A 72,089-nucleotide genomic window follows, 5' to 3' on the forward strand; every position below is an offset into this window, starting at 1 on the left:
TAATCTGCACCCACCTGGTGAAACACTCGAATGACTTTGCAAGTGTACTCGCTTGTCGGACTGCATCAACCATGATGCTTAGGGGCGACTCTGCTGGGAGGTGAAGCAGTGTGCTCCCACACCTACCTTCTACTTAAAGGCTGCCCTCGAGCCGCTGTGGGCTGACAAGCTTGTGGAGAGGCACCTGCGCGCCTGGAGAGATACTACGTTCCAAGGATACGGCAGCCTGCTCAGCAACCCCAAATCATTTTGCCTAATCTCTGCTGAAGATGGATATTAATCCAGAAACACGTGTCCAGAGATGGCCAGCACTAATCTGCAGCCACCTGGTGAAACACTCGAATGACTTTGCAAGTGTACTCGCTTGTCGGACTGCATCAACCATGATGCTTAGGGACGACTCTGCTGGGAGGTGAAGCAGTGTGCTCCCACACCTACCTTCTACTTAAAGGCTGCCCTCGAGCCGCTGTGGGCTGACGAGCTCGTGGAGAGGCACCTGCGCGCCTGGAGAGATACTACGTTCCAAGGATACGGCAGCCTGCTCAGCAACCCCAAATCATTTTGCCTAATCTCTGCTGAAGACGGATAATAATCCAGAAACACGTGTCCAGAGATGGCCAGCACTAATCTGCACCCACCTGGTGAAACACTCGAATGACTTTGCAAATGTACTCGCTTGTCGGACTGCATCAACCATGATGCTTAGGGGCGACTCTGCTGGGAGGTGAAGCAGTGTGCTCCCACACCTACCTTCTACTTAAAGGCTGCCCTCGAGCCGCTGTGGGCTGACGAGCTCGTGGAGAGGCACCTGCGCGCCTGGAGAGATACTACGTTCCAAGGATATGGCAGCTTGCTCAGCAACCCCAAATCATTTTGCCTAATCTCTGCTGAAGACGGATAATAATCCAGAAACACGTGTCCAGAGATGGCCAGCACTAATCTGCACCCACCTGGTGAAACACTCGAATGACTTTGCAATTGTACTCGCTTGTCGGACTGCATCAACCATGATGCTTAGGGGCGACTCTGCTGGGCGGTGAAGCAGTGTGCTCCCACACCTACCTTCTACTTAAAGGCTGCCCTCGAGCCGCTGTGGGCTGACGAGCTCGTGGAGAGGCACCTGCGCGCCTGGAGAGATACTACGTTCCAAGGATACGGCAGCCTGCTCAGCAACCCCAAATCATTTTGCCTAATCTCTGCTGAAGACGGATAATAATCCAGAAACACGTGTCCAGAGATGGCCAGCACTAATCTGCACCCACCTGGTGAAACACTCGAATGACTTTGCAATTGTACTCGCTTGTCGGACTGCATCAACCACGATGCTTAGGGGCGACTCTGCTGGGAGGTGAAGCAGTGTGCTCCCACACCTACCTTCTACTTAAACGCTGCCCTCGAGCCGCTGTGGGCTGACGAGCTCGTGGAGAGGCACCTGCGTGCCTGGAGAGATACTACGTTCCAAGGATACGGCAGCCTGCTCAGCAACCCCAAATCATTTTGCCTAATCTCTGCTGAAGACGGATAATAATCCAGAAACACGTGTCCAGAGATGGCCAGCACTAATCTGCACCCACCTGGTGAAACACTCGAATGACTTTGCAAGTGTACTCGCTTGTCGGACTGCATCAACCATGATGCTAAGGGGCGCTCTGCTGGGAGGTGAAGCAGTGTGCTCCCACACCTACCTTCTACTTAAAGGCTGCCCTCGAGCCGCTGTGGGCTGACGAGCTCGTGGAGAGGCACCTGCGCGCCTGGAGAGATACTACGTTCCAAGGATACGGCAGCCTGCTCAGCAACCCCAAATCATTTTGCCTAATCTCTGCTGAAGACGGATAATAATCCAGAAACACGTGTCCAGAGATGGCCAGCACTAATCTGCACCCACCTGGTGAAACACTCGAATGACTTTGCAAGTGTACTCGCTTGTCGGACTGCATCAACCATGATGCTTAGGGGCGACTCTGCTGGGAGGTGAAGCAGTGTGCTCCCACACCTACCTTCTACTTAAAGGCTGCCCTCGAGCCGCTGTGGGCTGACGAGCTCGTGGAGAGGCACCTGCGCGCCTGGAGAGATACTACGTTCCAAGGATACGGCAGCCTGCTCAGCAACCCCAAATCATTTTGCCTAATCTCTGCTGAAGACGGATAATAATCCAGAAACACGTGTCCAGAGATGGCCAGCACTAATCTGCACCCACCTGGTGAAACACTCGAATGACTTTGCAAGTGTACTCGCTTGTCGGACTGCATCAACCATGATGCTTAGGGGCGACTCTGCTGGGAGGTGAAGCAGTGTGCTCCCACACCTACCTTCTACTTAAAGGCTGCCCTCGAGCCGCTGTGGGCTGACGAGCTCGTGGAGAGGCACCTGCGCGCCTGGAGAGATACTACGTTCCAAGGATACGGCAGCCTACTCAGCAACCCCAAATCATTTTGCCTAATCTCTGCTGAAGACGGATAATAATCCAGAAACACGTGTCCAGAGATGGCCAGCACTAATCTGCACCCACCTGGTGAAACACTCGAATGACTTTGCAAATGTACTCGCTTGTCGGACTGCATCAACCATGATGCTTAGGGGCGACTCTGCTGGGAGGTGAAGCAGTGTGCTCCCACACCTACCTTCTACTTAAAGGCTGCCCTCGAGCCGCTGTGGGCTGACGAGCTCGTGGAGAGGCACCTGCGTGCCTGGAGAGATACTACGTTCCAAGGATACGGCAGCCTGCTCAGCAACCCCAAATCATTTTGCCTAATCTCTGCTGAAGACGGATAATAATCCAGAAACACGTGTCCAGAGATGGCCAGCACTAATCTGCACCCACCTGGTGAAACACTCGAATGACTTTGCAAGTGTACTCGCTTGTCGGACTGCATCAACCATGATGCTTAGGGGCGACTCTGCTGGGAGGTGAAGCAGTGTGCTCCCACACCTACCTTCTACTTAAAGGCTGCCCTCGAGCCGCTGTGGGCTGACGAGCTCGTGGAGAGGCACCTGCGCGCCTGGAGAGATACTACGTTCCAAGGATACGGCAGCCTGCTCAGCAACCCCAAATCATTTTGCCTAATCTCTGCTGAAGACGGATAATAATCCAGAAACACGTGTCCAGAGATGGCCAGCACTAATCTGCACCCACCTGGTGAAACACTCGAATGACTTTGCAAATGTACTCGCTTGTTGGACTGCATCAACCATGATGCTTAGGGGCGACTCTGCTGGGAGGTGAAGCAGTGTGCTCCCACACCTACCTTCTACTTAAAGGCTGCCCTCGAGCCGCTGTGGGCTGACAAGCTCGTGGAGAGGCACCTGCGCGCCTGGAGAGATACTACGTTCCAAGGATATGGCAGCCTGCTCAGCAACCCCAAATCATTTTGCCTAATCTCTGCTGAAGACGGATAATAATCTAGAAACACGTGTCCAGAGATGGCCAGCACTAATCTGCACCCACATGGTGAAACACTCGAATGACTTTGCAAGTGTACTCGCTTGTCGGACTGCATCAACCATGATGCTTAGGGGCGACTCTGCTGGGAGGTGAAGCAGTGTGCTCCCACACCTACCTTCTACTTAAAGGCTGCCCTCGAGCCGCTGTGGGCTGACGAGCTCGTGGAGAGGCACCTGCGCGCCTGGAGAGATACTACGTTCCAAGGATACGGCAGCCTGCTCAGCAACCCCAAATCATTTTGCCTAATCTCTGCTGAAGACGGATAATAATCCAGAAACACGTGTCCAGAGATGGCCAGCACTAATCTGCACCCACCTGGTGAAACACTCGAATGACTTTGCAAGTGTACTCGCTTGTCGGACTGCATCAACCATGATGCTTAGGGGCGACTCTGCTGGGAGGTGAAGCAGTGTGCTCCCACACCTACCTTCTACTTAAAGGCTGCCCTCGAGCTGCTGTGGGCTGACGAGCTCGTGGAGAGGCACCTGCGCGCCAGGAGAGATACTACATTCCAAGGATACGGCAGCCTGCTCAGCAACCCCAAATCATTTTGCCTAATCTCTGCTGAAGACGGATAATAATCCAGAAACACGTGTCCAGAGATGGCCAGCACTAATCTGCAGCCACCTGGTGAAACACTCGAATGACTTTGCAAGTGTACTCGCTTGTCGGACTGCATCAACCATGATGCTTAGGGACGACTCTGCTGGGAGGTGAAGCAGTGTGCTCCCACACCTACCTTCTACTTAAAGGCTGCCCTCGAGCCGCTGTGGGCTGACGAGCTCGTGGAGAGGCACCTGCGCGCCTGGAGAGATACTACGTTCCAAGGATACGGCAGCCTGCTCAGCAACCCCAAATAATTTTGCCTAATCTCTGCTGAAGACGGATAATAATCCAGAAACATGTGTCCAGAGATGGCCAGCACTAATCTGCACCCACCTGGTGAAACACTCGAATGACTTTGCAAATGTACTCGCTTGTCGGACTGCATCAACCATGATGCTTAGGGGCGACTCTGCTGGGAGGTGAAGCAGTGTGCTCCCACACCTACCTTCTACTTAAAGGCTGCCCTCGAGCCGCTGTGGGCTGACGAGCTCGTGGAGAGGCACCTGCGCGCCTGGAGAGATACTACGTTCCAAGGATATGGCAGCTTGCTCAGCAACCCCAAATCATTTTGCCTAATCTCTGCTGAAGACGGATAATAATCCAGAAACACGTGTCCAGAGATGGCCAGCACTAATCTGCACCCACCTGGTGAAACACTCGAATGACTTTGCAATTGTACTCGCTTGTCGGACTGCATCAACCATGATGCTTAGGGGCGACTCTGCTGGGCGGTGAAGCAGTGTGCTCCCACACCTACCTTCAACTTAAAGGCTGCCCTCGAGCCGCTGTGGGCTGACGAGCTCGTGGAGAGGCACCTGCGCGCCTGGAGAGATACTACGTTCCAAGGATACGGCAGCCTGCTCAGCAACCCCAAATCATTTTGCCTAATCTCTGCTGAAGACGGATAATAATCCAGAAACACGTGTCCAGAGATGGCCAGCACTAATCTGCACCCACCTGGTGAAACACTCGAATGACTTTGCAATTGTACTCGCTTGTCGGACTGCATCAACCATGATGCTTAGGGGCGACTCTGCTGGGAGGTGAAGCAGTGTGCTCCCACACCTACCTTCTACTTAAAGGCTGCCCTCGAGCCGCTGTGGGCTGACGAGCTCGTGGAGAGGCACCTGCGTGCCTGGAGAGATACTACGTTCCAAGGATACGGCAGCCTGCTCAGCAACCCCAAATCATTTTGCCTAATCTCTGCTGAAGACGGATAATAATCCAGAAACACGTGTCCAGAGATGGCCAGCACTAATCTGCACCCACCTGGTGAAACACTCGAATGACTTTGCAAGTGTACTCGCTTGTCGGACTGCATCAACCATGATGCTAAGGGGCGCTCTGCTGGGAGGTGAAGCAGTGTGCTCCCACACCTACCTTCTACTTAAAGGCTGCCCTCGAGCCGCTGTGGGCTGACGAGCTGGTGGAGAGGCACCTGCGCGCCTGGAGAGATACTACGTTCCAAGGATACGGCAGCCTGCTCAGCAATCCCAAATCATTTTGCCTAATCTCTGCTGAAGACGGATACTAATCCAGAAACACGTGTCCAGAGATGGCCAGCACTAATCTGCACCCACCTGGTGAAACACTCAAATGACTTTGCAAGTGTACTCGCTTGTCGGACTGCATCAACCATGATGCTTAGGGGCGACTCTGCTGGGAGGTGAAGCAGTGTGCTCCCACACCTACCTTCTACTTAAAGGCTGCCCTCGAGCCGCTGTGGGCTGACGAGCTCGTGGAGAGGCACCTGCGCGCCTGGAGAGATACTACGTTCCAAGGATACGGCAGCCTGCTCAGCAACCCCAAATCATTTTGCCTAATCTCTGCTGAAGACGGATAATAATCCAGAAACACATGTCCAGAGATGGCCAGCACTAATCTGCACCCACCTGGTGAAACACTCGAATGACTTTGCAAGTGTACTCGCTTGTCGGACTGCATCAACCATGATGCTTAGGGGCGACTCTGCTGGGAGGTGAAGCAGTGTGCTCCCACACCTACCTTCTACTTAAAAGCTGCCCTCGAGCCGCTGTGGGCTGACGAGCTCGTGGAGAGGCACCTGCGCGCCTGGAGAGATACTACGTTCCAAGGATACGGCAGCCTGCTCAGCAACCCCAAATCATTTTGCCTAATCTCTGCTGAAGACGGATAATAATCCAGAAACACGTGTCCAGAGATGGCCAGCACTAATCTGCACCCACCTGGTGAAACACTCGAATGACTTTGCAAGTGTACTCGCTTGTCGGACTGCATCAACCATGATGCTTAGGGGCGACTCTGCTGGGAGGTGAAGCAGTGTGCTCCCACACCTACCTTCTACTTAAAGGCTGCCCTCGAGCCGCTGTGGGCTGACGAGCTTGTGGAGAGGCACCTGCGCGCCTGGAGAGATACTACGTTCCAAGGATACGGCAGCCTGCTCAGCAACCCCAAATCATTTTGCCTAATCTCTGCTGAAGACGGATAATAATCCAGAAACACGTGTCCAGAGATGGCCAGCACTAATCTGCACCCACCTGGTGAAACACTCGAATGACTTTGCAAGTGTACTCGCTTGTCGGACTGCATCAACCATGATGCTTAGGGGCGACTCTGCTGGGAGGTGAAGCAGTGTGCTCCCACACCTACCTTCTACTTAAAGGCTGCCCTTGAGCCACTGTGGGCTGACGAGCTCGTGGAGAGGCACCTGCGCGCCTGGAGAGATACTACGTTCCAAGGACACGGCAGCCTGCTCAGCAACCCCAAATCATTTTGCCTAATCTCTGCTGAAGACGGATAATAATCCAGAAACACGTGTCCAGAGATGGCCAGCACTAATCTGCACCCACCTGGTGAAACACTCGAATGACTTTGCAAGTGTACTCGCTTGTCGGACTGCATCAACCATGATGCTTAGGGGCGACTCTGCTGGGAGGTGAAGCAGTGTGCTCCCACACCTACCTTCTACTTAAAGGCTGCCCTCGAGCCGCTGTGGGCTGACGAGCTCGTGGAGAGGCACCTGCGCGCCTGGAGAGATACTACGTTCCAAGGATACGGCAGCCTGCTCAGCAATCCCAAATCATTTTGCCTAATCTCTGCTGAAGACGGATAATAATCCAGAAACACGTGTCCAGAGATGGCCAGCACTAATCTGCACCAACCTGGTGAAACACTCGAATGACTTTGCAAGTGTACTCGCTTGTCGGACTGCATCAACCATGATGCTTAGGGGCGACTCTGCTGGGAGGTGAAGCAGTGTGCTCCCACACCTACCTTCTACTTAAAGGCTGCCCTTGAGCCGCTGTGGGCTGACGAGCTCGTGGAGAGGCACCTGCGCGCCTGGAGAGATACTACGTTCAAAGGATACGGCAGCCTGCTCAGCAACCCCAAATCATTTTGCCTAATCTCTGCTGAAGACGGATAATAATCCAGAAACACGTGTCCAGAGATGGCCAGCACTAATCTGCACCCACCTGGTGAAACACTCGAATGACTTTGCAAGTGTACTCGCTTGTCGGACTGCATCAACCATGATGCTTAGGGGCGACTCTGCTGGGAGGTGAAGCAGTGTGCTCCCACACCTACCTTCTACTTAAAGGCTGACCTCGAGCCGCTGTGGGCTGACGAGCTCGTGGAGAGGCACCTGCGCACCTGGAGAGATACTACGTTCCAAGGATACGGCAGCCTGCTCAGCAACCCCAAATCATTTTGCCTAATCTCTGCTGAAGACGGATAATAATCCAGAAACACGTGTCCAGAGATGGCCAGCACTAATCTGCACCCACCTGGTGAAACACTCGAATGACTTTGCAAGTGTACTCGCTTGCCGGACTGCATCAACCATGATGCTTAGGGGCTACTCTGCTGGGAGGTGAAGCAGTGTGCTCCCACACCTACCTTCTACTTAAAGGCTGCCCTCGAGCCGCTGTGGGCTGACGAGCTCGTGGAGAGGCACCTGCGCGCCTGGAGAGATACTACGTTCCAAGGATATGGCAGCCTGCTCAGCAACCCCAAATCATTTTGCCTAATCTCTGCTGAAGACGGATAATAATCCAGAAACACGTGTCCAGAGATGGCCAGCACTAATCTGCACCCACCTGGTGAAACACTCGAATGACTTTGCAAGTGTACTCGCTTGTCGGACTGCATCAACCATGATGCTTATGGGCGACTCTTTTGGGAGGTGAAGCAGTGTGCTCCCACACCTACCTTCTACTTAAAGGCTGCCCTCGAGCCGCTGTGGGCTGACGAGCTCGTGGAGAGGCACCTGCGCGCCTGGAGAGATACTACGTTCCAAGGATACGGCAGCCTGCTCAGCAACCCCAAATCATTTTGCCTAATCTCTGCTGAAGACGGATAATAATCCAGAAACACGTGTCCAGAGATGGCCAGCACTAATCTGCACCCACCTGGTGAAACACTCGAATGACTTTGCAAGTGTACTCGCTTGTCAGACTGCATCAACCATGATGCTTAGGGGCGACTCTGCTGGGAGGTGAAGCAGTGTGCTCCCACACCTACCTTCTACTTAAAGGCTGCCCTCGAGCCGCTTTGGGCTGACGAGCTCGTGGAGAGGCACCTGCGCGCCTGGAGAGATACTACGTTCCAAGGATACGGCAGCCTGCTCAGCAACCCCAAATCATTTTGCCTAATCTCTGCTGAAGACGGATAATAATCCAGAAACACGTGTCCAGAGATGGCCAGCACTAATCTGCACCCACCTGGTGAAACACTCGAATGACTTTGCAAGTGTACTCGCTTGTCGGACTGCATCAACCATGATGCTTAGGGGCGACTCTGCTGGGAGGTGAAGCAGTGTGCTCCCACACCTACCTTCTACTTAAAGGCTGCCCTCGAGCCGCTGTGGGCTGACGAGCTCGTGGAGAGGCACCTGCGCGCCTGGAGAGATACTACGTTCCAAGGATACGGCAGCCTGCTCAGCAACCCCAAATCATTTTGCCTAATCTCTGCTGAAGACGGATAATAATCCAGAAACACGTGTCCAGAGATGGCCAGCACTAATCTGCACCCACCTGGTGAAACACTCGAATGACTTTGCAAGTGTACTCGCTTGTCGGACTGCATCAACCATGATGCTTAGGGGCGACTCTGCTGGGAGGTGAAGCAGTGTGCTCCCACACCTACCTTTTACTTAAAGGCTGCCCTCGAGCCGCTGTGGGCTGACGAGCTCGTGGAGAGGCACCTGCGCGCCTGGAGAGATACTACGTTCCAAGGATACGGCAGCCTGCTCAGCAACCCCAAATCATTTTGCCTAATCTCTGCTGAAGACGGATAATAATTCAGAAACACGTGTCCAGAGATGGCCAGCACTAATCTGCACCCACCTGGTGAAACACTCGAATGACTTTGCAAATGTACTAGCTTGTCGGACTGCATCAACCATGATGCTTAGGGGCGACTCTGCTGGGAGGTGAAGCAGTGTGCTCCCACACCTACCTTCTACTTAAAGGCTGCCCTCGAGCCGCTGTGGGCTGACGAGCTCGTGGAGAGGCACCTGCGCGCCTGGAGAGATACTACGTTCCAAGGATACAGCAGCCTGCTCAGCAACCCCAAATCATTTTGCCTAATCTCTGCTGAAGACGGATAATAATCCAGAAACACGTGTCCAGAGATGGCCAGCACTAATCTGCACCCACCTGGTGAAACACTCGAATGACTTTGCAATTGTACCCGCTTGTCGGACCGCATCAACCATGATGCTTAGGGGCGACTCTGCTGGGAGGTGAAGCAGTGTGCTCCCACACCTACCTTCTACTTAAAGGCTGCCCTCGAGCCGCTGTGGGCTGGCGAGCTCGTGGAGAGGCACCTGCGCGCCTGGAGAGATACTACGTTCCAAGGATACGGCAGCCTGCTCAGCAACCCCAAATCATTTCGCCTAATCTCTGCTGAAGACGGATAATAATCCAGAAACACGTGTCCAGAGATGGCCAGCACTAATCTGCACCCACCTGGTGAAACACTCGAATGACTTTGCAAGTGTACTCGCTTGTCGGACTGCATCAACCATGATGCTAAGGGGCGACTCTGCTGGGAGGTGAAGCAGTGTGCTCCCACACCTACCTTCTACTTAAAGGCTGCCCTCGAGCCGCTGTGGGCTGACGAGCTCGTGGAGAGGCACCTGCGCGCCTGGAGAGATACTACGTTCCAAGGATACGGCAGCCTGCTCAGCAATCTCAAATCATTTTGCCTAATCTCTGCTGAAGACGGATAATAATCCAGAAACACGTGTCCAGAGATGGCCAGCACTAATCTGCACCCACCTGGTGAAACACTCGAATGACTTTGCAAGTGTACTCGCTTGTCGGACTGCATCAACCATGATGCTTAGGGGCGACTCTGCTGGGAGGTGAAGCAGTGTGCTCCCACACCTACCTTCTACTTAAAGGCTGCCCTCGAGCCGCTGTGGGCTGACGAGCTCGTGGAGAGGCACCTGCGCGCCTGGAGAGATACTACGTTTCAAGGATACGGCAGCCTGCTCAGCAACCCCAAATAATTTTGCCTAATCTCTGCTGAAGACGGATAATAATCCAGAAACACGTGTCCAGAGATGGCCAGCACTAATCTGCACCCACCTGGTGAAACACTCGAATGACTTTGCAAGTGTACTCGCTTGTCGGACTGCATCAACCATGATGCTTAGGGGCGACTCTGCTGGGAGGTGAAGCAGTGTGCTCCCACACCTACCTTCTACTTAAAGGCTGCCCTTGAGCCGCTGTGGGCTGACGAGCTCGTGGAGAGGCACCTGCGCGCCTGGAGAGATACTACGTTCAAAGGATACGGCAGCCTGCTCAGCAACCCCAAATCATTTTGCCTAATCTCTGCTGAAGACGGATAATAATCCAGAAACACGTGTCCAGAGATGGCCAGCACTAATCTGCACCCACCTGGTGAAACACTCGAATGACTTTGCAAGTGTACTCGCTTGTCGGACTGCATCAACCATGATGCTTAGGGGCGACTCTGCTGGGAGGTGAAGCAGTGTGCTCCCACACCTACCTTCTACTTAAAGGCTGCCCTCGAGCCGCTGTGGGCTGACGAGCTCGTGGAGAGGCACCTGCGCGCCTGGAGAGATACTACGTTCCAAGGATACGGCAGCCTGCTCAGCAATCCCAAATCATTTTGCCTAATCTCTGCTGAAGACGGATAATAATCCAGAAACACGTGTCCAGAGATGGCCAGCACTAATCTGCACCCACCTGGTGAAACACTCAAATGACTTTGCAAGTGTACTCGCTTGTCGGACTGCATCAACCATGATGCTTAGGGGCGACTCTGCTGGGAGGTGAAGCAGTGTGCTCCCACACCTACCTTCTACTTAAAGGCTGACCTCGAGCCGCTGTGGGCTGACGAGCTCGTGGAGAGGCACCTGAGCGCCTGGAGAGATACTACGTTCCAAGGATACGGCAGCCTGCTCAGCAACCCCAAATCCTTTTGCCTAATCTCTGCTGAAGACGGATAATAATCCAGAAACACGTGTCCAGAGATGGCCAGCACTAATCTGCACCCACCTGGTGAAACACTCGAATGACTTTGCAAGTGTACTCGCTTGCCGGACTGCAGCAACCATGATGCTTAGGGGCTACTCTGCTGGGAGGTGAAGCAGTGTGCTCCCACACCTACCTTCTACTTAAAGGCTGCCCTCGAGCCGCTGTGGGCTGACGAGCTCGTGGAGAGGCACCTGCGCGCCTGGAGAGATACTACGTTCCAAGGATACGGCAGCCTGCTCAGCAACCCCAAATCATTTTGCCTAATCTCTGCTGAAGACGGATAATAATCCAGAAACACGTGTCCAGAGATGGCCAGCACTAATCTGCACCCACCTGGTGAAACACTCGAATGACTTTGCAAGTGTACTCGCTTGTCGGACTGCATCAACCATGATGCTTATGGGCGACTCTTTTGGGAGGTGAAGCAGTGTGCTCCCACACCTACCTTCTACTTAAAGGCTGCCCTCGAGCCGCTGTGGGCTGACGAGCTCGTGGAGAGGCACCTGCGCGCCTGGAGAGATACTACGTTCCAAGGATACGGCAGCCTGCTCAGCAACCCCAAATCATTTTGCCTAATCTCTGCTGAAGACGGATAATAATCCAGAAACACGTGTCCAGAGATGGCCAGCACTAATCTGCACCCACCTGGTGAAACACTCGAATGACTTTGCAAGTGTACTCGCTTGTCAGACTGCATCAACCATGATGCTTAGGGGCGACTCTGCTGGGAGGTGAAGCAGTGTGCTCCCACACCTACCTTCTACTTAAAGGCTGCCCTCGAGCCGCTTTGGGCTGACGAGCTCATGGAGAGGCACCTGCGCGCCTGGAGAGATACTACGTTCCAAGGATACGGCAGCCTGCTCAGCAACCCCAAATCATTTTGCCTAATCTCTGCTGAAGACAGATAATAATCCAGAAACACGTGTCCAGAGATGGCCAGCACTAATCTGCACCCACCTGGTGAAACACTCGAATGACTTTTCAAGTGTACTCGCTTGTCGGACGGCATCAACCATGATGCTTAGGGGCGACTCTGCTGGGAGGTGAAGCAGTGTGCTCCCACACCTACCTTCTACTTAAAGGCTGCCCTCGAGCCGCTGTGGGCTGACGAGCTCGTGGAGAGGCACTTGCGCGCCTGGAGAGATACTACGTTCCAAGGATACGGCAGCCTGCTCAGCAACCCCAAATCATTTTGCCTAATCTCTGCTGAAGACGGATAATAATCCAGAAACACGTGTCCAGAGATGGCCAGCACTAATCTGCACCCACCTGGTGAAACACTCGAATGACTTTGCAAGTGTACTCGCTTGTCGGACTGCATCAACCATGATGCTTAGGGGCGACTCTGCTGGGAGGTGAAGCAGTGTGCTCCCACACCTACCTTCTACTTAAAGGCTGCCCTCGAGCCGCTGTGGGCTGACGAGCTCGTGGAGAGGCACCTGCGCGCCTGGAGAGATACTACGTTCTAAGGATACGGCAGCCTGCTCAGCAACCCCAAATCATTTTGCCTAATCTCTGCTGAAGACGGATAATAATTCAGAAACACGTGTCCAGAGATGGCCAGCACTAATCTGCACCCACCTGGTGAAACACTCGAATGACTTTGCAAATGTACTAGCTTGTCGGACTGCATCAACCATGATGCTTAGGGGCGACTCTGCTGGGAGGTGAAGCAGTGTGCTCCCACACCTACCTTCTACTTAAAGGCTGCCCTCGAGCCGCTGTGGGCTGACGAGCTCGTGGAGAGGCACCTGCGCGCCTGGAGAGATACTACGTTCCAAGGATACGGCAGCCTGCTCAGCAACCCCAAATCATTTTGCCTAATCTCTGCTGAAGACGGATAATAATCCAGAAACACGTGTCCAGAGATGGCCAGCACTAATCTGCACCCACCTGGTGAAACACTCGAATGACTTTGCAATTGTACTCGCTTGTCGGACCGCATCAACCATGATGCTTAGGGGCGACTCTGCTGGGAGGTGAAGCAGTGTGCTCCCACACCTACCTTCTACTTAAAGGCTGCCCTCGAGCCGCTGTGGGCTGGCGAGCTCGTGGAGAGGCACCTGCGCGCCTGGAGAGATACTACGTTCCAAGGATACGGCAGCCTGCTCAGCAACCCCAAATCATTTTGCCTAATCTCTGCTGAAGACGGATAATAATCCAGAAACACGTGTCCAGAGATGGCCAGCACTAATCTGCACCCACCTGGTGAAACACTCGAATGACTTTGCAAGTGTACTCGCTTGTCGGACTGCATCAACCATGATGCTAAGGGGCGACTCTGCTGGGAGGTGAAGCAGTGTGCTCCCACACCTACCTTCTACTTAAAGGCTGCCCTCGAGCCGCTGTGGGCTGACGAGCTCGTGGAGAGGCACCTGCGCGCCTGGAGAGATACTACGTTCCAAGGATACGGCAGCCTGCTCAGCAATCTCAAATCATTTTGCCTAATCTCTGCTGAAGACGGATAATAATCCAGAAACACGTGTCCAGAGATGGCCAGCACTAATCTGCACCCACCTGGTGAAACACTCGAATGACTTTGCAAGTGTACTCGCTTGTCGGACTGCATCAACCATGATGCTTAGGGGCGACTCTGCTGGGAGGTGAAGCAGTGTGCTCCCACACCTACCTTCTACTTAAAGGCTGCCCTCGAGCCTCTGTGGGCTGACGAGCTCGTGGAGAGGCACCTGCGCGCCTGGAGAGATACTACGTTTCAAGGATACGGCAGCCTGCTCAGCAACCCCAAATCATTTTGCCTAATCTCTGCTGAAGACGTATAATAATGCAGAAACACGTGTCCAGAGATGGCCAGCACTAATCTGCACCCACCTGGTGAAACACTCGAATGACTTTGCAAGTGTACTCGCTTGTCGGACTGCATGAACCATGATGCTTAGGGGCGACTCTGCTGGGAGGTAAAGCAGTGTGCTCCCACACCTACCTTCTACTTAAAGGCTGCCCTCGAGCCGCTGTGGGCTGACGAGCTCGTGGAGAGGCACCTGCGCTCCTGGAGAGATACTACGTTCCAAGGATACGGAAGCCTGCTCAGCAACCCCAAATCATTTTGCCTAATCTCTGCTGAAGACGGATAATAATCCAGAAACACGTGTCCAGAGATGGCCAGCACTAATCTGCACCCACCTGGTGAAACACTCGAATGACTTTGCAAGTGTACTCGCTTGCCGGACTGCATCAACCATGATGCTTAGGGGCTACTCTGCTGGGAGGTGAAGCAGTGTGCTCCCACACCTACCTTCTACTTAAAGGCTGCCCTCGAGCCGCTGTGGGCTGACAAGCTCGTGGAGAGGCACCTGCGCGCCTGGAGAGATACTACGTTCCAAGGATACGGCAGCCTGCTCAGCAACCCCAAATCATTTTGCCTAATCTCTGCTGAAGACGGATAATAATCCAGAAACACGTGTCCAGAGATGGCCAGCACTAATCTGCACCCACCTGGTGAAACACTCGAATGACTTTGCAAATGTACTCGCTTGTCGGACTGCATCAACCATGATGCTTAGGGGCGACTCTGCTGGGAGATGAAGCAGTGTGCTCCCACACCTACCTTCTACTTAAAGGCTGCCCTCGAGCCGCTGTGGGCTGACGAGCTCGTGGAGAGGCACCTGCGCGCCTGGAGAGATACTACGTTCCAAGGATACGGCAGCCTTCTCAGCAACCCCAAATCATTTTGCCTAATCTCTGCTGAAGACGGATAATAATCCAGAAACACGTGTCCAGAGATGGCCAGCACTAATCTGCACCCACCTGGTGAAACACTCGAATGACTTTGCAAGTGTACTCGCTTGTCGGACTGCATCAACCATGATGCTTAGGGGCGACTCTGCTGGGAGGTGAAGCAGTGTGCTCCCACACCTACCTTCTACTTAAAGGCTGCCCTCGAGCCGCTGTGGGCTGACGAGCTCGGGGAGAGGCACCTGCGCGCCTGGAGAGATACTACGTTCCAAAGATACGGCAGCCTGCTCAGCAACCCCAAATCATTTTGCCTAATCTCTGCTGAAGACGGATAATAATCCAGAAACACGTGTCCAGAGATGGCCAGCACTAATCTGCACCCACCTGGTGAAACACTCGAATGACTTTGCAAGTGTACTCGCTTGTCGGACTGCATCAACCATGATGCTTAGGGGCGACTCTGCTGGGAGGTGAAGCAGTGTGCTCCCACACCTACCTTCTACTTAAAGGCTGCCCTCGAGCCGCTGTGGGCTGACGAGCTCGTGGAGAGGCACCTGCGCGCCTGGAGAGATACTACATTCCAAGGATACAGCAGCCTGTTCAGCAACCCCAAATCAATTTGCCTAATCTCTGCTGAAGACGGATAATAATCCAGAAACACGTTTCCAGAGATGGCCAGCACTAATCTGCACCCACCTGTTGAAACACTCGAATGACTTTGCAAGTGTACTCGCTTGTCGGACTGCATCAACCATGATGCTTAGGGGCGACTCTGCTGGGAGGTGAAGCAGTGTGCTCCCACACCTACCTTCTACTTAAAGGCTGCCCTCGAGCCGCTGTGGGCTGACGAGCTCGTGGAGAGGCACCTGCGCGCCTGGAGAGATACTACGTTCCAAGGATACGGCAGCCTGCTCAGCAACCCCAAATCATTTTGCCTAATCTCTGCTGAAGACGGATAATAATCCAGAAACACGTGTCCAGAGATGGCCAGCACTAATCTGCACCCACCTAATGAAACACTCGAATGACTTTGCAAGTGTACTCGCTTGTCGGACTGCATCAACCATGATGCTTAGGGGCGACTCTGCTGGGAGGTGAAGCAGTGTGCTCCCACACCTACCTTCTACTTAAAGGCTGCCCTCGAGCCGCTGTGGGCTGACGAGCTCGTGGAGAGGCACCTGCGCGCCTGGAGAGATACTACATTCCAAGGATACGGCAGCCTGCTCAGCAACCCCAAATCATTTTGCCTAATCTCTGCTGAAGACGAATAATAATCCAGAAACACGTGTCCAGAGATGGCCAGCACTAATCTGCACCCACCTGGTGAAACACTCGAATGACTTTGCAAGTGTACTCGCTTGTCGGACTGCATCAACCATGATGCTTAGGGGCGACTCTGCTGGGAGGTGAAGCAGTGTGCTCCCACACCTACCTTCTACTTAAAGGCTGCCCTCGAGCCGCTGTGGGCTGACGAGCTCGTGGAGAGGCACCTGCGCGCCTGGAGAGATACTACGTTCCAAGGATACGGCAGCCTGCTCAGCAATCCCAAATCATTTTGCCTAATCTCTGCTGAAGACGGATAATAATCCAGAAACACGTGTCCAGAGATGGCCAGCACTAATCTGCACCCACCTGGTGAAACACTCGAATGACTTTGCAAGTGTACTCGCTTGTCGGACTGCATCAACCATGATGCTTAGGGGCGACTCTGCTGGGAGGTGAAGCAGTGTGCTCCCACACCTACCTTCTACTTAAAGGCTGCCCCCGAGCCGCTGAGGGCTGACGAGCTCGTGGAGAGGCACCTGCGGGCCTGGAGAGATACTACGTTCCAAGGATACGGCAGCCTGCTCAGCAACCCCAAATCATTTTGCCTAATCTCTGCTGAAGACGGATAATAATCCAGAAACACGTGTCCAGAGATGGCCAGCACTAATCTGCACCCACCTGGTGAAACACTCGAATGACTTTGCAAGTGTACTCGCTTGCCGGACTGCATCAACCATGATGCTTAGGGGCGACTCTGCTGGGAGGTGAAGCAGTGTGCTCCCACACCTACCTTCTACTTAAAGGCTGCCCTCGAGCCGCTGTGGGCTGACGAGCTCGTGGAGAGGCACCTGCGCGCCTGGAGAGATACTACGTTCCAAGGATACGGCAGCCTGCTCAGCAACCCCAAATCATTTTGCCTAATCTCTGCTGAAGACGGATAATAATCCAGAAACACGTGTCCAGAGATGGCCAGCACTAATCTGCACCCACCTGGTGAAACACTCGAATGACTTTGCAAGTGTACTCGCTTGCCGGACTGCATCAACCAGGATGCTTAGGGGCTACTCTGCTGGGAGGTGAAGCAGTGTGCTCCCACACCTACCTTCTACTTAAAGGCTGCCCTCGAGACGCTGTGGGCTGACGAGCTCGTGGAGAGGCACCTGCGCGCCTGGAGAGATACTACGTTCCAAGGATACGGCAGCCTGCTCAGCAACCCCAAATCATTTTGCCTAATCTCTGCTGAAGACGGATAATAATCCAGAAACACGTGTCCAGAGATGGCCAGAACTAATCTGCAGCCACCTGGTGAAACACTCGAATGACTTTGCAAGTGTACTCGCTTGTCGGACTGCATCAACCATAATGCTTAGGGACGACTCTGCTGGGAGGTGAAGCAGTGTGCTCCCACACCTACCTTCTACTTAAAGGCTGCCCTCGAGCCGCTGTGGGCTGACGAGCTCGTGGAGAGGCAACTGCGCGCCTGGAGAGATACTACGTTCCAAGAATACGGCAGCCTGCTCAGCAACCCCAAATCATTTTGCCTAATCTCTGCTGAAGACGGATAATAATCCAGAAACACGTGTCCAGAGATGGCCAGCACTAATCTGCACCCACCTGGTGAAACACTCGAATGACTTTGCAAATGTACTCGCTTGTCGGACTGCATCAACCATGATGCTTAGGGGCGACTCTGCTGGGAGGTGAAGCAGTGTGCTCCCACACCTACCTTCTACTTAAAGGCTGCCCTCGAGCCGCTGTGGGCTGACAAGCTCGTGGAGAGGCACCTGCGCGCCTGGAGAGATACTACGTTCCAAGGATATGGCAGCTTGCTCAGCAACCCCAAATCATTTTGCCTAATCTCTGCTGAAGACGGATAATAATCCAGAAACACGTGTCCAGAGATGGCCAGCACTAATCTGCACCCACCTGGTGAAACACTCGAATGACTTTGCAATTGTACTCGCTTGTCGGACTGCATCAACCATGATGCTTAGGGGCGACTCTGCTGGGCGGTGAAGCAGTGTGCTCCCACACCTACCTTCTACTTAAAGGCTGCCCTCGAGCCGCTGTGGGCTGACGAGCTCGTGGAGAGGCACCTGCGCGCCTGGAGAGATACTACGTTCCAAGGATACGGCAGCCTGCTCAGCAACCCCAAATCATTTTGCCTAATCTCTGCTGAAGACGGATAATAATCCAGAAACACGTGTCCAGAGATGGCCAGCACTAATCTGCACCCACCTGGTGAAACACTCGAATGACTTTGCAATTGTACTCGCTTGTCGGACTGCATCAACCATGATGCTTAGGGGCGACTCTGCTGGGAGGTGAAGCAGTGTGCTCCCACACCTACCTTCTACTTAAAGGCTGCCCTCGAGCCGCTGTGGGCTGACGAGCTCGTGGAGAGGCACCTGCGTGCCTGGAGAGATACTACGTTCCAAGGATACGGCAGCCTGCTCAGCAACCCCAAATCATTTTGCCTAATCTCTGCTGAAGACGGATAATAATCCAGAAACACGTGTCCAGAGATGGCCAGCACTAATCTGCACCCACCTGGTGAAACACTCGAATGACTTTGCAAGTGTACTCGCTTGTCGGACTGCATCAACCATGATGCTAAGGGGCGCTCTGCTGGGAGGTGAAGCAGTGTGCTCCCACACCTACCTTCTACTTAAAGGCTGCCCTCGAGCCGCTGTGGGCTGACGAGCTCGTGGAGAGGCACCTGCGCGCCTGGAGAGATACTACGTTCCAAGGATACGGCAGCCTGCTCAGCAACCCCAAATCATTTTGCCTAATCTCTGCTGAAGACGGAAAATAATCCAGAAACACGTGTCCAGAGATGGCCAGCACTAATCTGCACCCACCTGGTGAAACACTCGAATGACTTTGCAAGTGTACTCGCTTGTCGGACTGCATCAACCATGATGCTTAGGGGCGACTCTGCTGGGAGGTGAAGCAGTGTGCTCCCACACCTACCTTCTACTTAAAGGCTGCCCTCGAGCCGCTGTGGGCTGACGAGCTCGTGGAGAGGCACCTGCGCGCCTGGAGAGATACTACGTTCCAAGGATACGGCAGCCTGCTCAGCAACCCCAAATCATTTTGCCTAATCTCTGCTGAAGACGGATAATAATCCAGAAACACGTGTCCAGAGATGGCCAGCACTAATCTGCACCCACCTGGTGAAACACTCGAATGACTTTGCAAATGTACTCGCTTGTCGGACTGCATCAACCATGATGCTTAGGGGCGACTCTGCTGGGAGGTGAAGCAGTGTGCTCCCACACCTACCTTCTACTTAAAGGCTGCCCTCGAGCCGCTGTGGGCTGACGAGCTTGTGGAGAGGCACCTGCGCGCCTGGAGAGATACTACGTTCCAAGGATATGGCAGCCTGCTCAGCAACCCCAAATCATTTTGCCTAATCTCTTCTGAAGACGGATAATAATCTAGAAACACGTGTCCAGAGATGGCCAGCACTAATCTGCACCCACATGGTGAAACACTCGAATGACTTTGCAAGTGTACTCGCTTGTCGGACTGCATCAACCATGATGCTTAGGGGCGACTCTGCTGGGAGGTGAAGCAGTGTGCTCCCACACCTACCTTCTACTTAAAGGCTGCCCTCGAGCCGCTGTGGGCTGACGAGCTCGTGGAGAGGCACCTGCGCGCCTGGAGAGATACTACGTTCCAAGGATACGGCAGCCTGCTCAGCAACCCCAAATCATTTTGCCTAATCTCTGCTGAAGACGGATAATAATCCAGAAACACGTGTCCAGAGATGGCCAGCACTAATCTGCACCCACCTGGTGAAACACTCGAATGACTTTGCAAGTGTACTCGCTTGTCGGACTGCATCAACCATGATGCTTAGGGGCGACTCTGCTGGGAGGTGAAGCAGTGTGCTCCCACACCTACCTTCTAATTAAAGGCTGCCCTCGAGCCGCTGTGGGCTGACGAGCTCGTGGAGAGGCACCTGCGCGCCTGGAGAGATACTACATTCCAAGGATACGGCAGCCTGCTCAGCAACCCCAAATCATTTTGCCTAATCTCTGCTGAAGACGGATAATAATCCAGAAACACGTGTCTAGAGATGGCCAGCACTAATCTGCAGCCACCTGGTGAAACACTCGAATGACTTTGCAAGTGTACTCGCTTGTCGGACTGCATCAACCATGATGCTTAGGGACGACTCTGCTGGGAGGTGAAGCAGTGTGCTCCCACACCTACCTTCTACTTAAAGGCTGCCCTCGAGCCGCTGTGGGCTGACGAGCTCGTGGAGAGGCACCTGCGCGCCTGGAGAGATACTACGTTCCAAGGATACGGCAGCCTGCTCAGCAACCCCAAATCATTTTGCCTAATCTCTGCTGAAGACGGATAATAATCCAGAAACACGTGTCCAGAGATGGCCAGCACTAATCTGCACCCACCTGGTGAAACACTCGAATGACTTTGCAAATGTACTCGCTTGTCGGACTGCATCAACCATGATGCTTAGGGGCGACTCTGCTGGGAGGTGAAGCAGTGTGCTCCCACACCTACCTTCTACTTAAAGGCTGCCCTCGAGCCGCTGTGGGCTGACGAGCTCGTGGAGAGGCACCTGCGCGCCTGGAGAGATACTACGTTCCAAGGATATGGCAGCTTGCTCAGCAACCCCAAATCATTTTGCCTAATCTCTGCTGAAGACGGATAATAATTCAGAAACACGTGTCCAGAGATGGCCAGCACTAATCTGCACCCACCTGGTGAAACACTCGAATGACTTTGCAATTGTACTCGCTTGTCGGACTGCATCAACCATGATGCTTAGGGGCGACTCTGCTGGGCGGTGAAGCAGTGTGCTCCCACACCTACCTTCTACTTAAAGGCTGCCCTCGAGCCGCTGTGGGCTGACGAGCTCGTGGAGAGGCACCTGCGCGCCTGGAGAGATAGTACGTTCCAAGGATACGGCAGCCTGCTCAGCAACCCCAAATCATTTTGCCTAATCTCTGCTGAAGACGGATAATAATCCAGAAACACGTGTCCAGAGATGGCCAGCACTAATCTGCACCCACCTGGTGAAACACTCGAATGACTTTGCAATTGTACTCGCTTGTCGGACTGCATCAACCATGATGCTTAGGGGCGACTCTGCTGGGAGGTGAAGCAGTGTGCTCCCACACCTACCTTCTACTTAAAGGCTGCCCTCGAGCCGCTGTGGGCTGACGAGCTCGTGGAGAGGCACCTGCGTGCCTGGAGAGATACTACGTTCCAAGGATACGGCAGCCTGCTCAGCAACCCCAAATCATTTTGCCTAATCTCTGCTGAAGACGGATAATAATCCAGAAACACGTGTCCAGAGATGGCCAGCACTAATCTGCACCCACCTGGTGAAACACTCGAATGACTTTGCAAGTGTACTCGCTTGTCGGACTGCATCAACCATGATGCTAAGGGGCGCTCTGCTGGGAGGTGAAGCAGTGTGCTCCCACACCTACCTTCTACTTAAAGGCTGCCCTCGAGCCGCTGTGGGCTGACGAGCTCGTGGAGAGGCACCTGCGCGCCTGGAGAGATACTACGTTCCAAGGATACGGCAGCCTGCTCAGCAACCCCAAATCATTTTGCCTAATCTCTGCTGAAGACGGATAATAATCCAGAAACACGTGTCCAGAGATGGCCAGCACTAATCTGCACCCACCTGGTGAAACACTCGAATGACTTTGCAAGTTTACTCGCTTGTCGGACTGCATCAACCATGATGCTTAGGGGCGACTCTGCTGGGAGGTGAAGCAGTGTGCTCCCACACCTACCTTCTACTTAAAGGCTGCCCTCGAGCCGCTGTGGGCTGATGAGCTCGTGGAGAGGCACCTGCGCTCTGAGGTTCCGTGACAATTGTAAGTGGTGTTTTCGACTCGCACGAATATGGTCGAGTCTGGTATCTATGAACCGCAAATGACGAGTTTAGTAAGTGTGCGCAGTTTCGCTGTGCTAACTTAAACCGTTCGTTTGTTACGTGGGTTTTTCATCTGTACCCACGGGTTCCATCTTAGATACGGCATCCATTTTGTCTCTTGCCCTCAAGTAGCCAGCGAACGGACGCTGTCCGCTTCGCGACCCTGGGACTCCCAAGATATTTGCGGAAGACACATGTTCTTTGTAAGTGTCTTTATGACGAGGGGGTTGCTGCTGTAAGGCAGATGGCGCCGCTCGAGGCTCATCTTGCCGCACGGACTTATTGTCTCAGCCGTGCATCTCATTAGGCACGTCCCTTTGATGCCTGTATCTCGTGCTTCTCGATACCTCCCCTTTTACACCCTTTCCGATCTCCCCACTGTCTCCGTCTTCCTCTGCACCTGTCTTCGTTCCTATTTCGATCTACTTTATAGCTGATTGGAATTTGCTAATGGTGGGAAGATGGGTTTTTACAGTTGGGAACCGCCAAATGTTTCCGCACTTATGTTCCGGACCTTATGTGTTTCAAAGTGACCAAAGCGACCCCTCTGAGAGCTAAATGTGGGAACCGGGTTGTAAACTATTGTGTCTCATGTTATCCTATGGGTAAAAACTGTATAAAAGGAGCGATCCACAAAACCAATTTGAAGCAGTCTCCCCGAACTACACTCGATGTACTTCCTGTGACTTCTGTGTTCCCTGCAGTAAATAAACCTTGACTCTTTGACGCCGAAGGAAGTGTCCCGTGTCTCTGTGACTTGTACGCCGGAGCAGGTTACCCACGAAGGTTTCAGGTGTTGTGCCCTGGCACCGCTGGGTCCAAAAGAACCCAGTCCTTCAGTTGGCGCCCAACTCGTGGGGCTGCATCAGTGGTACCGGTCCAAGCCCGACGATCGTGAGGAACTTCGTGTGAAATCTCCGAGGGAAGGTGCACCCCGCTTCATCGATCCTGTTGTCGAAATAAGTGGCCCGAAGACTTTTCCCGCGAAGATTCCCGCCTCCTAACGGCTGCGACGGACTGCTGCCCTGACTGTAGACCTGTTTTGGCGCCTGGCGTAGACCTTGGTATAGCGAGACGATTGACGGGCCTTCCTGAGGACGCCATTGATCTTTGAGTTAAGTATTTGTGGGTCGCTCCCAGAGTTCTTGGTTGTAAACACTTTAGCGAGTGTTTTTGTTGTAGACACTTTAGCGGGTGTCTTTGTTGTAAACACTTTAGCGAGTGTTTTTGTTGTACACGCTGTGTGAGTGTTTTTGTCGGTGACACTTTGCTAGCGTACTTTGTTGTTGTATTTGTTTGACGACTGCAGCCGCCAAAGACCGAGGGTTTTGTTCTTGCTGGGACTTGGTAAATCCCGTAACCCTTGAAGTTTGTGAAACTCGGCTAGTGTGCAAGATGCCTGGTCGCAGTACTTTGTTCAGTTGCTTTAGACCTTGTGGTGCGGATTCCCTGCTGGAGGACTCGTGTCCGATACCTCCGGTTGGAACTCCTACTTATGACTTATATAGCAAACATGGGCTAGGCCCGATTGCTTTTAACGATTATTGGATAAAATATACAAAGAAAGACGGCGATCTTCGTTGGCCACCTCACGGTAGCTTCGAAGCGTCGATCTTAGATAATTTGGAAATAAAGTTGTTCGAACGCAAATCTAGGCCGGCCATGTTTGATGCCTTTCGGTTCTGGCGCAAAGAAGCCCGACAGAAAGAAATCAGACAGACTAAACGTAGTGAGCGAGATAATGTTGCTACCATAGTGAAGAAAGCTGAGCAGTTTCAGCGTGATAAGGAGGATAAGGATAAGGAAGTGTTTGAGAGGCTACAGCGTATGTCCATAGATAAATGCTATCCTGCTTTGCCTACGGAGTCGGATAAGAAGGAAGAGGCAGTTGAGGATTCTTTAATGTCCTATCTTATGAAGTCGCCACCTCCGTACGTACAGGGTATCGCAGCTCCTGTGGTCCCTGCCGTACCTGTTCTTCCACCTATTGTTCCTCCACCAGTTCCTCAACCTGCACCCGCTCTTCCGACTGTTCCTGCTCCTTTGCCTGTTTCTATTCCTACTGCTCCTCCGCTTCCACATACTCCTGTTCCCGCTACTGCTCACGCTACTGCCCCTGTGTTGTTAACCCCTGTTGTTGCTAATGTCTCTACTCCTTCTCTTGTTAGTCCTGTGTCTTACTCTTCTCCCTCTACTCGTAACCGTGATTCTCCCAGTGTGACTAACTTCTTTCAGTCGCTCGGACCTGTTTTTGGGTCTGCTGGTTCTGATGGTCCTCAGAGACGTAGCCAGCTTCCTGGTAATAGAGAACGTGTTGCGCTATACAATATGGCGATGGGTTGGATGGTAAACCCTGTTAGAAATCCACCTCGTGTTGTCCTCGAAACGTTTGATCAATTCAACATACCAACTCAGAGATATGTGTTTGATGAAATGTGCAAGTTCTTACATGATCAGATAGTGGCCTATGCGCCTGACGAGGTGCTGACCGCCCTGTCTGAACTTCGACTTCAGTTCGCAACTGGACTGATAGTCGACACTAATGTCCGACGTGCTATTGAGCGGTTGCTATCTCTTCGTCCCGCTCCTATTCCTCATGCATTGTTCGTTGAGGACATTGAAAAACAAGATGAGTCTGGCCAATATCCTATGCGTGAAGTTCCGCCGGTTTGGGTACCAGCTGATAATACTGCTGCCCAGCCAGTTCCGGCACATTTCCAGAGAGTGTGGATACACCTCCCATGGAAACGATCGGAAGTGCTTCAGGTGAAACAAACTTTGCCCGATCCTCGCAAGAATCCTGCTGGGTATTATAAGGAATTATCGCAGCTCGTAGACGCTACGATAATGAATCTTGCCGATATCGACATGTTGTTTGGCAATGTCGTACCGCAACCGGTATGGGCCAAGATTCGTCACCAAGATCACGCAAATGAATTAGGTGGTGATTGGGCTGCCATTACAGCGGCAGACGCTGGACAAGTGGCTGCTACTAAACCCGATCAGTTGATTGCTCTTCTTCCCCAGCGAATCATTACATTAATGAAAACGCTTATGCCAGCTATGAGGGTAAATTGGGACAAGTTGTCAGCCTGTAAGCAGAAGAAAGATGAGAGTGTATCAGACTTCTTCACGAGGTTTGAGGAAACATTCGTTGATCATAGTGGACAGGATATGGGTACTGAGGGTGGACAACGGTTGTTTGTGGATAAATTCGTATCGAACTTATTGCCCGACTTGAGCAATAAATTGAAGAATTCAGAAAGTGCGTGGGCCGTTTCTACCTCAGCTCAGATATTGGCTACGGCACAATATTACGAAAATAGAGAAAAAGAGGAAACTGACCGTGCTGATAAAAAGACGAAAGAGCTAAAAACTAAAGTGTTGTTGCAACAAGCATATCCGCCGCGTTCTAATCAGAATGCGCCTCAGCAGAATAGATCACAGTCGCAATCGAATCGATCGCAGCCGCGTAATGATTCCTCTTTCCAAAGATCTTCGTTAGGGTACAATCAATGTGCTTATTGTAGACAGGAGGGACACATTAAATTTGATTGTCCTGCTTTAAATGACCGTAATAGTGGTAATTCGTCTAGGGGAGGCCGTGGTGGTTCACAGAATGCATCACGTGGTAGAGGTCGTGGTGCTCAGAACGACCGTTCTGACCATTCATCAAATTCTAATAACTGTTTCGATCAACGTGGATCATCGCAAGGACGATCTGCGCAGTACAATGTAGACGATTATTACGTCGATCAGGGAACTGACGACAGTAATTACTAGGACAGCCAAAGACAAGGAGAGGGAGTGGTATCAGTTCCGGTTGATCAGAGAGGGCCTTACGTCGCAGTTGCTACATCGGGCGTCGTTGAGCCTTTTCTGTTGGACACTGGTGCAGCGAAAAGTTCTATCATGCATTCGAAACTCCCTGGCGCACCTTTGTCTGGCTTAACAAATGTTTCCGTTGGATTCTCTGGCGCCCCCGTTAGCAATCCAGTTTCACGCCCTTTGCCCCTTAAAATTGGGCCTCGTGAGCTCGAAGCTCCGTTGATTTTGACCACTGGTTGTGGCGAAAATCTTTTGGGTCTGGATTTGCTTAAACGTTTGTATGCAACTTTGTATTGTTCTCCTGCGGGTGTAAAGCTTACGTTCGGAGAGAGAGTAGTCTCTCCCATGTATTTGTCTCTCGATAAGCTTCCACCGGAATTGGATTCTCTTCCTGCGTCTTTGTGGGCGACGGGTCCAAATGATGTGGGCCTACTTGATATCTCCCCTTATGTTGTTCAGTTGAAATCGAATGTGCGATTGCCACGTATTCCCCAATACCGTATCTCCCTTGATGGTGAACGAGCTTTGTTAGCGATCATCTATGATTTGATCGAGAAAGATGTTATTGAGGAGACTCGGGGAAACGTGTGCAATAGCCCTGTACTGCCCATTCTTAAACGTACTGATCCTACCAAACCGCCTGTTTATCGTTTTGTTATCGATTTACGGGAGGTGAATAAAATTGTGGTTCCTCAATTCCCTGTTGTGCCTGACATCACGGCGCTACTGACTCTGATTCCAGCTACTGCTTCGTGGTTCTCGGTGATTGATTTGAAAAATGCGTTTTTCAGCATCCCGATTGCCAAAGAGAGCAGGGACCTTTTCGGTTTCTCTCTTGGTGGACGTAGCTTCCGGTTTAAACGCGCTCCTCAGGGCTACTGTGAAAGTCCATCGATTTACAGTCAAGCTTTGAAGGGTCAACTAGATGCGTTTAGGTTGCCGGTTGGTGCGGCTTTAATCCAATACGTCGACGACTTATTGGTGGCTGCTGATACTCAGGACATTTGCAAAATTGCTACGGTGTCGTTGCTGCAACATCTCTGTGAGTTAAATCACAAGGTGTCCCCTTCTAAACTCCAATATTGTTGTCAAGAAGTAACCTATCTAGGTCACTTATTGTCAAAGGAGGGAAGGAGATTGACCCCAGAGAGAATTGCAGCGATTGCGCGAATGGCTGTGCCACAAACCCAAAGAGATGTGCGTGCCTTTCTAGGTATCACGTCGTACTGCAGGCAGTGGATTCCTAATTTTTCATTGCTAGCGAAACCATTGGTGGCTCTTACGTGCAAGGATGTTTCAACTCCTTTACCATGGACGGAAGAATGTCAGAAAAGTTTTTCTGAATTACGTGATTCATTATGTTCGGCTCCTGTGTTAGGTACCCCTGATTACAGCAAGCCGTTCACGTTATATGTTCACGAGAGGGAAGGTTGTGCTTTGAGTGTCTTAACGCAACCTTTTGGTGGTAAGCAACGTCCATGTGCATATTTTTCCTCGACCTTAGACCCAGTAGCTAGAGCATTGCCGAGTTGTTTGAGAGCAACTGCGGCAGCTGCGGTCTCCATCCGACAATCAGCAGGATTGGTCATGGATAATATGCTTACGGTGATGGTTCCGCATGCAGTCGATACTCTTTTGAATCGAACGAAAACTCAGCACTTGACGAGTGCGAGGTTATCTGGGTACGAATTGACGCTCTTGGCAAGCCACATTCAGATAAAGCGTTGTAATGTCCTAAATCCGGCAACTTTGTTACCAATTAGTGCAGAGTCAGATGAAGTAGCAGAACATGACTGTTACTTGCGGACAGAGGAGGAAACAAAAGGTCGAGTGGACCTTAAAAACACCCCATTGGAAGACCCGGAGGGCACCCTGTATGTGGATGGGTCATGTTTTAAATTGCCGAATGGTGATGTGACTACTGCTTATGCTGTTGTGACGTTGAATACTGTTGTTGAGACTGCGAGATTGAATCAGAATTCTGCCCAAGCTGCAGAGCTGATTGCTCTTACTAGAGCATGTGTATTAGCAAAAGGGAAACGTGTGAATGTGTACACCGATAGCCAGTACGCTTTCGGTGTAGCGCATAGCTTTGGACGGTTGTGGCGAGAGCGTGGTTTCTTCACGTCGCATGGCACGAAAATACAGCATGGCCAGCTTGTGAACGATCTTTTGGATGCACTGACTTTACCTGCACAAGTTGCAATTGTTAAGTGTAGTGCGCATCGTAAAGTGACGGATGATGTTGGTCGTGGTAATGCGTTTGCAGATGAGATTGCTAAGGAGACTGCCCGGAACCTTAGCACTCGAATGTATGTGACGAGTTCGGTTAGGTGGCCTACAGAATCGAGTATGTGTGAGGATACTATAGAGAGTGTGAAAGCAATACAGAATGAGGCCACTGATACTGAAAAGACGAAGTGGAAAGAAAGTACGGGAAGGTTGGATGTGAATGGTTGCTGGATTGATTTGTCAGATCAGAAAAGATGGATGTTGCCTGATGCGTATGTACTGGCCGTTGTGACAATGGCACACGGGTTAGCACATATTAGCGCGAAAGGTATTTGCAAGTTGTTGGCTGCTGTGTGGAAGAATGATGGCATTACTAAGTGTGCTGAACGTTTGGTGAAGAATTGTATGGTGTGTATAATGTACAATCCTGGCAAAGGAACCCCAACTCCCCCTGGCAGTTTTGCTCCTCCTTCGTATCCCTTTGAGGTGATCCAATTGGACTTCATCCATATGGAGCGATGCAATAACTTGAAATACGTTTTGGTTGTGGTTTGCGCATTCTCCCGATGGATCGAGGCCTATCCCCTCAAAGACAATACTGCTTTGTCTACTGCGAAAATCCTACTGAAGGAATACTTTCCTCGGTATGGAATGCCTAGAGTCGTGTGGTCAGATAACGGAAGTGAGTTTGTTGGAAGTGTGATGAAGAGTGTGTGTAAGGGCCTTGGAATTAATCAAAAATTCCATAGCGCCAATCATCCTCAGTCAGCTGGATTGGTTGAAGGGTACAATGGCACCCTTAAACTAAAGCTAGCGAAGATTCAGGCTACGACTGGACTTTCGTGGCCTGACGCTTTGCCTCTAGCATTACTGTCAACTAGGGCGACTGTACACTCCCGAATAGGGCTTAGTCCCTATGAAATAGTGTTCGGCCGTCCTGCGAATGTGTGGGGGGTTCCTAGGCCAGGAATATTCGTTGATCTTGAGTATCCGATGTTGATTGACTACTTACATGACTTGACTGCTAAACTGAGGTTAATTCATCAACAGGTTTACGACGCCTTGCCGACGCAGACGGAGGGTCCAGGCCACCAGCTCCAGCCCGGGGATTGGGTGGTTACCCGTAACTTCTCACGCAAGAACAATCTGGACCCCCGTTTCACCGGACCTTACCAGGTGCTCCTGGCCACGAGGACTGCCGTTCGTCTTGAGGGGCGGAAGAATTGGGTACATGCTACCCATTGTAAGCGAGTCCCTATTCCTTTGCCGGCAGACCCGTGGGTGAGGAAAGGCATTGCGTCAACAGAAGCAGAAACATTGCCGGCGTTTGTACCTTTTAGCGACGCACAGCTTGTTGGAGAACCCTCAGCGCAGCAGAAAGCCACTGTTGAACACTTGTCAGCAAAAGACTCAAGACCAGATCAACCAACTGATCAGCAGGACGCTGTCTCTTCAACGGATCCTTTGTTCGACGAGCAGACACGTCCCGGGAAACATCGATATTCTTTGCGATCTCACACTAAGGACAAATAAAAATTTTCTTGCTTTGCTGAAATTGATAACTGCAATATCCTCGTTTCCCATGATCAATTTTGAACATTCGTATCATTGAAACTTGTTTTGTACATATATCAAGCTTCTTCCTTGTATCTTTTTCCTTCCACAGCTGAGAAATATTGTGCTAAATATATACATATTGTGTATTGAGGGCCGTAGGGCCGCGCGCGTACTTCCTTCTGGACAGTAGGTCTTGACGCTAGGTTAAAGGCCGTCGGTTCCTAGGAACTCCTGGGGATTGACTATTGCTGCACAGAACGAAGTGCGTCAAGAAACGTTGCGGACGGTCGTAGGGAAATGGCATTTTCGAAGCTGAATGATTTGGAAGGAACTCAGGCGTACAGAGTCAAGCTGCAGAAACTCAGTCGTACTAAATGTTTTGTATTCCAATTGTTTGTATTGTTTTTGACTGCTTCTGCATTTTTGGCGGGTGGGGTGTATTACACTATGTCTTACTTTTTACTTGCTACCCCTACTCCTACTCCTTACCCTAACCTTACTTCTACTACTTCTACTGCTTCTCCTCATTCCTTTCATATGTTACCGGAACACGAGCAGGCTAGACGTGTAGAATTCCGCAACAATTCCTTTATTCAGCTCCTCCATCAGCATCAGTTAGTGGTTAACACTACTAATTGTTGGGTGTGTGGGTTGATGCCACATACTACGGGTAAGGGAATTCCATATCTGGTGTTACCGTATAGTTCCCAAGGGTCAGCTCGAGCATTCCAAACAATGTTTCGAAGCGCACTGGGTTTCCACCCCACTCAAGAACAACGTTCCCCCAACTCTGGTCCTATCTCGTATCAGAGGCTGCTATCGATGGCAATAGAGGATATGGAAGATGAGATCCATGATCCTTTTCTTATCCCTAAAGAGGAGGTACAAGCCTATAGGGTCCTAAGTAGAGGGGAATATAGTATGTTCACTAATGAAAAGCAGCTTAAAAGCTCGCCTCCAATATGGGTCGTACCCCACACTGGTAGTCTTTGTCTTGTGGGTCGTGGTTCGCACGCCTCACTTGGAGCAAGTGCTTGCACTGAGAGTTACGTTCTGCCAATGTTTCCATCCCCTGTGTTTCTGGCTGCCAAGGGTACATACTTTATCTGTCATGATCGTGCATACACATGGTTGCCCGCAGACTTCATGGGCTCATGTTTCATTGCAAATCTGTTGCCTCCGACGTTCACTGTAGATGCCGATTATCATAAGACTAGAGTTGTACGAGGCGTAATTAGCGAAGAGGATACTGCCGGTCAAGAGGCAGGAGACTTTTTCAAGGGTTTCCTCCCGTTTTGGGGACCTATGGTTAATAGTAGGAACCTGAGACATTTGACTCGAGTGGTAGAATCGACAGTTAATATTACTGCCAGTGCCCTTGGTAATATCACCACAGAACTTCAGGCGGAGAGACTTATGACGTTACAAAACCGTATGGTTTTAGATGTCGTCTTGGCAGATCGCGGTGGGGTATGTAAAGTGATCCATTCGAGCTGTTGCATTTTCATTCCAGATAATGCTCCTACTGTCTATCAAGCCATCTCGAAGTTGCATAAGATCTCCGAATCCATACACGTGGATGTAGGGGATTGGACACTACTTGGATGGTTTTGGGGCCTGGTATCGACTTGGGGTTGGAAGATTCTGATGATCATCGGGGTTGTGGTAGTGTTCCTGTTCACGTGTTGCCTTTGTGTGCAGTGTGGTCCTGCCTTATGTGGCCTCTGTGCTACAACGTGTATGAGACAACCATCTGTTACCAAGGGGACTCGGTTGGACAGAGCTATGCTACAACGACATCTTGATGGTCTGATGAATATCGAATATGATTCCGACTAGTGCTTGCCTACATGAGGGCAAAAGGAGCGTCTGAGGTTCCGTGACAATTGTAAGTGGTGTTTTCGACTCGCACGAATATGGTCGAGTCTGGTATCTATGAACCGCAAATGACGAGTTTAGTAAGTGTGCGCAGTTTCGCTGTGCTAACTTAAACCGTTCGTTTGTTACGTGGGTTTTTCATCTGTACCCACGGGTTCCATCTTAGATACGGCATCCATTTTGTCTCTTGCCCTCAAGTAGCCAGCGAACGGACGCTGTCCGCTTCGCGACCCTGGGACTCCCAAGATATTTGCGGAAGACACATGTTCTTTGTAAGTGTCTTTATGACGAGGGGGTTGCTGCTGTAAGGCAGATGGCGCCGCTCGAGGCTCATCTTGCCGCACGGACTTATTGTCTCAGCCGTGCATCTCATTAGGCACGTCCCTTTGATGCCTGTATCTCGTGCTTCTCGATACCTCCCCTTTTACACCCTTTCCGATCTCCCCACTGTCTCCGTCTTCCTCTGCACCTGTCTTCGTTCCTATTTCGATCTACTTTATAGCTGATTGGAATTTGCTAATGGTGGGAAGATGGGTTTTTACAGTTGGGAACCGCCAAATGTTTCCGCACTTATGTTCCGGACCTTATGTGTTTCAAAGTGACCAAAGCGACCCCTCTGAGAGCTAAATGTGGGAACCGGGTTGTAAACTATTGTGTCTCATGTTATCCTATGGGTAAAAACTGTATAAAAGGAGCGATCCACAAAACCAATTTGAAGCAGTCTCCCCGAACTACACTCGATGTACTTCCTGTGACTTCTGTGTTCCCTGCAGTAAATAAACCTTGACTCTTTGACGCCGAAGGAAGTGTCCCGTGTCTCTGTGACTTGTACGCCGGAGCAGGTTACCCACGAAGGTTTCAGGTGTTGTGCCCTGGCACCGCTGGGTCCAAAAGAACCCAGTCCTTCAGCGCCTGGAGAGATACTACGTTCCAAGGATACGGCAGCCTGCTCAGCAACCCCAAATCATTTTGCCTAATCTCTGCTGAAGACGGATAATAATCCAGAAACACGTGTCCAGAGATGGCCAGCACTAATCTGCACCCACCTGGTGAAACACTCGAATGACTTTGCAAATGTACTCGCTTGTCGGACTGCATCAACCATGATGCTTAGGGGCGACTCTGCTGGGAGGTGAAGCAGTGTGCTCCCACACCTACCTTCTACTTAAAGGCTGCCCTCGAGCCGCTGTGGGCTGACGAGCTCGTGGAGAGGCACCTGCGCGCCTGGAGAGATACTACGTTCCAAGGATATGGCAGCCTGCTCAGCAACCCCAAATCATTTTGCCTAATCTCTGCTGAAGACGGATAATAATCTAGAAACACGTGTCCAGAGATGGCCAGCACTAATCTGCACCCACATGGTGAAACACTCGAATGACTTTGCAAGTGTACTCGCTTGTCGGACTGCATCAACCATGATGCTTAGGGGCGACTCTGCTGGGAGGTGAAGCAGTGTGCTCCCACACCTACCTTCTACTTAAAGGCTGCCCTCGAGCCGCTGTGGGCTGACGAGCTCGTGGAGAGGCACCTGCGCGCCTGGAGAGATACTACGTTCCAAGGATACGGCAGCCTGCTCAGCAACCCCAAATCATTTTGCCTAATCTCTGCTGAAGACGGATAATAATCCAGAAACACGTGTCCAGAGATGGCCAGCACTAATCTGCACCCACCTGGTGAAACACTCGAATGACTTTGCAAGTGTACTCGCTTGTCGGACTGCATCAACCATGATGCTTAGGGGCGACTCTGCTGGGAGGTGAAGCAGTGTGCTCCCACACCTACCTTCTACTTAAAGGCTGCCCTCGAGCCGCTGTGGGCTGACGAGCTCGTGGAGAGGCACCTGCGCGCCTGGAGAGATACTACATTCCAAGGATACGGCAGCCTGCTCAGCAACCCCAAATCATTTTGCCTAATCTTTGCTGAAGACGGATAATAATCCAGAAACACGTGTCCAGAGATGGCCAGCACTAATCTGCACCCACCTGGTGAAACACTCGAATGACTTTGCAAATGTACTCGCTTGTCGGACTGCATCAACCATGATGTTTAGGGGCGACTCTGCTGGGAGGTGAAGCAGTGTGCTCCCACACCTACCTTCTACTTAAAGGCTGCCCTCGAGCCGCTGTGGGCTGACGAGCTCGTGGAGAGGCACCTGCGCGCCTGGAGAGATACTACGTTCCAAGGATACGGCAGCCTGCTCAGCAACCCCAAATCATTTTGCCTAATCTCTGCTGAAGACTGATAATAATCCAGAAACACGTGTCCAGAGAGGGCCAGCACTAATCTGCACCCACCTGGTGAAACACTCGAATGACTTTGCAAGTGTACTCGCTTGTCGGACTGCATCAACCATGATGCTTAGGGGCGACTCTGCTGGGAGGTGAAGCAGTGTGCTCCCACACCTACCTTCTACTTAAAGGCTGCCCTCGAGCCGCTGTGGGCTGACAAGCTCGTGGAGAGGCACCTGCGCGCCTGGAGAGATACTACGTTCCAAGGATATGGCAGCTTGCTCAGCAACCCCAAATCATTTTGCCTAATCTCTGCTGAAGACGGATAATAATCCAGAAACACGTGTCCAGAGATGGCCAGCACTAATCTGCACCCACCTGGTGAAACACTCGAATGACTTTGCAATTGTACTCGCTTGTCGGACTGCATCAACCATGATGCTTAGGGGCGACTCTGCTGGGCGGTGAAGCAGTGTGCTCCCACACCTACCTTCTACTTAAAGGCTGCCCTCGAGCCGCTGTGGGCTGACGAGCTCGTGGAGAGGCACCTGCGCGCCTGGAGAGATACTACGTTCCAAGGATACGGCAGCCTGCTCAGCAACCCCAAATCATTTTGCCTAATCTCTGCTGAAGACGGATAATAATCCAGAAACACGTGTCCAGAGATGGCCAGCACTAATCTGCACCCACCTGGTGAAACACTCGAATGACTTTGCAATTGTACTCGCTTGTCGGACTGCATCAACCATGATGCTTAGGGGCGACTCTGCTGGGAGGTGAAGCAGTGTGCTCCCACACCTACCTTCTACTTAAAGGCTGCCCTCGAGCCGCTGTGGGCTGACGAGCTCGTGGAGAGGCACCTGCGTGCCTGGAGAGATACTACGTTCCAAGGATACGGCAGCCTGCTCAGCAACCCCAAATCATTTTGCCTAATCTCTGCTGAAGACGGATAATAATCCAGAAACACGTGTCCAGAGATGGCCAGCACTAATCTGCACCCACCTGGTGAAACACTCGAATGACTTTGCAAGTGTACTCGCTTGTCCGACTGCATCAACCATGATGCTAAGGGGCGCTCTGCTGGGAGGTGAAGCAGTGTGCTCCCACACCTACCTTCTACTTAAAGGCTGCCCTCGAGCCGCTGTGGGCTGACGAGCTCGTGGAGAGGCACCTGCGCGCCTGGAGAGATACTACGTTCCAAGGATACGGCAGCCTGCTCAGCAACCCCAAATCATTTTGCCTAATCTCTGCTGAAGAAGGAAAATAATCCAGAAACACGTGTCCAGAGATGGCCAGCACTAATCTGCACCCACCTGGTGAAACACTCGAATGACTTTGCAAGTGTACTCGCTTGTCGGACTGCATCAACCATGATGCTTAGGGGCGACTCTGCTGGGAGGTGAAGCAGTGTGCTCCCACACCTACCTTCTACTTAAAGGCTGCCCTCGAGCCGCTGTGGGCTGACGAGCTCGTGGAGAGGCACCTGCGCGCCTGGAGAGATACTACGTTCCAAGGATACGGCAGCCTGCTCAGCAACCCCAAATCATTTTGCCTAATCTCTGCTGAAGACGGATAATAATCCAGAAACACGTGTCCAGAGATGGCCAGCACTAATCTGCACCCACCTGGTGAAACACTCGAATGACTTTGCAAATGTACTCGCTTGTCGGACTGCATCAACCATGATGCTTAGGGGCGACTCTGCTGGGAGGTGAAGCAGTGTGCTCCCACACCTACCTTCTACTTAAAGGCTGCCCTCGAGCCGCTGTGGGCTGACGAGCTCGTGGAGAGGCACCTGCGCGCCTGGAGAGATACTACGTTCCAAGGATATGGCAGCCTGCTCAGCAACCCCAAATCATTTTGCCTAATCTCTGCTGAAGACGGATAATAATCTAGAAACACGTGTCCAGAGATGGCCAGCACTAATCTGCACCCACATGGTGAAACACTCGAATGACTTTGCAAGTGTACTCGCTTGTCGGACTGCATCAACCATGATGCTTAGGGGCGACTCTGCTGGGAGGTGAAGCAGTGTGCTCCCACACCTACCTTCTACTTAAAGGCTGCCCTCGAGCCGCTGTGGGCTGACGAGCTCGTGGAGAGGCACCTGCGCGCCTGGAGAGATACTACGTTCCAAGGATACGGCAGCCTGCTCAGCAACCCCAAATCATTTTGCCTAATCTCTGCTGAAGACGGATAATAATCCAGAAACACGTGTCCAGAGATGGCCAGCACTAATCTGCACCCACCTGGTGAAACACTCGAATGACTTTGCAAGTGTACTCGCTTGTCGGACTGCATCAACCATGATGCTTAGGGGCGACTCTGCTGGGAGGTGAAGCAGTGTGCTCCCACACCTACCTTCTAATTAAAGGCTGCCCTCGAGCCGCTGTGGGCTGACGAGCTCGTGGAGAGGCACCTGCGCGCCTGGAGAGATACTACATTCCAAGGATACGGCAGCCTGCTCAGCAACCCCAAATCATTTTGCCTAATCTCTGCTGAAGACGGATAATAATCCAGAAACACGTGTCTAGAGATGGCCAGCACTAATCTGCAGCCACCTGGTGAAACACTCGAATGACTTTGCAAGTGTACTCGCTTGTCGGACTGCATCAACCATGATGCTTAGGGACGACTCTGCTGGGAGGTGAAGCAGTGTGCTCCCACACCTACCTTCTACTTAAAGGCTGCCCTCGAGCCGCTGTGGGCTGACGAGCTCGTGGAGAGGCACCTGCGCGCCTGGAGAGATACTACGTTCCAAGGATACGGCAGCCTGCTCAGCAACCCCAAATCATTTTGCCTAATCTCTGCTGAAGACGGATAATAATCCAGAAACACGTGTCCAGAGATGGCCAGCACTAATCTGCACCCACCTGGTGAAACACTCGAATGACTTTGCAAATGTACTCGCTTGTCGGACTGCATCAACCATGATGCTTAGGGGCGACTCTGCTGGGAGGTGAAGCAGTGTGCTCCCACACCTACCTTCTACTTAAAGGCTGCCCTCGAGCCGCTGTGGGCTGACGAGCTCGTGGAGAGGCACCTGCGCGCCTGGAGAGATACTACGTTCCAAGGATACGGCAGCCTGCTCAGCAACCCCAAATCATTTTGCCTAATCTCTGCTGAAGACGGATAATAATCCAGAAACACGTGTCCAGAGATGGCCAGCACTAATCTGCACCCACCTGGTGAAACACTCGAATGACTTTGCAAGTGTACTCGCTTGTCGGACTGCATCAACCATGATGCTTAGGGGCGACTCTGCTGGGAGGTGAAGCAGTGTGCTCCCACACCTACCTTCTACTTAAAGGCTGCCCTCGAGCCGCTGTGGGCTGATGAGCTCGTGGAGAGGCACCTGCGCGCCTGGAGAGATACTACGTTCCAAGGATACGGCAGCCTGCTCAGCAACCCCAAATCATTTTGCCTAATCTCTGCTGAAGACGGATAATAATCCAGAAACACGTGTCCAGAGATGGCCAGCACTAATCTGCACCCACCTGGTGAAACACTCGAATGACTTTGCAAATGTACTCGCTTGTCGGACTGCATCAACCATGATGCTTAGGGGCGACTCTGCTGGGAGGTGAAGCAGTGTGCTCCCACACCTACCTTCTACTTAAAGGCTGCCCTCGAGCCGCTGTGGGCTGACGAGCTCGTGGAGAGGCACCTGCGCGCCTGGAGAGATACTACGTTCCAAGGATATGGCAGCCTGCTCAGCAACCCCAAATCATTTTGCCTAATCTCTGCTGAAGACGGATAATAATCTAGAAACACGTGTCCAGAGATGGCCAGCACTAATCTGCACCCACATGGTGAAACACTCGAATGACTTTGCAAGTGTACTCGCTTGTCGGACTGCATCAACCATGATGCTTAGGGGCGACTCTGCTGGGAGGTGAAGCAGTGTGCTCCCACACCTACCTTCTACTTAAAGGCTGCCCTCGAGCCGCTGTGGGCTGACGAGCTCGTGGAGAGGCACCTGCGCGCCTGGAGAGATACTACGTTCCAAGGATACGGCAGCCTGCTCAGCAACCCCAAATCATTTTGCCTAATCTCTGCTGAAGACGGATAATAATCCAGAAACACGTGTCCAGAGATGGCCAGCACTAATCTGCACCCACCTGGTGAAACACTCGAATGACTTTGCAAGTGTACTCGCTTGTCGGACTGCATCAACCATGATGCTTAGGGGCGACTCTGCTGGGAGGTGAAGCAGTGTGCTCCCACACCTACCTTCTACTTAAAGGCTGCCCTCGAGCCGCTGTGGGCTGACGAGCTCGTGGAGAGGCACCTGCGCGCCTGGAGAGATACTACATTCCAAGGATACGGCAGCCTGCTCAGCAACCCCAAATCATTTTGCCTAATCTTTGCTGAAGACGGATAATAATCCAGAAACACGTGTCCAGAGATGGCCAGCACTAATCTGCACCCACCTGGTGAAACACTCGAATGACTTTGCAAATGTACTCGCTTGTCGGACTGCATCAACCATGATGTTTAGGGGCGACTCTGCTGGGAGGTGAAGCAGTGTGCTCCCACACCTACCTTCTACTTAAAGGCTGCCCTCGAGCCGCTGTGGGCTGACGAGCTCGTGGAGAGGCACCTGCGCGCCTGGAGAGATACTCTGTTCCAAGGATACGGCAGCCTGCTCAGCAACCCCAAATCATTTTGCCTAATCTCTGCTGAAGACTGATAATAATCCAGAAACACGTGTCCAGAGAGGGCCAGCACTAATCTGCACCCACCTGGTGAAACACTCGAATGACTTTGCAAGTGTACTCGCTTGTCGGACTGCATCAACCATGATGCTTAGGGGCGACTCTGCTGGGAGGTGAAGCAGTGTGCTCCCACACCTACCTTCTACTTAAAGGCTGCCCTCGAGCCGCTGTGGGCTGACGAGCTCGTGGAGAGGCACCTGCGCGCCTGGAGAGATACTACGTTCCAAGGATACGGCAGCCTGCTCAGCAACCCCAAATCATTTTGCCTAATCTCTGCTGAAGACGGATAATAATCCAGAAACACGTGTCCAGAGATGGCCAGCACTAATCTGCACCCACCTGGTGAAACACTCGAATGACTTTGCAAGTGTACTCGCTTGTCGGACTGCATCAACCATGATGCTTAGGGGCGACTCTGCTGGGAGGTGAAGCAGTGTGCTCCCACACCTACCTTCTACTTAAAGGCTGCCCTCGAGCCGCTGTGGGCTGACGAGCTCGTGGAGAGGCACCTGCGCGCCTGGAGAGATACTACGTTCCAAGGATACGGCAGCCTGCTCAGCAACCCCAAATCATTTTGCCTAATCTCTGCTGAAGACGGATAATAATCCAGAAACACGTGTCCAGAGATGGCCAGCACTAATCTGCACCCACCTGGTGAAACACTCGAATGACTTTGCAAGTGTACTCGCTTGTCGGACTGCATCAACCATGATGCTTAGGGGCGACTCTGCTGGGAGGTGAAGCAGTGTGCTCCCACACCTACCTTCTACTTAAAGGCTGCCCTCGAGCCGCTGTGGGCTGACGAGCTCGTGGAGAGGCACCTGCGCGCCTGGAGAGATACTACGTTCCAAGGATAAGGCAGCCTGCTCAGCAACCCCAAATCATTTTGCCTAATCTCTGCTGAAGTCGGATAATAATCCAGAAACACGTGTCCAGAGATGGCCAGCACTAATCTGCACCCACCTGGTGAAACACTTGAATGACTTTGCAAGTGTACTCGCTTGTCGGACTGCATCAACCATGATGCTTAGGGGCGACTCTGCTGGGAGGTGAAGCAGTGTGCTCCCACACCTACCTTCTACTTAAAGGCTGCCCTCGAGCCGCTGTGGGCTGACGAGCTCGTGGAGAGGCACCTGCGCGCCTGGAGAGATACTACGTTCCAAGGATACGGCAGCCTGCTCAGCAACCCCAAATCATTTTGCCTAATCTCTGCTGAAGACGGATAATAATCCAGAAACACGTGTCCAGAGATGGCCAGCACTAATCTGCACCCACCTGGTGAAACACTCGAATGACTTTGCAAGTGTACTCGCTTGTCGGACTGCATCAACCATGATGCTTAGGGGCGACTCTGCTGGGAGGTGAAGCAGTGTGCTCCCACACCTACCTTCTACTTAAAGGCTGCCCTTGAGCCGCTGTGGGCTGACGAGCTCGTGGAGAGGCACCTGCGCGCCTGGAGAGATACTACGTTCCAAGGATACGGCAGCCTGCTCAGCAACCCCAAATCATTTTGCCTAATCTCTGCTGAAGACGGATAATAATCTAGAAACACGTGTCCAGAGATGGCCAGCACTAATCTGCACCCACCTGGTGAAACACTCGAATGACTTTGCAAGTGTACTCGCTTGTCGGACTGCATCAACCATGATGCTTAGGGGCGACTCTGCTGGGAGGTGAAGCAGTGTGCTCCCACACCTACCTTCTACTTAAAGGCTGCCCTCGAGCCGCTGTTGGCTGACGAGCTTGTGGAGAGGCACCTGCGCGCCTGGAGAGATACTACGTTCCAAGGATACGGCAGCCTGCTCAGCAATCCCAAATCATTTTGCCTAATCTCTGCTGAAGACGGATAATAATCCAGAAACACGTGTCCAGAGATGGCCAGCACTAATCTGCACCCACCTGGTGAAACACTCGAATGACTTTGCAAATGTACTCGCTTGTCGGACTGCATCAACCATGATGCTTAGGGGCGACTCTGCTGGGAGGTGAAGCAGTGTGCTCCCACACCTACCTTCTACTTAAAGGCTGCCCTCGAGCCGCTGTGGGCTGACGAGCTCGTGGAGAGGCACCTGCGCGCCTGGAGAGATACTACGTTCTAAGGATATGGCAGCTTGCTCAGCAACCCCAAATCATTTTGCCTAATCTCTGCTGAAGACGGATAATAATCCAGAAACACGTGTCCAGAGATGGCCAGCACTAATCTGCACCCACCTGGTGAAACACTCGAATGACTTTGCAATTGTACTCGCTTGTCGGACTGCATCAACCATGATGCTTAGGGGCGACTCTGCTGGGCGGTGAAGCAGTGTGCTCCCACACCTACCTTCTACTTAAAGGCTGCCCTCGAGCCGCTGTGGGCTGACGAGCTCGTGGAGAGGCACCTGCGCGCCTGGAGAGATAGTACGTTCCAAGGATACGGCAGCCTGCTCAGCAACCCCAAATCATTTTGCCTAATCTCTGCTGAAGACGGATAATAATCTAGAAACACGTGTCCAGAGATGGCCAGCACTAATCTGCACCCACCTGGTGAAACACTCGAATGACTTTGCAATTGTACTCGCTTGTCGGACTGCATCAACCATGATGCTTAGGGGCGACTCTGCTGGGAGGTGAAGCAGTGTGCTCCCACACCTACCTTCTACTTAAAGGCTGCCCTCGAGCCGCTGTGGGCTGACGAGCTCGTGGAGAGGCACCTGCGTGCCTGGAGAGATACTACGTTCCAAGGATACGGCAGCCTGCTCAGCAACCCCAAATCATTTTGCCTAATCTCTGCTGAAGACGGATAATAATCCAGAAACACGTGTCCAGAGATGGCCAGCACTAATCTGCACCCACCTGGTGAAACACTCGAATGACTTTGCAAGTGTACTCGCTTGTCGGACTGCATCAACCATGATGCTAAGGGGCGCTCTGCTGGGAGGTGAAGCACTGTGCTCCCACACCTACCTTCTACTTAAAGGCTGCCCTCGAGCCGCTGTGGGCTGACGAGCTCGTGGAGAGGCACCTGCGCGCCTGGAGAGATACTACGTTCCAAGGATACGGCAGCCTGCTCAGCAACCCCAAATCATTTTGCCTAATCTCTGCTGAAGACGGATAATAATCCAGAAACACGTGTCCAGAGATGGCCAGCACTAATCTGCACCCACCTGGTGAAACACTCGAATGACTTTGCAAGTGTACTCGCTTGTCGGACTGCATCAACCATGATGCTTAGGGGCGACTCTGCTGGGAGGTGAAGCAGTGTGCTCCCACACCTACCTTCTACTTAAAGGCTGCCCTCGAGCCGCTGTGGGCTGACGAGCTCGTGGAGAGGCACCTGCGCGCCTGGAGAGATACTACGTTCCAAGGATACGGCAGCCTGCTCAGCAACCCCAAATCATTTTGCCTAATCTCTGCTGAAGACGGATAATAATCCAGAAACACGTGTCCAGAGATGGCCAGCACTAATCTGCACCCACCTGGTGAAACACTTGAATGACTTTGCAAATGTACTCGCTTGTCGGACTGCATCAACCATGATGCTTAGGGGCGACTCTGCTGGGAGGTGAAGCAGTGTGCTCCCACACCTACCTTCTACTTAAAGGCTGCCCTCGAGCCGCTGTGGGCTGACGAGCTCGTGGAGAGGCACCTGCGCGCCTGGAGAGATACTACGTTCCAAGGATATGGCAGCCTGCTCAGCAACCCCAAATCATTTTGCCTAATCTCTGCTGAAGACGGATAATAATCTAGAAACACGTGTCCAGAGATGGCCAGCACTAATCTGCACCCACATGGTGAAACACTCGAATGACTTTGCAAGTGTACTCGCTTGTCGGACTGCATCAACCATGATGCTTAGGGGCGACTCTGCTGGGAGGTGAAGCAGTGTGCTCCCACACCTACCTTCTACTTAAAGGCTGCCCTCGAGCCGCTGTGGGCTGACGAGCTCGTGGAGAGGCACCTGCGCGCCTGGAGAGATACTACGTTCCAAGGATATGGCAGCCTGCTCAGCAACCCCAAATCATTTTGCCTAATCTCTGCTGAAGACGGATAATAATCTAGAAACACGTGTCCAGAGATGGCCAGCACTAATCTGCACCCACATGGTGAAACACTCGAATGACTTTGCAAGTGTACTCGCTTGTCGGACTGCATCAACCATGATGCTTAGGGGCGACTCTGCTGGGAGGTGAAGCAGTGTGCTCCCACACCTACCTTCTACTTAAAGGCTGCCCTCGAGCCGCTGTGGGCTGACGAGCTCGTGGAGAGGCACCTGCGCGCCTGGAGAGATACTACGTTCCAAGGATACGGCAGCCTGCTCAGCAACCCCAAATCATTTTGCCTAATCTCTGCTGAAGACGGATAATAATCCAGAAACACGTGTCCAGAGATGGCCAGCACTAATCTGCACCCACCTGGTGAAACACTCGAATGACTTTGCAAGTGTACTCGCTTGTCGGACTGCATCAACCATGATGCTTAGGGGCGACTCTGCTGGGAGGTGAAGCAGTGTGCTCCCACACCTACCTTCTACTTAAAGGCTGCCCTCGAGCCGCTGTGGGCTGACGAGCTCGTGGAGAGGCACCTGCGCGCCTGGAGAGATACTACGTTCCAAGGATATGGCAGCCTGCTCAGCAACCCCAAATCATTTTGCCTAATCTCTGCTGAAGACGGATAATAATCTAGAAACACGTGTCCAGAGATGGCCAGCACTAATCTGCACCCACATGGTGAAACACTCGAATGACTTTGCAAGTGTACTCGCTTGTCGGACTGCATCAACCATGATGCTTAGGGGCGACTCTGCTGGGAGGTGAAGCAGTGTGCTCCCACACCTACCTTCTACTTAAAGGCTGCCCTCGAGCCGCTGTGGGCTGACGAGCTCGTGGAGAGGCACCTGCGCGCCTGGAGAGATACTACGTTCCAAGGATACGGCAGCCTGCTCAGCAACCCCAAATCATTTTGCCTAATCTCTGCTGAAGACGGATAATAATCCAGAAACACGTGTCCAGAGATGGCCAGCACTAATCTGCACCCACCTGGTGAAACACTCGAATGACTTTGCAAATGTACTCGCTTGTCGGACTGCATCAACCATGATGTTTAGGGGCGACTCTGCTGGGAGGTGAAGCAGTGTGCTCCCACACCTACCTTCTACTTAAAGGCTGCCCTCGAGCCGCTGTGGGCTGACGAGCTCGTGGAGAGGCACCTGCGCGCCTGGAGAGATACTACGTTCCAAGGATACGGCAGCCTGCTCAGCAACCCCAAATCATTTTGCCTAATCTCTGCTGAAGACTGATAATAATCCAGAAACACGTGTCCAGAGATGGCCAGCACTAATCTGCACCCACCTGGTGAAACACTCGAATGACTTTGCAAGTGTACTCGCTTGTCGGACTGCATCAACCATGATGCTTAGGGGCGACTCTGCTGGGAGGTGAAGCAGTGTGCTCCCACACCTACCTTCTACTTAAAGGCTGCCCTCGAGCCGCTGTGGGCTGACGAGCTCGTGGAGAGGCACCTGCGCGCCTGGAGAGATACTACGTTCCAAGGATACGGCAGCCTGCTCAGCAACCCCAAATCATTTTGCCTAATCTCTGCTGAAGACGGATAATAATCCAGAAACACGTGTCCAGAGATGGCCAGCACTAATCTGCACCCACCTGGTGAAACACTCGAATGACTTTGCAAGTGTACTCGCTTGTCGGACTGCATCAACCATGATGCTTAGGGGCGACTCTGCTGGGAGGTGAAGCAGTGTGCTCCCACACCTACCTTCTACTTAAAGGCTGCCCTCGAGCCGCTGTGGGCTGACGAGCTCGTGGAGAGGCACCTGCGCGCCTGGAGAGATACTACGTTCCAAGGATATGGCAGCCTGCTCAGCAACCCCAAATCATTTTGCCTAATCTCTGCTGAAGACGGATAATAATCTAGAAACACGTGTCCAGAGATGGCCAGCACTAATCTGCACCCACATGGTGAAACACTCGAATGACTTTGCAAGTGTACTCGCTTGTCGGACTGCATCAACCATGATGCTTAGGGGCGACTCTGCTGGGAGGTGAAGCAGTGTGCTCCCACACCTACCTTCTACTTAAAGGCTGCCCTCGAGCCGCTGTGGGCTGACGAGCTCGTGGAGAGGCACCTGCGCGCCTGGAGAGATACTACGTTCCAAGGATACGGCAGCCTGCTCAGCAACCCCAAATCATTTTGCCTAATCTCTGCTGAAGACGGATAATAATCCAGAAACACGTGTCCAGAGATGGCCAGCACTAATCTGCACCCACCTGGTGAAACACTCGAATGACTTTGCAAGTGTACTCGCTTGTCGGACTGCATCAACCATGATGCTTAGGGGCGACTCTGCTGGGAGGTGAAGCAGTGTGCTCCCACACCTACCTTCTACTTAAAGGCTGCCCTCGAGCCGCTGTGGGCTGACGAGCTCGTGGAGAGGCACCTGCGCGCCTGGAGAGATACTACATTCCAAGGATACGGCAGCCTGCTCAGCAACCCCAAATCATTTTGCCTAATCTTTGCTGAAGACGGATAATAATCCAGAAACACGTGTCCAGAGATGGCCAGCACTAATCTGCACCCACCTGGTGAAACACTCGAATGACTTTGCAAATGTACTCGCTTGTCGGACTGCATCAACCATGATGTTTAGGGGCGACTCTGCTGGGAGGTGAAGCAGTGTGCTCCCACACCTACCTTCTACTTAAAGGCTGCCCTCGAGCCGCTGTGGGCTGACGAGCTCGTGGAGAGGCACCTGCGCGCCTGGAGAGATACTACGTTCCAAGGATACGGCGGCCTGCTCAGCAACCCCAAATCATTTTGCCTAATCTCTGCTGAAGACTGATAATAATCCAGAAGCACGTGTCCAGAGATGGCCAGCACTAATCTGCACCCACCTGGTGAAACACTCGAATGACTTTGCAAGTGTACTCGCTTGTCGGACTGCATCAACCATGATGCTTAGGGGCGACTCTGCTGGGAGGTGAAGCAGTGTGCTCCCACACCTACCTTCTACTTAAAGGCTGCCCTCGAGCCGCTGTGGGCTGACGAGCTCGTGGAGAGGCACCTGCGCGCCTGGAGAGATACTACGTTCCAAGGATACGGCAGCCTGCTCAGCAACCCCAAATCATTTTGCCTAATCTCTGCTGAAGACGGATAATAATCCAGAAACACGTGTCCAGAGATGGCCAGCACTAATCTGCACCCACCTGGTGAAACACTCGAATGACTTTGCAAGTGTACTCGCTTGTCGGACTGCATCAACCATGATGCTTAGGGGCGACTCTGCTGGGAGGTGAAGCAGTGTGCTCCCACACCTACCTTCTACTTAAAGGCTGCCCTCGAGCCGCTGTGGGCTGACGAGCTCGTGGAGAGGCACCTGCGCGCCTGGAGAGATACTACGTTCCAAGGATACGGCAGCCTGCTCAGCAACCCCAAATCATTTTGCCTAATCTCTGCTGAAGACGGATAATAATCCAGAAACACGTGTCCAGAGATGGCCAGCACTAATCTGCACCCACCTGGTGAAACACTCGAATGACTTTGCAAGTGTACTCGCTTGTCGGACTGCATCAACCATGATGCTTAGGGGCGACTCTGCTGGGAGGTGAAGCAGTGTGTTCCCACACCTACCTTCTACTTAAAGGCTGCCCTCGAGCCGCTGTGGGCTGACGAGCTCGTGGAGAGGCACCTGCGCGCCTGGAGAGATACTACGTTCCAAGGATAAGGCAGCCTGCTCAGCAACCCCAAATCATTTTGCCTAATCTCTGCTGAAGACGGATAATAATCCAGAAACACGTGTCCAGAGATGGCCAGCACTAATCTGCACCCACCTGGTGAAACACTTGAATGACTTTGCAAGTGTACTCGCTTGTCGGACTGCATCAACCATGATGCTTAGGGGCGACTCTGCTGGGAGGTGAAGCAGTGTGCTCCCACACCTACCTTCTACTTAAAGGCTGCCCTCGAGCCGCTGTGGGCTGACGAGCTCGTGGAGAGGCACCTGCGCGCCTGGAGAGATACTACGTTCCAAGGATACGGCAGCCTGCTCAGCAACCCCAAATCATTTTGCCTAATCTCTGCTGAAGACGGATAATAATCCAGAAACACGTGTCCAGAGATGGCCAGCACTAATCTGCACCCACCTGGTGAAACACTCGAATGACTTTGCAAGTGTACTCGCTTGTCGGACTGCATCAACCATGATGCTTAGGGGCGACTCTGCTGGGAGGTGAAGCAGTGTGCTCCCACACCTACCTTCTACTTAAAGGCTGCCCTTGAGCCGCTGTGGGCTGACGAGCTCGTGGAGAGGCACCTGCGCGCCTGGAGAGATACTACGTTCCAAGGATACGGCAGCCTGCTCAGCAACCCCAAATCATTTTGCCTAATCTCTGCTGAAGACGGATAATAATCTAGAAACACGTGTCCAGAGATGGCCAGCACTAATCTGCACCCACCTGGTGAAACACTCTAATGACTTTGCAAGTGTACTCGCTTGTCGGACTGCATCAACCATGATGCTTAGGGGCGACTCTGCTGGGAGGTGAAGCAGTGTGCTCCCACACCTACCTTCTACTTAAAGGCTGCCCTCGAGCCGCTGTTGGCTGACGAGCTTGTGCAGAGGCACCTGCGCGCCTGGAGAGATACTACGTTCCAAGGATACGGCAGCCTGCTCAGCAATCCCAAATCATTTTGCCTAATCTCTGCTGAAGACGGATAATAATCCAGAAACACGTGTCCAGAGATGGCCAGCACTAATCTGCACCCACCTGGTGAAACACTCGAATGACTTTGCAAGTGTACTCGCTTGTCGGACTGCATCAACCATGATGCTTAGGGGCGACTCTGCTGGGAGGTGAAGCAGTGTGCTCCCACACCTACCTTCTACTTAAAGGCTGCCCTCGAGCCGCTGTGGGCTGACGAGCTCGTGGAGAGGCACCTGCGCGCCTGGAGAGATACTACGTTCCAAGGATACGGCAGCCTGCTCAGCAACCCCAAATCATTTTGCCTAATCTCTGCTGAAGACGGATAATAATCCAGAAACACGTGTCCAGAGATGGCCAGCACTAATCTGCACCCACCTGGTGAAACACTCGAATGACTTTGCAAGTGTACTCGCTTGTCGGACTGCATCAACCATGATGCTTAGGGGCGACTCTGCTGGGAGGTGAAGCAGTGTGCTCCCACACCTACCTTCTACTTAAAGGCTGCCCTCGAGCCGCTGTGGGCTGACGAGCTCGTGGAGAGGCACCTGCGCGCCTGGAGAGATACTACGTTCCAAGGATACGGCAGCCTGCTCAGCAACCCCAAATCATTTTGCCTAATCTCTGCTGAAGACGGATAATAATCCAGAAACACGTGTCCAGAGATGGCCAGCACTAATCTGCACCCACCTGGTGAAACACTCGAATGACTTTGCAAGTGTACTCGCTTGTCGGACTGCATCAACCATGATGCTTAGGGGCGACTCTGCTGGGAGGTGAAGCAGTGTGCTCCCACACCTACCTTCTACTTAAAGGCTGCCCTCGAGCCGCTGTGGGCTGACGAGCTCGTGGAGAGGCACCTGCGCGCCTGGAGAGATACTACGTTCCAAGGATAAGGCAGCCTGCTCAGCAACCCCAAATCATTTTGCCTAATCTCTGCTGAAGACGGATAATAATCCAGAAACACGTGTCCAGAGATGGCCAGCACTAATCTGCACCCACCTGGTGAAACACTTGAATGACTTTGCAAGTGTACTCGCTTGTCGGACTGCATCAACCATGATGCTTAGGGGCGACTCTGCTGGGAGGTGAAGCAGTGTGCTCCCACACCTACCTTCTACTTAAAGGCTGCCCTCGAGCCGCTGTGGGCTGACGAGCTCGTGGAGAGGCACCTGCGCGCCTGGAGAGATACTACGTTCCAAGGATACGGCAGCCTGCTCAGCAACCCCAAATCATTTTGCCTAATCTCTGCTGAAGACGGATAATAATCCAGAAACACGTGTCCAGAGATGGCCAGCACTAATCTGCACCCACCTGGTGAAACACTCGAATGACTTTGCAAGTGTACTCGCTTGTCGGACTGCATCAACCATGATGCTTAGGGGCGACTCTGCTGGGAGGTGAAGCAGTGTGCTCCCACACCTACCTTCTACTTAAAGGCTGCCCTTGAGCCGCTGTGGGCTGACGAGCTCGTGGAGAGGCACCTGCGCGCCTGGAGAGATACTACGTTCCAAGGATACGGCAGCCTGCTCAGCAACCCCAAATCATTTTGCCTAATCTCTGCTGAAGACGGATAATAATCTAGAAACACGTGTCCAGAGATGGCCAGCACTAATCTGCACCCACCTGGTGAAACACTCTAATGACTTTGCAAGTGTACTCGCTTGTCCGACTGCATCAACCATGATGCTTAGGGGCGACTCTGCTGGGAGGTGAAGCAGTGTGCTCCCACACCTACCTTCTACTTAAAGGCTGCCCTCGAGCCGCTGTTGGCTGACGAGCTTGTGCAGAGGCACCTGCGCGCCTGGAGAGATACTACGTTCCAAGGATACGGCAGCCTGCTCAGCAATCCCAAATCATTTTGCCTAATCTCTGCTGAAGACGGATAATAATCCAGAAACACGTGTCCAGAGATGGCCAGCACTAATCTGCACCCACCTGGTGAAACACTCGAATGACTTTGCAAGTGTACTCGCTTGTCGGACTGCATCAACCATGATGCTTAGGGGCGACTCTGCTGGGAGGTGAAGCAGTGTGCTCCCACACCTACCTTCTACTTAAAGGCTGCCCTTGAGCCGCTGTGGGCTGACAAGCTCGTGGAGAGGCACCTGCGCGCCTGGAGAGATACTACGTTCCAAGGATACGGCAGCCTGCTCAGCAACCCCAAATCATTTTGCCTAATCTCTGCTGAAGACGGATAATAATCCAGAAACACGTGTCCAGAGATGGCCAGCACTAATCTGCACCCACCTGGTGAAACACTCGAATGACTTTGCAAGTGTACTCGCTTGTCGGACTGCATCAACCATGATGCTTAGGGGCGACTTTGCTGGGAGGTGAAGCAGTGTGCTCCCACACCTACCTTCTACTTAAAGGCTGCCCTCGAGCCGCTGTGGGCTGACGAGCTCGTGGAGAGGCACCTGCGCGCCTGGAGAGATACTACGTTCCAAGGATACGGCAGCCTGCTCAGCAATCCCAAATCATTTTGCCTAATCTCTGCTGAAGACGGATAATAATCCAGAAACACGTGTCCAGAGATGGCCAGCACTAATCTGCACCCACCTGGTGAAACACTCGAATGACTTTGCAAGTGTACTCGCTTGTCGGACTGCATCAACCATGATGCTTAAGGGCGAGTCTGCTGGGAGGTGAAGCAGTGTGCTCCCACACCTACCTTCTACTTAAAGGCTGCCCTCGAGCCGCTGTGGGCTGACGAGCTCGTGGAGAGGCACCTGCGCGCCTGGAGAGATACTACGTTCCAAGGATACGGCAGCCTGCTCAGCAACCCCAAATCATTTTGCCTAATCTCTGCTGAAGACGGATAATAATCCAGAAACACGTGTCCAGAGATGGCCAGCACTAATCTGCACCCACCTGGTGAAACACTCGAATGACTTTGCAAGTGTACTCGCTTGTCGGACTGCATCAACCATGATGCTTAGGGGCGACTCTGCTGGGAGGTGAAGCAGTGTGCTCCCACACCTACCTTCTACTTAAAGGCTGCCCTCGAGCCGCTGTGGGCTGACGAGCTCGTGGAGAGGCACCTGCGCGCCTGGAGAGATACTACGTTTCAAGGATACGGCAGCCTGCTCAGCAACCCCAAATCATTTTGCCTAATCTCTGCTGGAGACAGATAATAATCCAGAAACACGTGTCCAGAGATGGCCAGCACTAATCTGCACCCACCTGGTGAAACACTCGAATGACTTTGCAAGTGTACTCGCTTGTCGGACTGCATCAACCATGATGCTTAGGGGCGACTCTGCTGGGAGGTGAAGCAGTGTGCTCCCACACCTACCTTCTACTTAAAGGCTGCCCTCGAGCCGCTGTGGGCTGACGAGCTCGTGGAGAGGCACCTGCGCGCCTGGAGAGATACTACGTTCCAAGGATACGGCAGCCTGCTCAGCAACCCCAAATCATTTTGCCTAATCTCTGCTGAAGACGGATAATAATCCAGAAACACGTGTCCAGAGATGGCCATTACTAATCTGCACCCACCTGGTGAAACACTCGAATGACTTTGCAAATGTACTCGCTTGTCGGACTGCATCAACCATGATGCTTAGGGGCGACTCTGCTGGGAGGTGAAGCAGTGTGCTCCCACACCTACCTTCTACTTAAAGGCTGCCCTCGAGCCGCTGTGGGCTGACGAGCTCGTGGAGAGGCACCTGCGCGCCTGGAGAGATACTACGTTCCAAGGATATGGCAGCCTGCTCAGCAACCCCAAATCATTTTGCCTAATCTCTGCTGAAGACGGATAATAATCTAGAAACACGTGTCCAGAGATGGCCAGCACTAATCTGCACCCACCTGGTGAAACACTCGAATGACTTTGCAAGTGTACTCGCTTGTCGGACTGCATCAACCATGATGCTTAGGGGCGACTCTGCTGGGAGGTGAAGCAGTGTGCTCCCACACCTACCTTCTACTTAAAGGCTGCCCTCGAGCCGCTGTGGGCTGACGAGCTCGTGGAGAGGCACCTGCGCGCCTGAAGAGATACTACGTTCCAAGGATACGGCAGCCTGCTCAGCAACCCCAAATCATTTTGCCTAATCTCTGCTGAAGACGGATAATAATCCAGAAACACGTGTCCAGAGATGGCCAGCACTAATCTGCATCCACCTGGTGAAACACTCGAATGACTTTGCAAGTGTACTCGCTTGTCGGACTGCATCAACCATGATGCTTAGGGGCGACTCTGCTGGGAGGTGAAGCAGTGTGCTCCCACACCTACCTTCTACTTAAAGGCTGCCCTCGAGCCGCTGTAGGCTGACGAGCTCGTGGAGAGGCACCTGCGCGCCTGGAGAGATACTACGTTCCAAGGATACGGCAGCCTGCTCAGCAACCCCAAATGATTTTGCCTAATCTCTGCTGAAGACGGATAATAATCCAGAAACACGTGTCCAGAGATGGCCAGCACTAATCTGCACCCACCTGGTGAAACACTCGAATGACTTTGCAAGTGTACTCGCTTGTCGGACTGAATCAACCATGATGCTTAGGGGCGACTCTGCTGGGAGGTGAAGCAGTGTGCTCCTACACCTACCTTCTACTTAAAGGCTGCCCTCGAGCCGCTGTGGGCTGACGAGCTCGTGGAGAGGCACCTGCGCGCCTGGAGAGATACTACATTCCAAGGATACCGCAGCCTGCTCAGCAACCCCAAATCATTTTGCCTAATCTCTGCTGAAGACGGATAATAATCCAGAAACACGTGTCCAGAGATGGCCAGCACTAATCTGCACCCACCTGGTGAAATACTCGAATGACTTTGCAAGTGTACTCGCTTGTCGGACTGCATCAACCATGATGCTTAGGGGCGACTCTGCTGGGAGGTGAAGCAGTGTGCTCCCACACCTACCTTCTACTTAAAGGCTGCCCTCGAGCCGCTGTGGGCTGACGAGCTCGTGGAGAGGCACCTGCGCGCCTGGAGAGATACTACGTTCCAAGGATACGGCAGCCTGCTCAGCAACCCCAAATCATTTTGCCTAATCTCTGCTGAAGACTGATAATAATCCAGAAACACGTGTCCAGAGATGGCCAGCACTAATCTGCACCCACCTGGTGAAACACTCGAATGACTTTGCAAGTGTACTCGCTTGTCGGACTGCACCAACCATGATGCTTAGGGGCGACTCTGCTGGGAGGTGAAGCAGTGTGCTCCCACACCTACCTTCTACTTAAAGGCTGCCCTCGAGCCGCTGTGGGCTGACGAGCTCGTGGAGAGGCACCTGCGCGCCTGGAGAGATACTACGTTCCAAGGATACGGCAGCCTGCTCAGCAACCCCAAATCATTTTGCCTAATCTCTGCTGAAGACGGATAATAATCCAGAAACACGTGTCCAGAGATGGCCAGCACTAATCTGCACCCACCTGGTGAAACACTTGAATGACTTTGCAAGTGTACTCGCTTGTCGGACTGCATCAACCATGATGCTTAGGGGCGACTCTGCTGGGAGGTGAAGCAGTGTGCTCCCACACCTACCTTCTACTTAAAGGCTGCCCTCGAGCCGCTGTGGGCTGACGAGCTCGTGGAGAGGCACCTGCGCGCCTGGAGAGATACTACGTTCCAAGGATACGGCAGCCTGCTCAGCAACCCCAAATCATTTTGCCTAAGTATCTGCTGAAGACGGATAATAATCCAGAAACACGTGTCCAGAGATGGCCAGCACTAATCTGCACCCACCTGGTGAAACACTCGAATGACTTTGCAAGTGTACTCGCTTGTCGGACTGCATCAACCATGATGCTTAGGGGCGACTCTGCTGGGAGGTGAAGCAGTGTGCTCCCACACCTACCTTCTACTTAAAGGCTGCCCTCGAGCCGCTGTGGGCTGACGAGCTCGTGGAGAGGCACCTGCGCGCCTGGAGAGATACTACGTTCCAAGGATACGGCAGCCTGCTCAGCAACCCCAAATCATTTTGCCTAATCTCTGCTGAAGACGGATAATAATCCAGAAACAAGTGTCCAGAGATGGCCAGCACTAATCTGCACCCACCTGGTGAAACACTTGAATGACTTTGCAAGTGTACTCGCTTGTCGGACTGCATCAACCATGATGCTTAGGGGCGACTCTGCTGGGAGGTGAAGCAGTGTGCTCCCACACCTACCTTCTACTTAAAGGCTGCCCTCGAGCCGCTGTGGGCTGACGAGCTCGTGGAGAGGCACCTGCGCGCCTGGAGAGATACTACGTTCCAAGGATACGGCAGCCTGCTCAGCAACCCCAAATCATTTTGCCTAATCTCTGCTGAAGACGGATAATAATCCAGAAACACGTGTCCAGAGATGGCCAGCACTAATCTGCACCCACCTGGAGAAACACTCGAATGACTTTGCAAGTGTACTCGCTTGTCGGACTGCATCAACCATGATGCTTAGGGGCGACTCTGCTGGGAGGTGAAGCAGTGTGCTCCCACACCTACCTTCTACTTAAAGACTGCCCTCGAGCCGCTCTTGGCTGACGAGCTCGTGGAGAGGCACCTGCGCGCCTGGAGAGATACTACGTTCGAAGGATACGGCAGCCTGCTCAGCAATCCCAAATCATTTTGCCTAATCTCTGCTGAAGACGGATAATAATCCAGAAACACGTGTCCAGAGATGGCCAGCACTAATCTGCACCCACCTGGTGAAACACTCGAATGACTTTGCAGGTGTACTCGCTTGTCGGACTGCATCAACCATGATGCTTAGGGGCGACTCTGCTGGGAGGTGAAGCAGTGTGCTCCCACACCTACCTTCTACTTAAAGGCTGCCCTTGAGCCGCTGTGGGCTGACGAGCTCGTGGAGAGGCACCTGCGCGCCTGGAGAGATACTACGTTCCAAGGATACGGCAGCCTGCTCAGCAACCCCAAATCATTTTGCCTAATCTCTGCTGAAGACGGATAATAATCCAGAAACACGTGTCCAGAGATGGCCAGCACTAATCTGCACCCACCTGGTGAAACACTCGAATGACTTTGCAAGTGTACTCGCTTGTCGGACTGCATCAACCATGATGCTTAGGGGCGACTCTGCTGGGAGGTGAAGCAGTGTGCTCCCACACCTACCTTCTACTTAAAGGCTGCCCTCGAGCCGCTGTGGGCTGACGAGCTCGTGGAGAGGCACCTGCGCGCCTGGAGAGATACTACGTTCCAAGGATACTGCAGCCTGCTCAGCAATCCCAAATCATTTTGCCTAATCTCTGCTGAAGACGGATAATAATCCAGAAACACGTGTCCAGAGATGGCCAGCACTAATCTGCACCCACCTGGTGAAACACTCGAATGACTTTGCAAGTGTACTCGCATGTCGGACTGCATCAACCATGATGCTTAGGGGCGACTCTGCTGGGAGGTGAAGCAGTGTGCTCCCACACCTACCTTCTACTTAAAGGCTGCCCTCGAGCCGCTGTGGGCTGACGAGCTCGTGGAGAGGCACCTGCGCGCCTGGAGAGATACTACGTTCCAAGGATACGGCAGCCTGCTCAGCAACCCCAAATCATTTTGCCTAATCTCTGCTGAAGACGGATAATAATCCAGAAACACGTGTCCAGAGATGGCCAGCACTAATCTGCACCCACCTGGTGAAACACTCGAATGACTTTGCAAGTGTACTCGCTTGTCGGACTGCATCAACCATGATGCTTAGGGGCGACTCTGCTGGGAGGTGAAGCAGTGTGCTCCCACACCTACCTTCTACTTAAAGGCTGCCCTCGAGCCGCTGTGGGCTGACGAGCTCGTGGAGAGGCACCTGCGCGCCTGGAGAGATACTACGTTCCAAGGAGACAGCAGCCTGCTCAGCAACCCCAAATCATTTTGCCTAATCTCTGCTGAAGACGGATAATAATCCAGAAACACGTGTCCAGAGATGGCCAGCACTAATCTGCACCCACCTGGTGAAACACTCGAATGACTTTGCAAATGTACTCGCTTGTCGGACTGCATCAACCATGATGCTTAGGGGCGACTCTGCTGGGAGGTGAAGCAGTGTGCTCCCACACCTACCTTCTACTTAAAGGCTGCCCTCGAGCCGCTGTGGGCTGACGAGCTCGTGGAGAGGCACCTGCGCGCCTGAAGAGATACTACGTTCCAAGGATACGGCAGCCTGCTCAGCAACCCCAAATCATTTTGCCTAATCTCTGCTGAAGACGGATAATAATCCAGAAACACGTGTCCAGAGATGGCCAGCACTAATCTGCATCCACCTGGTGAAACACTCGAATGACTTTGCAAGTGTACTCGCTTGTCGGACTGCATCAACCATGATGCTTAGGGGCGACTCTGCTGGGAGGTGAAGCAGTGTGCTCCCACACCTACCTTCTACTTAAAGGCTGCCCTCGAGCCGCTGTGGGCTGACGAGCTCGTGGAGAGGCACCTGCGCGCCTGGAGAGATACTACGTTCCAAGGATACGGCAGCCTGCTCAGCAACCCCAAATGATTTTGCCTAATCTCTGCTGAAGACGGATAATAATCCAGAAACACGTGTCCAGAGATGGCCAGCACTAATCTGCACCCACCTGGTGAAACACTCGAATGACTTTGCAAGTGTACTCGCTTGTCGGACTGAATCAACCATGATGCTTAGGGGCGACTCTGCTGGGAGGTGAAGCAGTGTGCTCCTACACCTACCTTCTACTTAAAGGCTGCCCTCGAGCCGCTGTGGGCTGACGAGCTCGTGGAGAGGCACCTGCGCGCCTGGAGAGATACTACATTCCAAGGATACCGCAGCCTGCTCAGCAACCCCAAATCATTTTGCCTAATCTCTGCTGAAGACGGATAATAATCCAGAAACACGTGTCCAGAGATGGCCAGCACTAATCTGCACCCACCTGGTGAAATACTCGAATGACTTTGCAAGTGTACTCGCTTGTCGGACTGCATCAACCATGATGCTTAGGGGCGACTCTGCTGGGAGGTGAAGCAGTGTGCTCCCACACCTACCTTCTACTTAAAGGCTGCCCTCGAGCCGCTGTGGGCTGACGAGCTCGTGGAGAGGCACCTGCGCGCCTGGAGAGATACTACGTTCCAAGGATACGGCAGCCTGCTCAGCAACCCCAAATCATTTTGCCTAATCTCTGCTGAAGACTGATAATAATCCAGAAACACGTGTCCAGAGATGGCCAGCACTAATCTGCACCCACCTGGTGAAACACTCGAATGACTTTGCAAGTGTACTCGCTTGTCGGACTGCACCAACCATGATGCTTAGGGGCGACTCTGCTGGGAGGTGAAGCAGTGTGCTCCCACACCTACCTTCTACTTAAAGGCTGCCCTCGAGCCGCTGTGGGCTGACGAGCTCGTGGAGAGGCACCTGCGCGCCTGGAGAGATACTACGTTCCAAGGATACGGCAGCCTGCTCAGCAACCCCAAATCATTTTGCCTAATCTCTGCTGAAGACGGATAATAATCCAGAAACACGTGTCCAGAGATGGCCAGCACTAATCTGCACCCACCTGGTGAAACACTTGAATGACTTTGCAAGTGTACTCGCTTGTCGGACTGCATCAACCATGATGCTTAGGGGCGACTCTGCTGGGAGGTGAAGCAGTGTGCTCCCACACCTACCTTCTACTTAAAGGCTGCCCTCGAGCCGCTGTGGGCTGACGAGCTCGTGGAGAGGCACCTGCGCGCCTGGAGAGATACTACGTTCCAAGGATACGGCAGCCTGCTCAGCAACCCCAAATCATTTTGCCTAAGTATCTGCTGAAGACGGATAATAATCCAGAAACACGTGTCCAGAGATGGCCAGCACTAATCTGCACCCACCTGGTGAAACACTCGAATGACTTTGCAAGTGTACTCGCTTGTCGGACTGCATCAACCATGATGCTTAGGGGCGACTCTGCTGGGAGGTGAAGCAGTGTGCTCCCACACCTACCTTCTACTTAAAGGCTGCCCTCGAGCCGCTGTGGGCTGACGAGCTCGTGGAGAGGCACCTGCGCGCCTGGAGAGATACTACGTTCCAAGGATACGGCAGCCTGCTCAGCAACCCCAAATCATTTTGCCTAATCTCTGCTGAAGACGGATAATAATCCAGAAACAAGTGTCCAGAGATGGCCAGCACTAATCTGCACCCACCTGGTGAAACACTTGAATGACTTTGCAAGTGTACTCGCTTGTCGGACTGCATCAACCATGATGCTTAGGGGCGACTCTGCTGGGAGGTGAAGCAGTGTGCTCCCACACCTACCTTCTACTTAAAGGCTGCCCTCGAGCCGCTGTGGGCTGACGAGCTCGTGGAGAGGCACCTGCGCGCCTGGAGAGATACTACGTTCCAAGGATACGGCAGCCTGCTCAGCAACCCCAAATCATTTTGCCTAATCTCTGCTGAAGACGGATAATAATCCAGAAACACGTGTCCAGAGATGGCCAGCACTAATCTGCACCCACCTGGAGAAACACTCGAATGACTTTGCAAGTGTACTCGCTTGTCGGACTGCATCAACCATGATGCTTAGGGGCGACTCTGCTGGGAGGTGAAGCAGTGTGCTCCCACACCTACCTTCTACTTAAAGACTGCCCTCGAGCCGCTCTTGGCTGACGAGCTCGTGGAGAGGCACCTGCGCGCCTGGAGAGATACTACGTTCGAAGGATACGGCAGCCTGCTCAGCAATCCCAAATCATTTTGCCTAATCTCTGCTGAAGACGGATAATAATCCAGAAACACGTGTCCAGAGATGGCCAGCACTAATCTGCACCCACCTGGTGAAACACTCGAATGACTTTGCAGGTGTACTCGCTTGTCGGACTGCATCAACCATGATGCTTAGGGGCGACTCTGCTGGGAGGTGAAGCAGTGTGCTCCCACACCTACCTTCTACTTAAAGGCTGCCCTTGAGCCGCTGTGGGCTGACGAGCTCGTGGAGAGGCACCTGCGCGCCTGGAGAGATACTACGTTCCAAGGATACGGCAGCCTGCTCAGCAACCCCAAATCATTTTGCCTAATCTCTGCTGAAGACGGATAATAATCCAGAAACACGTGTCCAGAGATGGCCAGCACTAATCTGCACCCACCTGGTGAAACACTCGAATGACTTTGCAAGTGTACTCGCTTGTCGGACTGCATCAACCATGATGCTTAGGGGCGACTCTGCTGGGAAGTGAAGCAGTGTGCTCCCACACCTACCTTCTACTTAAAGGCTGCCCTCGAGCCGCTGTGGGCTGACGAGCTCGTGGAGAGGCACCTGCGCGCCTGGAGAGATACTACGTTCCAAGGATACTGCAGCCTGCTCAGCAATCCCAAATCATTTTGCCTAATCTCTGCTGAAGACGGATAATAATCCAGAAACACGTGTCCAGAGATGGCCAGCACTAATCTGCACCCACCTGGTGAAACACTCGAATGACTTTGCAAGTGTACTCGCATGTCGGACTGCATCAACCATGATGCTTAGGGGCGACTCTGCTGGGAGGTGAAGCAGTGTGCTCCCACACCTACCTTCTACTTAAAGGCTGCCCTCGAGCCGCTGTGGGCTGACGAGCTCGTGGAGAGGCACCTGCGCGCCTGGAGAGATACTACGTTCCAAGGATACGGCAGCCTGCTCAGCAACCCCAAATCATTTTGCCTAATCTCTGCTGAAGACGGATAATAATCCAGAAACACGTGTCCAGAGATGGCCAGCACTAATCTGCACCCACCTGGTGAAACACTCGAATGACTTTGCAAGTGTACTCGCTTGTCGGACTGCATCAACCATGATGCTTAGGGGCGACTCTGCTGGGAGGTGAAGCAGTGTGCTCCCACACCTACCTTCTACTTAAAGGCTGCCCTCGAGCCGCTGTGGGCTGACGAGCTCGTGGAGAGGCACCTGCGCGCCTGGAGAGATACTACGTTCCAAGGAGACAGCAGCCTGCTCAGCAACCCCAAATCATTTTGCCTAATCTCTGCTGAAGACGGATAATAATCCAGAAACACGTGTCCAGAGATGGCCAGCACTAATCTGCACCCACCTGGTGAAACACTCGAATGACTTTGCAAATGTACTCGCTTGTCGGACTGCATCAACCATGATGCTTAGGGGCGACTCTGCTGGGAGGTGAAGCAGTGTGCTCCCACACCTACCTTCTACTTAAAGGCTGCCCTCGAGCCGCTGTGGGCTGACGAGCTCGCGGAGAGGCACCTGCGCGCCTGGAGAGATACTACGTTCCAAGGATATGGCAGCCTGCTCAGCAACCCCAAATCATTTTGCCTAATCTCTGCTGAAGACGGATAATAATCTAGAAACACGTGTCCAGAGATGGCCAGCACTAATCTGCACCCACCTGGTGAAACACTCGAATGACTTTGCAAGTGTACTCGCTTGTCGGACTGCATCAACCATGATGCTTAGGGGCGACTCTGCTGGGAGGTGAAGCAGTGTGCTCCCACACCTACCTTCTACTTAAAGGCTGCCCTCGAGCCGCTGTGGGCTGACGAGCTCGTGGAGAGGCACCTGCGCGCCTGAAGAGATACTACGTTCCAAGGATACGGTAGCCTGCTCAGCAACCCCAAATCATTTTGCCTAATCTCTGCTGAAGACGGATAATAATCCAGAAACATGTGTCCAGAGATGGCCAGCACTAATCTGCACCCACCTGGTGAAACACTCGAATGACTTTGCAAGTGTACTCGCTTGTCGGACTGCATCAACCATGATGCTTAGGGGCGACTCTGCTGGGAGGTGAAGCAGTGTGCTCCCACACCTACCTTCTACTTAAAGGCTGCCCTCGAGCCGCTGTGGGCTGACGAGCTCGTGGAGAGGCACCTGCGCGCCTGGAGAGATACTACGTTCCAAGGATACGGCAGCCTGCTCAGCAACCCCAAATCATTTTGCCTAATCTCTGCTGAAGACGGATAATAATCCAGAAACACGTGTCCAGAGATGGCCAGCACTAATCTGCACCCACCTGGTGAAACACTCGAATGACTTTGCAAGTGTACTCGCTTGTCGGACTGCATCAACCATGATGCTTAGGGGCGACTCTGCTGGGAGGTGAAGCAGTGTGCTCCCACACCTACCTTCTACTTAAAGGCTGCCCTCGAGCCGCTGTGGGCTGACGAGCTCGTGGAGAGGCACCTGCGCGCCTGGAGAGATACTACATTCCAAGGATACCGCAGCCTGCTCAGCAACCCCAAATCATTTTGCCTAATCTTTGCTGAAGACGGATAATAATCCAGAAACACGTGTCCAGAGATGGCCAGCACTAATCTGCACCCACCTGGTGAAACACTCGAATGACTTTGCAAATGTACTCGCTTGTCGGACTGCATCAACCATGATGTTTAGGGGCGACTCTGCTGGGAGGTGAAGCAGTGTGCTCCCACACCTACCTTCTACTTAAAGGCTGCCCTCGAGCCGCTGTGGGCTGACGAGCTCGTGGAGAGGCACCTGCGCGCCTGGAGAGATACTACGTTCCAAGGATACGGCAGCCTGCTCAGCAACCCCAAATCATTTTGCCTAATCTCTGCTGAAGACTGATAATAATCCAGAAACACGTGTCCAGAGATGGCCAGCACTAATCTGCACCCACCTGGTGAAACACTCGAATGACTTTGCAAGTGTACTCGCTTGTCGGACTGCATCAACCATGATGCTTAGGGGCGACTCTGCTGGGAGGTGAAGCAGTGTGCTCCCACACCTACCTTCTACTTAAAGGCTGCCCTCGAGCCGCTGTGGGCTGACGAGATCGTGGAGAGGCACCTGCGCGCCTGGAGAGATACTACGTTCCAAGGATACGAAAGCCTGCTCAGCAACCCCAAATCATTTTGCCTAATATCTGCTGAAGACGGATAATAATCCAGAAACACGTGTCCAGAGATGGCCAGCACTAATCTGCACCCACCTGGTGAAATACTCGAATGACTTTGCAAGTGTACTCGCTTGTCGGACTGCATCAACCATGATGCTTAGGGGCGACTCTGCTGGGAGGTGAAGCAGTGTGCTCCCAGACCTACCTTCTACTTAAAGGCTGCCCTCGAGCCGCTGTGGGCTGACGAGCTCGTGGAGAGGCACCTGCGCGCCTGGAGAGATACTACGTTCCAAGGATACGGCAGCCTGCTCAGCAACCCCAAATCATTTTGCCTAATCTCTGCTGAAGACGGATAATAATCCAGAAACACGTGTCCAGAGATGGCCAGCACTAATCTGCACCCACCTGGTGAAACACTCGAATGACTTTGCAAGTTTACTCGCTTGTCGGACTGCATCAACCATGATGCTTAGGGGCGACTCTGCTGGGAGGTGAAGCAGTGTGCTCCCACACCTACCTTCTACTTAAAGGCTGCCCTCGAGCCGCTGTGGGCTGACGAGCTCGTGGAGAGGCACCTGCGCGCCTGGAGAGATACTACGTTCCAAGGATACGGCAGCCTGCTCAGCAACCCCAAATCATTTTGCCTAATCTCTGCTGAAGACGGATAATAATCCAGAAACACGTGTCCAGAGATGGCCAGCACTAATCTGCACCCACCTGGTGAAACACTTGAATGACTTTGCAAGTGTACTCGCTTGTCGGACTGCATCAACCATGATGCTTAGGGGCGACTCTGCTGGGAGGTGAAGCAGTGTGCTCCCACACCTACCTTCTACTTAAAGGCTGCCCTCGAGCCGCTGTGGGCTGACGAGCTCGTGGAGAGGCACCTGCGCGCCTGGAGAGATACTACGTTCCAAGGATACGGCAGCCTGCTCAGCAACCCCAAATCATTTTGCCTAATCTCTGCTGAAGACGGATAATAATCCAGAAACACGTGTCCAGAGATGGCCAGCACTAATCTGCACCCACCTGGTGAAACACTCGAATGACTTTGCAAGGGTACTCGCTTGTCGGACTGCATCAACCATGATGCTTAGGGGCGACTCTGCTGGGAGGTGAAGCAGTGTGCTCCCACACCTACCTTCTACTTAAAGGCTGCCCTCGAGCCGCTGTGGGCTGACGAGCTCGTGGAGAGGCACCTGCGTGCCTGGAGAGATACTACGTTCCAAGGATACGGCAGCCTGCTCAGCAACCCCAAATCATTTTGCCTAATCTCTGCTGAAGACGGATAATAATCCAGAAACACGTGTCCAGAGATGGCCAGCACTAATCTGCACCCACCTGGTGAAACACTCGAATGACTTTGCAAGTGTACTCGCTTGTCGGACTGCATCAACCATGATGCTTAGGGGCGACTCTGCTGGGAGGTGAAGCAGTGTGCTCCCACACCTACCTTCTACTTAAAGGCTGCCCTCGAGCCGCTGTGGGCTGACGAGCTCGTGGAGAGGCACCTGCGCGCCTGGAGAGATACTACGTTCCAAGGATACGGCAGCCTGCTCAGCAATCCCAAATCATTTTGCCTAATCTCTGCTGAAGACGGATAATAATCCAGAAACACGTGTCCAGAGATGGCCAGCACTAATCTGCACCCACCTGGTGAAACACTCGAATGACTTTGCAAGTGTACTCGCTTGTCGGACTGCATCAACCATGATGCTTAGGGGCGACTCTGCTGGGAGGTGAAGCAGTGTGCTCCCACACCTACCTTCTACTTAAAGGCTGCCCTCGAGCCGCTGTGGGCTGACGAGCTCGTGGAGAGGCACCTGCGCGCCTGGAGAGAAACTACGTTCCAAGGATACGGCAGCCTGCTCAGCAACCCCAAATCATTTTGCCTAATCTCTGCTGAAGACGGATAATAATCCAGAAACACGTGTCCAGAGATGGCCAGCACTAATCTGCACCCACCTGGTGAAACACTCGAATGACTTTGCAAGTGTACTCGCTTGTCGGACTGCATCAACCATGATGCTTAGGGGCGACTCTGCTGGGAGGTGAAGCAGTGTGCTCCCACACCTACCTTCTACTTAAAGGCTGCCCTCGAGCCGCTGTGGGCTGACGAGCTCGTGGAGAGGCACCTGCGCGCCTGGAGAGATACTACGTTCCAAGGATACGGCAGCCTGCTCAGCAACCCCAAATCATTTTGCCTAATCTCTGCTGAAGACGGATAATAATCCAGAAACACGTGTCCAGAGATGGCCAGCACTAATCTGCACCCACCTGGTGAAACACTCGAATGACTTTGCAAGTGTACTCGCTTGCCGGACTGCATCAACCATGATGCTTAGGGGCTACTCTGCTGGGAGGTGAAGCAGTGTGCTCCCACACCTACCTTCTACTTAAAGGCTGCCCTCGAGCCGCTGTGGGCTGACGAGCTCGTGGAGAGGCACCTGCGCGCCTGGAGAGATACTACGTTCCAAGGATACGGCAGCCTGCTCAGCAACCCCAAATCATTTTGCCTAATCTCTGCTGAAGATGGATAATAATCCAGAAACACGTGTCCAGAGATGGCCAGCACTAATCTGCACCCACCTGGTGAAACACTCGAATGACTTTGCAAGTGTACTCGCTTGTCGGACTGCATCAACCATGATGCTTAGGGGCGACTCTGCTGGGAGGTGAAGCAGTGTGCTCCCACACCTACCTTCTACTTAAAGGCTGCCCTCGAGCCGCTGTGGGCTGACGAGCTCATGGAGAGGCACCTGCGCGCCTGGAGAGATACTATGTTCCAAGGATACGGCAGCCTGCTCAGCAACCCCAAATCATTTTGCCTAATCTCTGCTGAAGACGGATAATAATCCAGAAACACGTGTCCAGAGATGGCCAGCACTAATCTGCACCCACCTGGTGAAACACTCGAATGACTTTGCAAGTGTACTCGCTTGCCGGACTGCATCAACCATGATGCTTAGGGGCTACTCTGCTGGGAGGTGAAGCAGTGTGCTCCCACACCTACCTTCTACTTAAAGGCTGCCCTCGAGCCGCTGTGGGCTGACGAGCTCGTGGAGAGGCACCTGCGCGCCTGGAGAGATACAACGTTCCAAGGATACGGCAGCCTGCTCAGCAACCCCAAATCATTTTGCCTAATCTCTGCTGAAGACGGATAATAATCCAGAAACACGTGTCCAGAGATGGCCAGCACTAATCTGCACCCACCTGGTGAAACACTCGAATGACTTTGCAAGTGTACTCGCTTGTCGGACTGCATCAACCATGATGCTTAGGGGCGACTCTGCTGGGAGGTGAAGCAGTGTGCTCCCACACCTACCTTCTACTTAAAGGCTGCCCTCGAGCCGCTGTGGGCTGACGAGCTCGTGGAGAGGCACCTGCGCGCCTGGAGAGATACTACGTTTCAAGGATACGGCAGCCTGCTCAGCAACCCCAAATCATTTTGCCTAATCTCTGCTGAAGACGGATAATAATCCAGAAACACGTGTCCAGAGATGGCCAGCTCAAATCTGCACCCACCTGGTGAAACACTCGAATGACTTTGCAAGTGTACTCGCTTGTCGGACTGCATCAACCATGATGCTTAGGGGCGACTCTGCTGGGAGGTGAAGCAGTGTGCTCCCACACCTACCTTCTACTTAAAGGCTGCCCTCGAGCCGCTGTGGGCTGACGAGCTCGTGGAGAGGCACCTGCGCGCCTGGAGAGATACTACGTTCCAAGGATACGGCAGCCTGCTCAGCAACCCCAAATCATTTTGCCTAATCTCTGCTGAAGACGGATAATAATCCAGAAACACGTGTCCAGAGATGGCCAGCACTAATCTGCACCCACCTGGTGAAACACTCGAATGACTTTGCAAATGTACTCGCTTGTCGGACTGCATCAACCATGATGCTTAGGGGCGACTCTGCTGGGAGGTGAAGCAGTGTGCTCCCACACCTACCTTCTACTTAAAGGCTGCCCTCGAGCCGCTGTGGGCTGACGAGCTCGTGGAGAGGCACCTGCGCGCCTGTAGAGATACTACATTCCAAGGATACGGCAGCCTGCTCAGCAACCCCAAATCATTTTGCCTAATCTCTGCTGAAGACGGATAATAATCCAGAAACACGTGTCCAGAGATGGCCAGCACTAATCTGCACCCACCTGGTGAAACACTCGAATGACTTTGCAATTGTACTCGCTTGTCGGACTGCATCAACCATGATGCTTAGGGGCGACTCTGCTGGGAGGTGAAGCAGTGTGCTCCCACACCTACCTTCTACTTAAAGGCTGCCCTCGAGCCACTGTTGGCTGACGAGCTCGTGGAGAGGCACCTGCGCGCCTGGAGTCAAGTCAAGTCAGATCAAGTCAGATCATTTATATAGCGAGCTACATACCCAGAGGGTCTCAAGGCGCTTGAAGAAGGGTGGGGAATTACTTGTCAAATATCCACGTTTTGAGTTGCTTTCTGAATGCTAGGTGGTTCTGAGTAAGGCGAAGGTCAGTGGGAAGTGAGTTCCAGGTTTTAGCTGCCAGGTCGGAGAAGGATCTACCTCCCATGGTGGTTTTGTTGATGCGAGGTACAGTGGCGAGGGCTTGGTTGGAGGATCGTAGCTGGCGGGAGGGGGTGTAGAAGGACAGTCGTGTGTTGAGGCATTCGGGTCGGATTTCGTAGAGTGCTTTGTGTGCGTGGGTTAGGAGCCAGAAAGTAATCCTCTTATTGACGGGGAGCCAGTGGAGGTTTTTCAGGTGACCAGAGATGTGTTCTTTACGCGGGATGTCTAATATGAGCCTGGCTGAAGCATTCTGGATGCGTTGGAGTTTATTCTGGAGTTTTGCGGTGGTACCGGCGTAGAGGGTGTTTCCGTAGTCCAGTCGGCTCGTGACCAGAGCGTGGGTGACTGTTTTTCTAGTTTCGGTGGGGATCCAGCGAAATGTTTTTTTGAGCATGCGAAGAATGTTGAAGCAAGATGAAGAAACGGCGTTGACTTGTCTGTTCATCGAGAGTGAGGAATCCAGGATGACGCCCAGGTTCCGTGCGTGGTCCGTCGGGATGGGTGCTTTTCCGAGGGCCTCTGGCCACCAGGAGTCGTCCCAGGCGGAGGGGGAGGTGCCTAGGATGAGGACTTCAGTTTTGTCTGAGTTCAGTTTCAGACGGCTGTGCTTCATCCATTCGGCTACTTCTTTCATTCCTTCATGCAGGTTGGTTTTGGCAGTGTTAGGGTCTCTGGTGAGTGATAGGATCAGTTGAGTGTCGTCGGCGTAGGAGATGATGTTGAGGTTGTGTTGGCGTGCGATGGCCGCAAGGGGGCTCATGTATATGTTGAAGAGGGTGGGGCTGAGTGAGGATCCTTGTGGTACGCCGCAGATGACTTCAGTGGCCTCTGACTTGAATGGTGGGAGGCGGACTCTCTGGGTTCTTCCGGTGAGGAACGAGGTGATCCATTCCAGTGCTTTTCCTTGGATTCCGACGTTTCTGAGGCGTTGTAAAAGGGTGCTATGACAGACCGTGTCGAAGGCTGCGGAGAGGTCGAGGAGGATGAGGGCGACTGTGTCACCATTGTCCAGTAGAGTTCAAATGTCGTCTGTTGCTGCGATGAGGGCGGTTTCAGTGCTGTGCTTGGCTCGGAAGCCGGATTGTGAGGAGTCAAGGGATTTGTTGGTTTCGAGGAATGAAGCGAGCTGGTTGTTGACCGCTTTCTCGATGACTTTGGCCGGGAATGGAAGGAGTGAGATAGGGCGGTAGTTTTTGAGTTCGGTGGGGTCAGCTGTGGGTTTCTTCAGGAGGGCGCTGAGTTCGGCATGTTTCCAGCTTTCCGGGAAGGTAGCGGAGTTGAGGGAGCAGTTGATGACGTCTCGGAGGTGCGGTGCTATAATGGAGTCTGCTTTGGTAAAGATGTGGTGAGGGCATGGGTCTGTGGGGGATCCTGAGTGGATAGAGTTCATCAGACGGATGGTGTCCTCAGTGGAGATTGGCTTCCAGTCATTGAGGATGTTCAGGGGGGGTGGGGGTCCAGCAGGGGGTTGGGTGGGTTGGTCTTCGGGTCGGTTGTTGAAGCTGTTGTGGATGTCTGCAATTTTGTTGTGGAAGAATGAGGCTAGGGAGTCACAGAGGGCTTGAGAGGGGGTGATGTCGTTGGAGTTGGCAGAGGGGTTGGTAAATTCCTTGACGATGTTAAATAATTCCTTGCTGTTGTGGGCATTGTTATCTAGTCGGTCCTTGAAAGCGGCTTTCTTGGCATTCCGGATCAGTTGGTGGTGTAATCGGGTGGCGTTTTTGAAGGCGTCCTTGGTGCTGGTGGTTGGGTCTTTTTTCCAGGCCTTCTCAAGGGATCGACAGAGTTTCTTGGATTTCTTAAGCTCATCGTTGAACCAGGAGGTCCTCTTGCTGCCTAGTTTGATTTGTCGTTTTTTCAGTGGTAAATAATCCAGAAACACGTGTCCAGAGATGGCCAGCACTAATCTGCACCCACCTGGTGAAACACTCGAATGACTTTGCAAGTGTACTCGCTTGTCGGACTGCATCAACCATGATGCTTAGGGGCGACTCTGCTGGGAGGTGAAGCATGGTGCTCCCACACCTACCTTCTACTTAAAGGCTGCCCTCGAGCCGCTGTGGGCTGACGAGCTCGTGGAGAGGCACCTGCGCGCCTGGAGAGATACTACGTTCCAAGGATACGGCAGCCTGCTCAGAAACCCCAAATCATTTTGCCTAATCTCTGCTGAAGACGGATAATAATCCAGAAACACGTGTCCAGAGATGGCCAGCACTAATCTGCACCCACCTGGTGAAACACTCGAATGACTTTGCAAGTGTACTCGCTTGTCGGACTGCATCAACCATGATGCTTAGGGGCGACTCTGCTGGGAGGTGAAGCAGTGTGCTCCCACACCTACCTTCTACTTAAAGGCTGCCCTCGAGCCGCTGTGGGCTGACGAGCTCGTGGAGAGGCACCTGCGCGCCTGGAGAGATACTACGTTCCAAGGATACGGCAGCCTGCTCAGCAACCCCAAATCATTTTGCCTAATCTCTGCTGAAGACGGATAATAATCCAGAAACACGTGTCCAGAGATGGCCAGCACTAATCTGCACCCACCTGGTGAAACACTCGAATGACTTTGCAAGTGTACTCGCTTGTCGGACTGCATCAACCATGATGCTTAGGGGCGACTCTGCTGGGAGGTGAAGCAGTGTGCTCCCACACCTACCTTCTACTTAAAGGCTGCCCTCGAGCCGCTGTGGGCTGACGAGCTCGTGGAGAGGCACCTGCGCGCCTGGAGAGATACTACGTTCCAAGGATACTGCTCAGCAACCCCAAATCATTTTGCCTAATCTCTGCTGAAGACGGATAATAATCCAGAAACACGTGTCCAGAGATGGCCAGCACTAATCTACACCCACCTGGTGAAACACTCGAATGACTTTGCAAGTGTACTCGTTTTTCGGACTGCATCAACCATGATGCTTAGGGGCGACTCTGCTGGGAGGTGAAGCAGTGTGCTCCCACACCTACCTTCTAACCTTAGATGTTGCTGCCAGTGTGATACCGGTTTTGTATGTGAGAATATATTAGCTTGACTGACTGATGACCATCTTCTAACCATGCTGCATTTGAGGGGAACTTACACCACTTCCAAATACTACACATTGCATGTGTGTGTTTACACACAGTATTGAACTGCTGTGGCAGATGCTGTCCATGTTCTGTGCATGCAAAGGATCTTGAATTTTAAATACCAGTTCAGTATGTATACTATTGGTGTTAGGGAAGCATGCACACCTTCCTGGCACTGTACCTGTTTTGTGTGTAGAGATTTTGCAAATTGTATGAGTCAAGACGTCATCCTCCCAGTTCTGTTCCTTAATCATCTACCAAATCTGAAATCCTGATTGTTCTTTGAATCTAAAGGAGACATTAATGTCAAATACCACAATTGCTCAACAGGGAGTGACTAACCTGTGATAAGTAGCCTGGCAGCAGCGATGTACTAGACTTGTCCTTCAACACCTCTGGAAATAAACCAAACGATTTCTACACAGCACTCATTCTGGAGGAACACTAAGGGGAATGGGGCAAAATAGGAAAATAGCCAACTGCTGACTGAATGACAGTTTCCATGTATCACCCTTCAGGTGTGTCTGTCATCTGCCTCTCGGTATACGAGTGCCTGAACCACCACAAGAACAAATATATTTTTTTCTAAAAGAACAAACATTTGCAGCTTTCGATACAGAGTTTCAATCATTTACATTGTTTCTCTCAATCTAGACTCAATATACCTGTTAATTGAAGTGGAAATCATTTAAAGCCTCAGTTCGTTCTCTTTTATTGTTTCTTCACTAGAATTATACTAGTCTCTGGATTTAGTGGCCACTGCATGGTTTCCTTAATGTCTCACTCTGGTCAGTGCAGATTGTGTGGTACGCCAAGTAATATTTAAGTGGGAATCATCCATTACAACACAGTCATTAAAACGGCCTACCTTTACAACGCAACTGTTACAACGCAACTGCCTTTACATCGCATGCCATTACAATGCATGCTATTACAATGCATGTCACTACAACGCATGCCATTACAACGCATTATAAGGTAAGTAATGGAGATTGTTTTAGTTTTAAGGTGTGTATGGGTTGTGGGATACATGGGAACAGTAATTTATTTTCACCCCTACACTATACAACACTTTCTCTACTGTTGCACTCAATTGAGTAGAAATAGTAATTTTTACCCCTACGCTATCCAACACTTACCCTACTGTTGCCCTGAAAGTATTATGTGTCAGAATGGTATGCGCTGTAATGGTATTGTGTTGTAATGGAATGCATTGTAATTGTAGTTTTTAAAAAGGTGTTATAATGGCATGTGTTGTAAAATCCTGCAAAATAATGTTAGTTGAAATCTAAAGTCTGCGTTGTAAAAGCATGCATTGTAAATATATGCGTTGTAACGGGTAAACATCGTTTACCACGAAGTTTTCACAACGCAGTACCTTTAGCACGCATCCCTTACAACGCAAGTCGTTACCACGACTTGCGCTGGAGGGCGCTAAAGGTTTAAAAATAGTTAATTTACTATTCCAACACCTTCCCTAGGGTCCACGGGGGCTGTTGTTAGAATAGTAAATTATACTATTCGAAATCCGCACCCCCAACGCAAGTCGTGGTAACGACTTGCGTTGTAAGGGATGCGTGCTAAAGGGATGCGTTGTGACGGTACGCGTTGTACCGTCATACATCCGTTGTAACGTCATATATTCATTTAAATACCTAGTTAATAATCTAGTATTATGCTTTTTTTCTGCCTACTTCTTGTACTGATGCTCAATTATGATTCCTTTGTTTCAAATTCCTGACTTGCATGTGCGCATGTAGAAGGTAAACCTCAAATGTACTTAGCTTTCTCTTCTTCCTGTTATCTCTTGCAGATTGTCAAGATCTCTCTCCAGGAAGTACAAGGTTCACAGATGAAGAGTTCCACAGATGTAGATGGTCAGCGGGAGATACACTGCTGATGTCTTCGCTGAAACTCTGATTGCTTAGTAAGGGATGCGGTCCACGAGAGTGGTATTTGTATCCTCCTGAAATCAAAGATAGCTTCCACCATCACATGACTGTTTTCAGAACCTTTTGGGTTATTCCAGAACCTTCTGATTTGTTCCTGAACCAACTGGCATGTTCCAGGACCTCTGGATTGTTCCAGATTGATTGCAGCGTGACTTCAAAGTCTATGTATAAGCGATTAGTTGACAACCTCTTTTTCTTTTACCAGCAGTCTAAAAATATGGTTGTTTGCTACAGTTCTATGACATTTTGAAAACTTGTGAATCTCCCCTGCCCTCAAACCTTTGGGAACCATCCTTTTGCATCCCCATAAACGTACTCAAAAAGACCATCTCCCTGGGATGTTTTGTGAAAGCCTGCACTGGCCCTACAGTGCCACGTTTGTTCCATGTCTTTGAATGAAGCTTGCACTGGCCCTTCAGTACCACATTTGTTCCATGTCTTGAATGAAGCTTACACTGATTGGCATTGCAGGAGCATACTTCCTCAATGTCTTTGAAGGAAGCTTGCACTGGCTGGCATTGCAATCCCACAATTGTTCCGTATCTTTGATGAAAACTTGCACTGGTTCTGCTTTACCACACTTGTTCAGTGTTTTTCAGATACAATTGTGATGCTCTTGATAAATGCTGTATGTCTTATACATGTGTTCCAAGGACCCCCTGTGCTCCTGTTTCCTGTGCTCTATGTTTTTCTGTTTGTCTTTGGTCTGACCAAAAGACGGATTTAGTTGTCTCAACAGCCTCATATTTACAAAAAAATATAACGTAATCTTGCTTAAAGAAATTGGCTTTCTGTAAGCCCACTTCAATTATAAATTAGACAGAGTGGCATTCACATTTTAGTTCAGCTCTTAGGTAAAACATACATATTGTTGGGCAGTGGCTCTGTCCTCTTCAGCCATTGACTTTTCCCCCAATGTTTTGCTCCACCAAGAAGACAACATCTGGTCTTTTGGATGTCAGGCAATCTGAGTAGTTTTGGCTACTTACTCTGTGTTACTCTACATCTAGAGCAGTCCGACCCTTGAAGATATTTCCTTTAATTTCATCCCCTTGTAATTTATTCAAATGCAGACTAGTGCTAATTGAGTAATGAGTGTAGTAGCAGCTATACTCCCATTGCTACTGGATCACAACTTTCCTTTGCACAGCAGCAGGCATCACTGCTGCAAGCTTCAAAACCACACCACCATCTTGAAACAGTATTCTGCATACAGTTTGTACTGTTCCAAGATGACAAACCAGTGTGAAGCTTTACCTTTCATTTATTTTAGGCATGC

This window comes from Lissotriton vulgaris, unplaced genomic scaffold (assembly GCF_964263255.1).
Source record: "Lissotriton vulgaris unplaced genomic scaffold, aLisVul1.2 SCAFFOLD_2820, whole genome shotgun sequence".
Taxonomy (NCBI): Eukaryota; Metazoa; Chordata; class Amphibia; order Caudata; family Salamandridae; genus Lissotriton; species Lissotriton vulgaris.